Source organism: Colossoma macropomum, unplaced genomic scaffold (assembly GCF_904425465.1).
Source record: "Colossoma macropomum unplaced genomic scaffold, Colossoma_macropomum, whole genome shotgun sequence".
Classification (NCBI taxonomy): domain Eukaryota; kingdom Metazoa; phylum Chordata; class Actinopteri; order Characiformes; family Serrasalmidae; genus Colossoma; species Colossoma macropomum.
Genome location: NW_023494792.1, coordinates 9,893,927 through 9,966,015, shown reverse-complemented (window position 1 = coordinate 9,966,015; position 72,089 = coordinate 9,893,927). Strand labels below are relative to the sequence as shown.

At 39.1% G+C, this 72,089-nt stretch overlaps 3 protein-coding genes across 7 annotated transcripts; 1 reads left to right on the top strand and 2 right to left on the bottom strand.

The window, feature by feature from the left end:
- Positions 1-36,419: 36,419 nt before the first annotated feature.
- On the bottom strand, positions 36,420-57,385 carry LOC118811589 (intraflagellar transport associated protein). Of its 4 annotated transcripts, XM_036575904.1 has the most exons (9): positions 57,153-57,256; positions 56,035-56,153; positions 54,152-54,294; positions 53,824-53,999; positions 46,984-47,058; positions 46,757-46,817; positions 42,810-42,833; positions 37,393-37,529; positions 36,420-37,079 (listed from the first exon to the last, which is right to left on the bottom strand). In XM_036575904.1, the coding sequence occupies exons 2-9, from the start codon at positions 56,115-56,117 to the stop codon at positions 36,969-36,971; spliced, it is 810 nt and encodes a 269-aa protein (XP_036431797.1). In that variant the 5' UTR covers positions 56,118-56,153; positions 57,153-57,256; the 3' UTR covers positions 36,420-36,968. The 4 variants fall into 4 exon arrangements, with proteins under 4 accessions (XP_036431797.1, XP_036431800.1, XP_036431799.1 ...); XM_036575907.1 differs by lacking the exons at positions 56,035-56,153; positions 57,153-57,256 and adding an exon at positions 57,276-57,385; XM_036575906.1 differs by lacking the exon at positions 56,035-56,153 and having other exon boundaries at positions 57,153-57,269.
- rag2 (recombination activating gene 2) lies at positions 56,428-59,837 on the top strand. The gene is made up of 2 exons (XM_036575903.1): positions 56,428-56,597; positions 58,039-59,837. Exon 2 carries the CDS (start codon positions 58,053-58,055, stop codon positions 59,646-59,648), a length of 1,596 nt encoding a protein of 531 aa, XP_036431796.1. The 5' UTR covers positions 56,428-56,597; positions 58,039-58,052; the 3' UTR covers positions 59,649-59,837.
- rag1 (recombination activating 1) lies at positions 59,816-68,595 on the bottom strand. 2 transcript variants are annotated; one of them, XM_036575901.1, is made up of 4 exons: positions 68,433-68,595; positions 67,007-67,348; positions 64,271-65,406; positions 59,816-63,268 (listed from the first exon to the last, which is right to left on the bottom strand). In XM_036575901.1, the coding sequence occupies exons 2-4, from the start codon at positions 67,324-67,326 to the stop codon at positions 61,524-61,526; spliced, it is 3,201 nt and encodes a 1,066-aa protein (XP_036431794.1). In that variant the 5' UTR covers positions 67,327-67,348; positions 68,433-68,595; the 3' UTR covers positions 59,816-61,523. The 2 variants fall into 2 exon arrangements, with proteins under 2 accessions (XP_036431794.1, XP_036431795.1); XM_036575902.1 differs by lacking the exon at positions 68,433-68,595 and adding an exon at positions 68,216-68,411.
- Positions 68,596-72,089: the final 3,494 nt, after the last annotated feature.

Genomic DNA, 72,089 nt, shown 5'->3' with positions numbered 1-72,089 from the left:
TAACTGTCCCACCAGATTTTCCATGATGCTTAGCTTAAAAAGACATGAGTGATCAGACTGTCAGTGATTGAAATTGAAACTTGTCAATAAGACCAAGTGAAAATCATTGAAAAGACATCCTTCACATTTATTTGATTCATAATTTCACTCCAGTTAAGGTATGATGACAGGCTTCTGAGTATGACAGAAAGATTGCTGAAAAAGAATTCATTTTTCTGTGATGAAAATATTCTATAATTCCTACAGTTTGGAAAGCAAGAAGAAGGAAAATGAAGGAGAGAGAAAAGACAGGAAGAGAGGGAGACATTAATGTTAGGGCAGCAGACCAGCTGTAAATGTTCAGCCATAAAGATGTGTACCATTCATATGGAGCAGTTTTAATATTTCCACATGACACATTAGTCAGTAGACCAAGCTGATTGTGAACATGTAGTATAAGTTTGAATAGGAACTCAGTGCTTCTGAGAAGAGAAGAGAAGAGAAGAGAAGAGAAGAGAAGAGAAGAGAAGAGAAGAGAAGAGAGAGATAGAGAAGAGAAGAATAAATACGGGAGAAGAGACATCAAGAGAAAGAATTAAAAGAGAAAAGAAGAGAAGAGAAGAATAAATGAGGGAGAAGAGAGCAGAAGAGAAGAGAAGAATAAATATGAGAGAAGAGAAGAGAAGAGAAGAGAAGAATAAATAAGCGAGAAGAGACATCAAGAGAAAAAATCAAAAGAGGAGAAGAGAAGAATAAATATGAGAGAACGAGAGAAAAGAAGAAGAGGAAAAATCGAGAGAGAAGAAAAGAGAAGAATAAATATGAAATAATGAGAGAAGAGAAGAGAAGAATAAAAACAAGAGAACGAGAGAACATAAGAATAAATAAAACAAGAGAAATGAAAAGCTGTGAAAGATGAGACATCAAGAGCAAAGAACAGAACAGAGGACAAAATGAGGTTCATCACGTGAAAAAAAAGGGAGAGAGAAAAAGGAAGGAAGAGACACAAAGAGACTGACTGAAACAACCCCATTTACAGACAGCAACAGGCATCCAGTGAGAGACAGACACAAATGAGTCTGGTAAAAATAATACAATTTGTTTTTCCCCCAGAGAGGAGGTTTAAGAAGCTGGTTGGATTTTGTATTTTTGAACCATGTGTATTGCCCTCTCTCCCTCAGCCACCGGTGGACCTGTCAGTCTGCTCTATTCCTGAAAAACATGACAGGCATCAGACTGAATCAAAACAGCCCTCTGACTGCAGCAGAAAACAGAACTGCAGTTCGATGTTTATTTTCTGTTCTGTTTTGCCTGCTGTCTGGAACCCGAGGATAAATGCTCTAAAAGCAGCAAGGCGGAGAAGTCATGGAATAATGGACCACATTATACACAATTCATTGGACTTAAAAAAATCTTAAAATGACTTGTAAAAAAAAACACGTATCTGAAGTATACATGAAGCACAAATGTGGAATAAACACAATAGCCTACGGTACGCAGAAGGCATCCGGGATGAATATGGGGGAAAACAAGCCGTATGAATCCTTTTAGCACCACCTTGTTCTATTAAATGAGCACTCTTTGGCATCAAAGGCACCTGAAGGCCCGGTGTGTGCAGTGATAAAGACAGTTCAATCTCCCCTGCTCTCTTCCCCAACTTCAATTCTAAATATTCCTCTGCATCTCAGCCTGAATTTCGTCTATTTTATATTTGTTCTGGGAGGGTATCTTCATGCCTGTTTGCAGTGATAAGATTATTTACCCACCGTTTCAGTTATCCATTTGTTTGCGATTATTCATACATTACGCAATATGGCTTCACCCACTCTGCTTCCCTCCTTAAAAACACCCACTCTGTCTCCTTCCTTTTCAAAAGTCTAACAAGCAGGAAATGGAGAAAAAAATTAAGTGAATCAGATAAACACCTGCAAAGAAAAGAGTTTGAGTGTGTTTTTTTCCTTCCCTGGAAATGAAAATATTGTCCTCAGGGTCTGAAAGTTTTACAGCAATCTGCTTTATCAAAGCAGTGCTCCTCTCTTTTTGCCCTTTTGTACTAAACAAGGACTGATATACGACTCGCTTCTCCTAACAAAACTCTACCTTCAAACAAGACAAAACGAAAGTTTTGAAAGAACTGTTGGCAGTCTTTCCAGACCCTAATACAGAGACCTTAAATCCAGTATCATTTAGAAATGATACTCGGTGGCCAACTAGTTACATCAACAATTGTATTAACTACCAGTCATTACAAAATACAGGACCAGAAACTGGATTCATGGTCTGGATTTGGAGACTGTCCCTGTTCATCACTCCTATTCTTAATACTTACACAGGTTCCCATATTGTTCTTGGCTTAATGAAGAACCTTCACATTGTGTGGAGAGTCTTTAAACTTGCACCTCATTTATAATACTCGTCACATTTACATGCAGCCTGATAATCCGTTAATAATCCAAATAATAGCTAAATCGGAATATAATACGTCCTTGTATACACCTCAGTCGGAATAGGCTAGCCCGATTGAGGCCATTCAGAATACAATTTCTATCCAATTGAACAAGGTGGATAATCCTGTAAATAATCCATTAAATAAAAGAATGATAGCTATGTAAACGCCTGTATCCGATTACATTCCCGATTACAGTCCAGCTTATGTGTCTCTGAACATGACGTCTTCCTCTCGCCCTTCTTTAATAAGTACATGTGAAGTACGTTTTCCTGAGTCTGACATAATTTTGAAGTAAATTAAAACACAAGCGTGTCAGCTGAAAACTCTCCCACTTTAAGTGGGACTCTACGCATGTGCGTAATTTTGGATTGGATTGTATTACTTGTAGTGTGCATGTAAATAGAGATTTTCCATCAGATTGCTGAGTAGAATGAGGATATAAACACTTTAGTCTTAATCTATAATCGGAATGTATTTAATCAGATTGGCAAAAATCTTTGCATGTAAACATAGTCACTGATTTCTCATAGTAGTATCCATTTAAAGGTTCTTTAGAAAACCAATAACCTTTCTTCTATGGTATCACCCCCAAAAAAACATTTTGGCACCTTTGTTTAAGAGCATAACATTGCAAAATTATTGCAGGGCGAGGCGTAGACAAGGCAGACCTCGCTACTGGTAGAATAAAAACTGAATGAGGAAAACTACGGTAAAAATGACAGGAGTCGTCCTAATGACTTATGGATTAAAATATTGATTTGATGTTCTGTATCTCCTTACCCTTTGCACGACTGTTGGAACAGAACTTCATATCTATCTTTTTTTAGGAGGAGGAAAAAAAATCTTAACCTAAACTCTTTCGTAAATAATCTCCAACTGTCCACCAGAGTGAGTTCCTTTAGCACGTGCATGACTGCAGTTCTACCATGTGCAGCATATGCTACACATCATCTGCAGAAGTGTGTGGGGAATCAGCCTGAACTCTAACAATATCAGATCATGAATTCTGTGGTGTTTTTTTTTATTAGCCAGATTTTGCTTTAATGAATTGGTGACTTTCATCACTTTTGCTTCTTTTATTCACAACTGACAAATGAAAAGTGTTTTAAAATATAATTTTAAAGATATAAACACAACAACCCAAGCATGGGCGCAGCCATGTTTGTTTACATTTCAAAGAAACGCTGCATTCTGGATATGATGACAAACGTTACACTATGATTATGTGTTGAGGTGGTCAGGTTATTGTATGTTAAAACTACAGAGTATGAAATATCAGAAGTGCAAAGTAGGCGAGCTTATTTTAAACCAGAAGAGATCCTTATTAGTCCCACAATGGGGAAATTTCCGCAATCCAACAACACATACACACTAGTGAAGACACACATTAGGGGGCAGTGAGCACACTTGCCTGGAGCGGTGGGTAGCCCTATCCACAGCACCCGGGGGTTAGGTGCCTTGCTCAAGGGCACTTCAGTCACGCACTGTTGGCGGGGAATCAAACTGCCGCATGGCTGGTTCCCTAACCTCCAGCCCACGACTGCCCACGACTGTGAATGATACCAGTGAAACGAGTGTCGTAAGAGTGTACACGCTTCTAAAGTACACTCACTCAGGTAAGGGTGTTGTTAGGCACAACATGAAGCAAAGAGTGTTTTTAGGCATGACATGAGTAATAATTTCCTTTAGCACTTCTATGCGATTTTCAGCCTTCTATTAGCATCAATCTAACATCATTATACTTCTCTTTTCCCAGTACTGGTGTTAAATGTCAAATGTTTCCTTCTCCGTACATAGTGCACTACAGTTTTAAGTATTTAGACCACAGAAATTTACAACGATTATGTTATGATCTATTTAAACCCAATGAATTAATTGCAATAGTAATAAGCTAAATATTTACAAATTTATCATTCAGAGGGTACTTTCTGTCGGGAGCTGGCTGTCCCAAAACCTAACCCTAAATTTTAACTTGTAAGAAAATGCTTACATTTGTTTTTTGTATTTCTTAATGTTGCTTTTATGTTGTATCTTTTTTATTTATTTTAAAGTGAAGTTGAAAGATTTGATTATCATGGATAAATTAAAAACTTTTTTCAGAAAATGCTGCCCCATGTTTTCATATCACTACTGAAATACAGAGTTTTATTTTAGCCACATTTTATGCAGGAAGTAGGACTGCATCCCTGTCCCTCATGGCCACATGGTGAGCAATTATTTAAAGTTAAACTGTCCCAATGCCTGAAAATCTTTGAGAATTGTCACTACTGAAACACACATTTTCTGCAATTAAGTAAATTGTTTTTTTACGAAAAATATTTAAAAAAATTTAATAAATATACTTTATGTATATAATACTGCTTAACACTGTGTTTGCTAGTCATATATTGGCTAGAGTTTTTGAGCTATGATAAAGATTAGCTAAAATTGTCACTACCTAAACAATCACTCCTGAAACATTTGGTAACATTTCAGTAGTGTTATGAATCTTAATGTTCGATGTTAAATCATGAAAATCTTAGCCTAAAGTCCAGTCTAGTTAAAAGTCTGAAATGTGTTTTAAACTGACTTTGAACCAGTTCAGTAGAATGATCCATATAGGAAGGACGGAGCTGTTTGAGATTCAGCCTGGGTTTAATACTGCCTAAGGCAGATTTGTGCTGTGTGCAAGACATTCAAATGACATTTTACAGTTTATATATTGCAGTTTTTAGTGAAACATATAGTTCAAATTTAATTCAAAGGTGGGGATAGTAATGGATAAAGTGTTTAGTCTGTTAGCTTACTGATTAGTCTAGTTCTAGTAAAAAGAAAATTAAAAATTTCAGGAAAAATGTCAGCCTTAACAGGTTCTTACTCCATCAATACACTCAGTGGCCAATGCAAGCAGCAGTCAAAGATTATTCTGTTCACAGATGACGTTTTTTTGGTTCTTGGTGTTGTAACACAGAATCCAGTTGTTGTAAGGCAGTCGTAGGTATTTTACAAAAGATTAGAACATGCATGTTTTGGGAAGACAAATTAACAGACAGATTTTCATGAACAAGTAGGACTTAAGCTGACGGTGGCATCAGTGTATGAAAATGATCGCCACCAAATCCCACCGGTGGGACTGTACTATCTAGGGACCAACCACAGCAAATCCCACCAGTGGGACCATATTTGAATTCATGAAACAAGTTATTTTGGTTCAGTTCTATTGATCCATTCACTGTAGTTTTCAACATGTGGTTTTCATTAAAAAGCTAAAAATGAAGTTACACGTTTTGATATGATAGTGACGATATATAAAAGTTGCTTGAGATCTTGGTGCTTTTGGGAGCTCTGTCGATCTGTGTTTATTTAGGGGGCAGGGGTGGGGGTGGGAGTTTCACAGGGAGAGGTGGCCTGTAATTACATTTCCTATCATTTGCTGGCCCCTTGGCTCTGCCTCACCATCAAGTTAATGTATGTGGCCCTTCCTGTTTGGCTGAAAATGGATTTACGCTGCATTAGTTGATGAGAAGCATAAATTACATTAGAGTCCACAATGTGATCTTAATGTCACTCATTCAGGTAGACACCACCCTTAAGCCAGGGTGCTTCAGTTTCAGCACTTTGTGCGCGCACAGTGTTCCTGCTTTCAAGAGACAGGATATGAATCATGCTCCTCAGACAAAAGCATGCTGCCATCTTCGCCAGAGAGTCAGCTACAAGGTCTGACAAATTACTGTCTTTAAATTGAAATTCTCCATGAGCCTATATGAAAAAAGTGCTTTATTCCACTATTCACCACCACATAAGTAATAGCACAGTGCTGCAGATTTCGCAGCTATTAGATTTCTACTGAGTGTTTTACCTTTAAGAGGCATGAAAGGCAATTAGAGTCCACCTATCAGCATCAAGGCCAGTAAGCCCACTCAAAGGAAGTGAGAGAGAAACAGCAGAGAACATTTCAGCCCACACATCTAACACTTCAGGTTCAATTCATGATCCTCTAATACTGCCAAGGTGGAAAGTGAAAACAAAAATAATAATAATAATAAAGACAAGCTATGAATCAGTCCACATTCTGGGCAAGGAAACCATGTTCAGACAAAAGAATGTTAGAAAACTTTAAATGGGTCAGTGCATGTGCACATTCCTGAACACACTAAAAGTTAAAAGTGTGTGGTACATTTTGTTTATTTTTTCCCTACAAATTAGACAATTCACAGGCCAATCTCTCTTACTCACTCTTATAGCCAGTGGGTAAAGGTGGATAGTAACTAATTTGAGCAAAATTTTGATGGAATTGTACTTTCTTGTACACTTTTTCATAATTTCAAATTAGAATCCTTTTTCATCTACTCAAATATGCACTATATGGCCAATATGAGTATGTACTATATGAGTATGTGGACAACTCACCTAATTATTTAGCTTAGCTTTTTCAGCTTGCCATTGCTAACAGGTGTATAAAACTAAACAAACAGCCATGCAATTCCTATAGACAAACACTGGCAGTAGTATGGGTGGCACTAAAGATCTCAGTGACTTTAAACTGTCAAAGGATGCCACCTTTGCCACAATTCAGTTTGTTATATTTCTGCCTCGCTAGGTCTGGCCTAGTCAACTGTAAGTGCTATTATTGTGAAATGGAAGTCTCCAGGAGCAACAACAGCTAAGCCACAAAGCAGTAAACCACAGCACAAATTCACAGCACAAGGTCGCCATGCACTGAAGTGGGTTGTACATAATAATCGCCTATTTTCTGTTGCGTATCTTACTATAGAGTTACAAACTGCTTCTGGAAGGAACATCAGCACAAGAACTGAAGAAGAACCTTGGCCATGAAATGAGCTCTTCATGGCCAAGGAGCTGCACACAAACCTAAGATCACTATGTGCAGTGGCAAGTGTCGGCTGGAGTGACATAAAGTACACCACCACTGGACTCGTGCTTCACTATCTGGCACTATGATGGATGAATCTGGGTTTGTCAGATGCCAGGAGAACAACGCCTACTGGAATGCACAGTGCCAACAGTGAAGTTTGGTGGAGGAAATATAATGGTCTGGGATTGTTTTTCAGGGTTTGGACTCAGCTCCTTAGTTACAGTGAAGGGTAATGTTAATGCTACAGCATGCAGAAACATTGTTGACAATTATATGCTTCCAACTTTATGGCAACAGTCTGGGGAAAACCCTTTCCTGTTCCAGCATGACTCTGTCCCTGTGCACAAAATGAGGTCCATAAAAAGATGGTGTGATGAGTTTGGTGTCGAGGAACTCCAGTGGTCTGCACAGAGCCCTGACCTCAACTCCACTGAACACCTTTGGGATGAATTGGAATATTGATTGTAAGCCAGGCCCTCTTGTCTAACATCAGACCCTGACCTTACAAATGCTCTTTTAACTGAATGGGTGCAAATTCCCAGAGACACTCCAAAATGTTGTGGATAGGCTTCCCAACAGAGTGAAGGCTGTTATGGCCATAACTGGGGTGGCAACTCCATATTAATGCCCATGGGTTTGAAATTAACAAACTCATACAGGTGTGATGCTTAAGTGTCCACATACTTTTAGCCATATAGTGTATTTGTTAAAAAATTGAATCTACTTTTTTACTCAGTAACATTGTAGTCATTAACCTTTAGTTACAAATTCCTTTTTGGGTTTAATTTCATTAAGTTACATTGGTGACAGTATCTGTTCTAGGAATGGGCAAGTGTACAACCCAACCCTGACCCCCAACCCACAAAACAAGAAAAGCAATCTAAAGTCTCAAAATAAACAGACAAATGATAATTGTCTGTTACCTCAGGTAACATTACTAGCCTAGTCCCACTGCACTTCACCTCTTACTTTAACCTTTGAAATAGCAAGTTTATGAAAAGTTAGTTGTCAAAAGTTTTATTCCATTAAATCCATGTAAAATGATCTCAACATTGGTGCCTTGGTTTTCTGCAATGCTTACCACATGCAACAGCTGCACTCTATACTATGTGCTGCCTGACAGAGACCCTTTGCTGACATTGTGTGGAGCTTCTCCTTTGGTGTACAGTAGCCTTTAGCCAGCTGCAGTAGTCTTTCTAAGAATTCTTCTTTGGACTAAATAGATAAGAAACTTGGACTAAAACATAAAACGCAGGCTCTACACACAGACAGAGTACAGAGTTCAGAAAGTTGAGATGAAGTACAGAGTTGAGAGAATCTAATGATTTTTCAAAACATACTGTATAATGTTAAAAAGAATTTGCATACCAACAATCCTAATTTATGACTCGATATGAAAAAAAAAACTTTCATGGGTATTTCAAAATTCAATAATTCAGACGCATCTCTAATCTGTTCTTCTTTGTGCCCTATGACTTTGGAGCTTTAGCATTTTATTTTAGACCAAAAGTATCAAGAAAAGCTCCTAACACACTTTAGTTCCTACGCTGAGAAATGTTTGATGCACTAAAAGTTGTGCTGCAGTTCTTTAAGTTATTCAGTAGTTTTTTCAATTGCTATCTTTATATTTCTACTGAAGTTGTTCACTTTGATCTGATTCATTACTTTACAGAATTATTTTTTCATCAATATTTTAGTACAAATTTATTTCAGGTTTATTGCATTTTTGCCTTTTTCTTTTTTTTCTTTTCTACATGGACAGGTGTAGGTGTGTGGCTGCTTGTCTATGATCTTGTATACAGTATGATCTCTTTGACCTAGAATGGTTTTATCACTGAATGATTTTATCACTCAATGTTTATAATCTTTGTCCTTCTCTCTCGCACACTCACTGATGCAGCCACAAAGACATCTTCTCCATGCCGACAGTGACCGACTTACAAAATGTGTCTCTCAGGAATGTAATACTCCTGTAGTACTGTGCAGGTAGGTTCATTTCTTCTTAAGAATATTCCTGTCTTATAAAGCTCACAGTCATCTGTATCTATGCTACCAAAAGAAAATAAGTTAACACATCCACTGCAGAGAACAAACTTCAATATGGCATTTTTCTGCACAAATTCTGTTTATTTGCAATAACTATTGCACAGGCCACATTTTCAGTTTCATTTTTTCTCATAATGTTACATCCAACAAATGAACACTAGCTGTGTCTTAAAATGTACAGAAGTGTGTTCTCTGTAGAGGATGTGCTTATTTTCACTTCAAATCAAGGAAACGTCATTTGACCAGGGGTGCCTAAACTTTTGCATACGACTCTATTTTAGCCACACGTTATGTCTATACCACATTATACTGTTTGTTGGTTGTTAACATGGCAATTAAAGCAGCTCATACTTTCACCCTTACACAGTGTACAAGAAGGTAGCCTTTCAGCCTTTCAAACCACAGAACTAGTTCAAAGAAGAAAGAGCTAAATAAATAAATAAACAAATATAAGAAAAATAGTTGTTCTCACCCACTGGCAGCAGCAAGTTCAGATGAGACTATTGTCACATATCAAATAATTGGCTGGCGGCCTGTGAAAACGAGAAAAACATGGACTGCCTTGGACAATACATTTGCAAATGCCAGACACGCATTCACACCCAAGGCACACATATACATCCTTATGACTGCCAAAATGCCATTATCTTCCATTAGAGCAGGTATGCTAAACAGTAGATTAGAAAGAAGCTTTAATGGAGGAAGATGGTTTTTAAAATGGAATTCAAAATACAATACAAAGATGTTTAGTTTTTTAGAAAGCATAGAGAATTTCAACTGTGACCCACTGGTTGTTTATGGGGAAAATTCACCTTAAAGGGAATCTTTCACAGATCTTTCAAAATTTCTGCATAATTAAATCATTGAGATGTAAACAAAGTCATTAAGAGTAGTTTGATGTGAAATTGTTAATTGTTCAGAAACTTACCAACTCAGATTTCTTTACAGTAGTGGTGATAGAAACCAGGAGTCACAATGTCACAAATACAGACAATTTATTTACTTTCCAAAATGACCAATGCACCTTTACATTTGCACAGTATGAAATGGTAAAATAGTAGTGAATCTGAAAATATGAGTTTTCTTTGGAGACACATTGGCCTCACACCACCATGCATGTACCTCTCCAGTGTGTGTGTATATGTATATATATACAGTGTGTCCCCTTTAAAGCATCACTGAAGTAATCTCAGCAAATACCATCTCTCAAAATAAGCAGAAGAATTTTAGAACTTTTAAAGAACAAAATCAGATTCATTAGTATGAGCGAGAGACAGAGAGAAAGAGACAGAGAGAGAGTATTTTGAACATAATCCCTACAGCCTACAAGAGACATGCCAGTTGTAATAATGCAGTCAAACAAGCGTATCTTCCCATGCATGTCTTTACTCAGAATCTAATATCCGTGATGATTCCATGCAGATCAGAATTGTTATCCAGAGAGCTGACCTGGGATCTGTTCCGCACTAAATCTCATCATATACAATACAGTAATATTCATTACATTACGAGAAGGTAAAAATATCCCAGATCAGTGCGATAACATCGGGAAGTTCTATACAAATCACCCCTGTTTTCTGCTATTTTACATCTAATACCTTTTTCATTCCAAGGACTGCATTCCATTCCTCCCTCTTAGATTAAAGCGGGAATTTCAGGGTGAAAAAAATAGGTAGAATATTAATTTGCCTATCTTCCCTGCTGGGCCAGGCTATGCGTCAGATAACCTTTCATCATTGCCTTTAATCTGCAGAGGTGGCAAAAGGAGCCGCAGCCCCCAAAATTACAGCTCTTTCTCTCACTGCAATGACATTTGGCTCATCTGTAGTTTATAGGGTGCAAGTGAAGTCAGGGGGATTTGAATTAGAGCAAGAACATGAATACCATTTCATTATTATCAGTGGCCAGAGGCACTGTCCATCGCTGATAAATAAGCAATACAAAATTTCACGGAAAAATTGGCCTTCACACATTTGGATCATTCATGGCTACATGAAAGAGAGAAATTTAACCTTTGAGAAGAGATTCCAATAGAAAGGTAACCTAAAAAGAATGACTTTCATATGACTTTGGTTTTTCTACTACTACTATTTAGTTGATTTATTTAGAAGATGCAAAAGCATTAGGAAAAAAATTGTTCACGATTCTATTCATGCCCTAGAATGGAGTGCCTGGGCCAGAACACCTGGAGCAACTTGGGGTTAGTGTCTTGCTCAAAGGTCTGCAGGGCTGAGGACCTCTGGGGCAAGGGCAAGATCCTGCAGCACTCAACCAAGATGGATCTACTTGTGATATAGAGTGGCACTAACCACTGAGCTGCCTGAACCTCTCTTGTCATGGTAGGGCCTTCTCCCTCTCACAGCAGCATCAGCAAAGTTAAACGACAGTTTTCTTGGATTTTATTTTATTGTATCGGATTTTTTATTGTATTTATTTCTAATCTCTTATGTCCATAACAGTAGTAATTCATTTTTGTACAACCATTTTCCAACCTCTCTTTATTACAGAGAGTTAAACAGGCTGAATTTGTTACTGTGCCTTTAAAACTGATAGACCTATGTAAATGACCTTCTGATTGGCTGGCTTATACTACACTTAATGCATATAGCAGTCCAGACTCAAACACTCCTCATAACTTCAACACAAATGGGTGGGGTTAAACAACTGTATGCTGAACAGGCAATTATAAACTATATGTCCAGAAGTATCCAGACACCCTTCTAATTAGTGAATTCAGTTTCTTTAAGGTGCCCCCATTGCTGACACAGGCATTCACCTGCACACACAGCTTGTAATCTCCATAGAACAGCATTGCAAATAAAATAAGATGCTCTGGAGGTCACCATACCATACTTTTGGGATGAGCTGAAATGGTGTTTGTTATCCAGACCTGATCATCCAATATCAGTAGCTGACCTCACTAACGCTCTTGTGGCTGAGTGCAATGAGATCCTCACAGCAATGTTCCAACATCTAGTCTAAAGACTTCCCAGAAGAGTAGAGTACTGCAGCAAAGGAGGATATATTTTCTATTAATAGTCTTGATACCAGAAGTATGGCTCGGATGAGCAGGTGCCTTCAAACTTCATCAGTCCATCTAAAATGAGTTTGGGCCCAGAGAAGGCGGTAGCATTTCTGGATCCTGTTTATATATGGTTTCTTCTTTGCATGGTAGAGTTTTAACTTGTATTTGTAAATTCAACGATGAACTATGTTCACAGTGGTTTTTGGAAGTGTTCCTGAGCCCATGCCATGATTTCCATTACAGAATTGTGCCTGTTTTCATGCAGTGCCACCTGAAGATCGTGCAGTCCAGATCTGTTACCCATTAAAAAAATTGTCGCATTATGAAACGAAAAATACGACCAAGGAGACCACTCTGGACAACTGGACTCCTCAGTTCCCAAACATTTACAAAGTGTTGTTAAAAGAAGAACATTCCCCTGTCCCAACTTTTTTGAAACGTGTTGCTGGCATCAAATTCAAAATAGGCATATATTTTTCAGAAAACAATAAAATTGCTCAGTTTTAACATTTCATATGTTATCTTTGTACTATTTTATAAGCAATATTTAAAAGTGTGGCTTGAAAAGCACCAGAAATGTCATTGTACCGTTATTAAATTCCTTTGCTTTGCTTCAGAAATCAAGCAATGATTCAGTGAAGCAGTTTGTAAGAGATTTGTTCTCTATGATCCACAGTAAAATACCTTGATCCCCCTGTCATGACCCTCAAATTATTGATCAGAGCTCCGTCAAATATTGATTGTGCCTCAAAGATTTAAGAAAACAACTTCCGCACAGTGCCTTTTCATGTCTTATTGAAGCTGTACTTAGTGACACAAGACAACAATAGTGGCCTAGTTATTTCATTTTGTATGCAGAAGTGTGCGGTTCAAAATACAGTGTTTTCAAACCTCAATGGAGTAATGTTGGTATGTTATCCCAAAATGAAAGAGACACTTGTCAAATGTCTTGAGGAGAGCGCTGACGAGAGTTTGGCAAGGTTCTTTTGCTTTAAACAATGCTGTTTTTTCGACTTGACTGTCAAATTGACTCCTTATTTCAAACTCCCCCAAAAAGCGGGCAAAGATAAATGTTGCATTCTTGAAAAGATCTCCCCCCTGTCAGCCGGTGAAAAAATACGAGTCACTATTTATTTATTTTTTCTCTTGCATGCTGTGAAGACTTTCACTTCCCATCACAATTAGCACACCAAGGTTCTTTCACTCTGTCTTGAGAGTGTCCAGCAAGGGCACACTCCAATTTGCTCATTGTCTTAAAGTACTGGCTGAGTGACAGACAGTGTCCCTGTATGCTAGGCACAGAGGTTTCACATGCAAACAATACAGCCAGCACAGCTGCCAAAAGGTTCTCTCAGTAGGCATCATGGAGTCAACTTTTATGAAGCTGAAAAGAAAGGAGGAAAGTTGGACTGAGGAAACTAATGAATAAGAAAGGTAGACTTTGCAACTGTTTCTTCACAAGAGAGCATGCAAATAATGAATAAGCATTCAAAAAATGTAAAATTCAACACAAAAACAACAAACCTCAAGCAGGAAGGCTTGAAATATTATGAAGGGATGCACTGAATTTACTACTCTCGAGGGGCCAGGCATGACCTCATGATGAGATCTCATAACAGAGACAAACATGAGAAAATTTGGGCTAAATGTAGGTGTAAATGTAGACTTACGATATTGACAGAGTGTGAGATTTTTTTGACTGAGTGTGAGATTTTTAAACTGAGACAGTGTCTCGTAAAGGTGGATCTCAAATTAGTCGATGGTGCGCTCATCAACACTGTCCGATGAACAACGTGCCTGTTAGCCCATTGAAGTAAAGTAAGTTAGTATGGCTGAAAAGTCACCCAAAAAACTCCAAATAACCATGTAAATGTGTGTTGTGTGTGCAGAGAAAACACTATATGTGCTTAAAGTACACTTTATCTCTTGCAAGAAAAAACTGCTCTGTTTACCATTGATAAAGTTTTGCTAGCAAGCTTGTTTTATTGATCGTACTCTGGACATTAAAGGAGCACAGAGTAGAGGAATTTGTTTTGGTGTTAAAGGGGGCTTACCCTTGTTAACAGTGAATTATGCCGAAATCCAACACCAACAGTTTAACAAGTTGTTCTCAGACGTGTATTCTTTCCACAAGATTGCGTCTGACCCGACAAGACTGTAAATGTACTTAACTCAATTGTATACATAATTTCCACATGAATGAAATACATTACATCAACACAGCTACTGCCACATAAAACGTAGTAAACTGGAAGTGGGTAAAATGCCTTTGTGCACTTCTGGGTTCATGATTAAATCAATGAATGCAAGCTCCCTGACACATCTGTAAGAAAAACAGCCCAGATTTTGACATTTCCACCTCTTTGCTTCACGGTGCTTTTAGTGCAGCCTGGTATGAATCGCTCTCCACGTTTTCTCAACACAGAGAGTCTCGCATCAGCGTTTTTCTCTGTCACTTTACTGCGGCTGCAGCTCATGTGTTTTCTTGATTAAAGTTTATGAACACTTCAATTGTTGTGGCCAAATTGAAAAAGTAATGTTTCCAAATACTTTTTAGAGCCACTGTATATATAGTATTGGGCAAAAGTGTTCAGCCAAGACAACTGTTTAAAACTATTTATTTTGGCAGTATAATAATATTATACTTTTATATAATATTATTATAATAATATTAAAATAAATTCAAATAAACATAAGTACAGTAAAAGCAAAAAGAAGGTCTGACTTCTCACTGCACTTCAACCATTGAATGGATTTAAATTCCATTAGCATCATCCTAGTTATTAGATAAACTAGGTATTACACAGTAACTGTAAATACTGACTTCCTTGAGGAGATGTTTCAAAATGGTTAAGCTATGCTTGCACACATAAAATCACAAGGTATTGCCTGTTTGTATTATTTCTATTTATTCAAATGTTTGTGTTTTGTTGTGTTTTTTAACCATTTTTTCTGCCCAGATCAGATCAAATAAAATCAAATCAAATCAGGGTTGAGATAGCTACTGTAAAATTAGTAGCTAGCTACTTTGTAGCTACTTTCCCAAAATGTGTAGCTAGCTACAATTTAGCTACTTTTTCAAAAGTAGTGCACTACTTTTAGCTACTTTCAAAGCACAATTGTCAGAATGTTTGTGAATCTCCACCTAACATACCAAACAAGCCCAACTGAAAGTGTGAACAAGATACTGCATTTAATCATGTGCCAGAAAGAAACATACAGCTGAAAAGCTGCAAATATCCAAAAGATCAGCAAAAAGTGAGTTTAAGTGTAACCAACAATCAAACTTACACAACCAAAGGCGTGATATCCAACAAAAATTTAGACTAAAAGTCAATCATTTCAGGTTTTTCCTAATAGAAATCAACAAAAATAACTGAATATAAACCAAACAACTTTGTGCAAAGCATTGTCAACTGTTGAAATAAAACTGCTCCAATTTAAACATTTCAGCTAGATATGTACAGACATGACTTTCAGGGTCCTTTATTAAACTTCAACAAAATTCTCATGAGTGGCCCTGGCTCTGTTTGGGGTGAGAATCAAGCCTGAATCTGCCACAACTCGTGAAGCTGAAGTCGCTTCTCATTCTCCAGCTTCTCGTTCAAATTCTTCCGTTCCACCTTAAATGGCGCAGCAGTACAATCTGGCGCCTCAGGCACCATTTAAGGTGGAACAGGACAATTCAAACGAGAAGCAGGAGAATGAGAAGTGACTTCAGCCTCGTAAACAGTCGAACATTGAGAGACATTTTACAAGAAACTCGTGGAGAAGTTTCCTGAGATGCGAGAAAAGCGGCTACAGCTGAGCTAAAGCTTAAAGCAGAGCAAAATGAGTCTGTGTTTGTGTTTATTCAATTTCTAGCCTGTATGCCTGAAGTTATTGTATAGTACTGCATTATTGTTATCAGTATAATAATCTGTAATGCTGATTCTCTGTCCTGAACTATTAGTTACTGACAGGTAAATAACAAATATGTTTTGAGAGATAATGAGACAAATGAGAAAATGAAATGGACAAAAAGCCAGAACAATTCACTCACACAGTACTTGCATAGAAGTACAGTCACATCAACAATAACAAAGCACAAATTCTTGGAATTGTCAAAAAAAGACAGCTAACTTTATCATTGATAATGGAGATGTAGAACTGGTGGACAGCTTTTGCTTATTTTCATGAATTATTAACAGCAAAAGATCCAGCAGTCAACAAATACAACACAGATGAAAGAGCTTGAAGAGATTTTCAAATGTAAAGATGAATCAAAGATCAGAACTGTCCAGGCGACAGACAGTTTTCTGAAGATCTTTATGGACATGAGAGCCGGACAATAAAGAAGCAGAACAGGAAAAATACTGATGCCTTTGAACTACAGTCTTGGTGAAGACTTTAAAGAAGAGAGTAACAAACAAATGGATTTTTGGCCAAATCAAGCCTGACCTCTCATCTTAAAACCCAAATAACCAAGCTGTTATTTTGGACATATTATGACAAGAACTGATTTATTTGAAAAGACAATTATGTTTGGAACAGTTACGCTTGAACCCAAACAGGATATTCTGGAGAAACAATATTCTACATGGTCACCAGGACTCAGAACTGACTTGACAGAACTAAATAAATAAATAGTAACCGAAGTGCATGTGATTCATTACATTCCACCAATAAGAAAACCGTTTTAGTATCTGGGAAAGAAGAATAAAGCTTCATAAAGGATATTAGTAAGTATTCTGAGAGTGGTCTAGTAAAAGGAATGCTTTCATTTCAAGTTGTGTGAAAGCAGTGTGTGGAGACGGCTGCTGCTCTCTGCTTGAGTAAAATTCCTCGAGTCAGGCCACAGCCACAGTAAAGTGACATGATGCCATTTAGCCTGGCTCCATTTCTTCCCGTGCTGGATTGTACATACGTATGCAGTGATGTTAATGAAAACAAATGACTGTAAACAAGTTTCTTCAGCGAACAGAAGACAAGGGAGAGCTATTTGTGTGTTGTGTGTGGGAAGACAGCGCAACCTCGGCAGCTCTTCCTCTGCGCTGAAGGTTATGGAGCAGCAAGATTAAAGTAGTGTCAGTCAGCAGCCTTAAGTGCCTGGCACTGAGAGCAGCCCTACTCCTTCTGCAGAAAACTAGGGAACAGAGTGTGAGGGGAAGAAGGAGAGTGCAGAGAGAGTGTGAAAGAAAGTGCAGAGAGAGTGAGAGAGATTGAGAGAGAGGGGAAAGAGAGGGAGAGAGAGAAGATGGTGTGGTGAGAGGAGTATTGTAGAGAGACCTGAGTGAAATTTGGGAGAGATGGGCTAAATAATGATGGCTGAATAATAGAATGATGGACATGAGGGAGATGGAGAGAGGGAGGGGTGAGGGTGGTGGGAGAAATCGCAATTGTGCGGCGTTTGACACCTCCACAGAAAACATCTCGCCGGCCTGTCAATCAGGAAGCCCTGCTGATTGATTTTCTCCTGCTCTCAATAAGGGTCTGGAGTAGCCTCTCACCTCTCTCACCGTGTCTGCCTGCCAGTTTGCCCCCTCTCTCTCTCTCTCTCTCTCTCTCTCACACACACACACACACACACACACACACGCCTGAACCCAAATATCATGGTGTCCTCTGCCACTTATCAATCAATATAATGAATTGCAAAACAGGACAAACCCTGCAGTCAAATTAGAAAATGTACTTTTTTGCGTTTTAATATGGCAATTAAAACAACCGCTGTAAAACAAACTTTTAAACTTGTCGACATAATAAAAGAAAATAAACACATAAACAAACAAAACATTAACAAATACATGCATCAAATAATTTCGTTTTTAAATAAATATTAGCTTTATCATCTGGTTAAATATAAAAAGAGACCGTATGACTGATACAGGGGTGAGAATGAGGAGTTCTGGGGGGCTTCTCCTTGAGTTAGAAGGCCAGACCAGGCCAGCAGTGGAGTGTGAAAACCTTGCCACCAGAACTGGAAGCTAAAGCTGGACATTTATAGGGTGGTATATTAGAAGGTTATATATAGACTGAAAGATCACTTCATTAGGCACATTTATACTGTTGAGAAGGATGGTCCTTCAAGGGTTCATTGGTAAAGAAAATGGTTTTATATAGAGCCATGAACACTCAAAGAACCCCTTGCATGATCAAATGGTCCTTTGCTTTGTGAAAGGGTTCCTCAGCTTGATGGAGAATGTGCGGTATATGGTTCTATATAGAATTTTTCTGAAAAGCGTTCTATATCACACCAAAAAGGGTTCTTCTATTATAACAAAACTGACATTGTAACACTAGCAGAACCCTTTTTGTGCCTAATGAAGTGATCTTTGAGTCTATGTATAGCCTTCTAATCTAACACCCTATATATTTCCATCTTTACCTTCCAGTTCAGGTGGCAAGTTTTCACACCCCACTACCTACTTCCTCCCTGTTCCTTATCTTTTTTAAGAGTGTACCTAATAAAGTGCTCATATACTTTGTAGATAGGTACAGTGCTGTGAAAAAGTATTTGCCCCTTCCCCAATTTCTTCTACTTTTGCATATTTGTCACACTTGAATGTTTCAGATCATCAAACTACTTTTAATATTAGTCAAAGATAACCCAAGTAAACAAAAAAGGCTGTTTTTAAAAGATGATTTCATTTATTGAAGGAAAAATGCAGTTTACTATTGGAGAAAACTTAGAACAGTGGTGAACCTTCCCAGGAGTGACCAGCCTACCAAAATTTCACCAAGACTGCAAGGACGACTCATCCAGGAGGTCACAAAAGAACCCAAACAAACATCTAAAGCACTGCAGGCCTCACTTGCCTCAGTTAAGGTTAATGTACATGATTTAGCAATAAAGAAATTACTGGGTAAAAAGACTTTCTCGCATTTGCCAAAAAAACATCTAGATGACCCCCCAAGACTTTTGGGATAATATTCTGTGGACTGCAGTTCATGCTCAAAAACCCTCCAACACTGCTGAATTAAAACAATTTGGCAAAGAAGAGTGGGCCAGAATTCCTCCACAGCGATGCAAAAGACTCATCGCAAGTTTTCACAAACGTTTGATTGTAGTTGTTACTGTCAAGGGTGGCACAATCAGGTACTAGGTTTAGGGGTGAGCAATAACTTTTTCACATGGGTGATATAGGTTTTGAAACATTCTTCAAACCATGCCTTTATGGACCTCGCTTTGTTCACAGGGGCACAGTCCCAAACCCTGAAAAACAGCCCCAGACCATTATACCTTCTCAACCATCTTTACTGTTGACACTATGCATTAGGTAGCGTTCTTCTAGCACTCACCAAACTCAGATTAGTCCATCAGACTGCCAGATATTGAAGTGTGAATTATCACTTCAGAGAACATTTTCACTGCATCAGAGTCTAGTGGTGGTATGCTTTACACCACTCCAGCCAACGCTTGGAACTGTGCATTTTGATCTTAGTCTTGTGTGAAGCTGCTCAGCCATGGAAACCCATTTTATGAAGCTCCTGATGCACAGTTCTTGTGTTGATGTTGCTTCCAGAGGCAGATTGGAACTCTGTAGCTAGTAATGCACTCAGTGCATCACTACTCAGTGGTCCAGCTCTGCATGGTCTTTCACTTTGTGGCCAAAATTTTCAATAATGTAAACGCAGTATAGTGGATAGATGGATAAAGTGATTCTAAGACAATAGTTCAACTGACAAACAGAGCTGCTATAGATGATTCTAAAATAACTAGTTGAAGCTATAATAAAAATGAATTTTCACAGTGCATTATATTTCAAAAGTGACAATCACAAACAATCATGCTTTATAGCTGGGCAGGAGGCACTGGAGAAAGACAGTGAACTTGACAGAGTGCTTTAAAAGCAGACGGTTCAACAGAGAGCTAATGGAAAAAATAGACACTGTCAGCAGTATGGACTCTGGAGCTGAGAGCTATGATTTTTCCCTTGTTTTTCTGATGTTTTTCTATTTCCCAAATAATTTCCTATGGATAATTACAGTATATTTTTAACTATGAATGTTCTTCTTCTTGTTTAAATATTGACTGAACCATCTTAAACAACTTTCTGTTGTGTATTTACCAATTTATAACCAAAAATATTAATATAAAAGTGATTACAAACTTTTCAATGACTAAGAAAGCTGTAAGGTACTATATGAATAGCTGGAATTTTTCTAAGTATGAAATGCCTCATATTTGAAAGGTGGTGATCAAATCTTGAAGCAGATCAACTATCAAGAAATTACTATAAACAGATCATTACAGTACATTATTGATCATTTAATGTTCATTTTTTTATGGTCCCAAACAAACAAGAGTCCAATAGTCCAAAATCCAATGGTATAAGTTCAAGTAGTATAAGTTATTATGGAATAAAATAACAATTGTATTGGATGTTGTCTTTAGAACACTTAACAATGAACAATTAAACAGTTTCCACAATCTCAACAGATTCTGGCTCTGCATTATATAAAAAAAGGCTAACAGGCTCTTGTTGCTGATGCAACTAGTGTAAAGGATCGCTGAAATCCTCATTTTAAAATGGGCGCTAAATTAGGTCTGATGGAGTTAATACACGGCTCCCGAACCTTGTAAAAGTGGTCTGTATTAGAATATAGTGCACAGGTTAAATAGTCCAGTGGGATTAATTCTCTTAATATTTCAAGCCAACCTCTCACAGCTGGAATCTTCTCAGTAATCCACTGTAATAGAATATTCTTCCTTGCTGCAAAGGAAAGTATGTTGTATAACCTTCTTTCATTCAATGAAGTTACTTTCTTATTAAGGATACAAAAAATCAAAGATAACGGATATAAATCTTAAACTTGTATATAAAAGATGTTCCCAATTTCTTGTGCTATCTTAGCCCAATATTCCTATAACTTATAACATGCCCAAAAACAATGGGTAAGAGACTCTCTCTGAGTTTTACATTGGAGACAAAGTGGTGAGGCTGAACTGTTCAAAGCATGCGTCCGACTAGGAGAGATGTGCATCCGATGTATGATTCGGTACTGAATCGCTTTTGCATGGTTACATAAAGAAATGGACTTGGCATGTTTCCAAATGTTCTCCCAGTCCTTATCACTTATAGCTACACACAGTTCCCTCTACCAAACATCCTTAAGTTCAGTTGTATGAGTAGCTGGTTAAACTGTCAACATATTATAGAATAGACTCACCCATATTTTCCAAAGGGGTAAAATAGGAGTCTTTCTGTGGGGGATTCATCAAAATTGTTGGTCAACGAAATGTTCTTAAAATGTTCTGAATTTGTAAAAATCTAAAAAAAAAAAAGTCTTGTCTCGATAATTGATATTGCTGAGTCAGCTGTTCAAAAGACATTAAATGTCCATCTTTACAAAGGTCCGCTAACCGTTTAATATATTTGGCTGCTCAAATTTGAAAGTCCACATCATGACTACCTGGCATGACATCAGGATTATTAACAATTGGTGTTAGAACAGTTTGTTTAGACCTTCCTTCAAAGTGGCATATAGCCCTTCAGAACTTTAGTGTAATTATAGTTACAGAATTATCACAGCTCTCCTGGACTGATTGGAATTTTTTAAAGAATAAAAGGCCAGAGATGAGATATCTTGATGAGGACTGTTCAAGATATAAGCATATATACGTTTTTTCACTGTTAACCCATTCAAATATATATCTTAAGTGTGCAGACCACAAATAAAGTGTAATGTTTGGCAAGTTCAAACCACCCATGGAGCTTGGTAGTTGTAGAACATCAAATTTCAGACTTGGTTTACATTTTCTTCAAGAAAGAACTGAGGCAATTATTTAAATCTTTCATCACCTTGTTAGAGAACCAAACAGGAATCATCTGTATTGGGTACAAAAGTCTTGGTAAAATATTCATTTTGAGAAGTGCTATGCACCCCAACCAGGAAACATTTAGAGAGTTCTACTGGTCTAGGTCAGGGGTCTCTGGAACTGCATGCGGCTCTTCTACTGCCCTCTTGCAGCTTCACAGCAGAATAAGTTTTTTTAGGTAAAAATAAAATAATCATCCTTTGTAGTAAAATAAAGCTCTGCTGATGGTTCTAACACAGATTTAGGAATAAATGGTTGTAAATGCTGGAGTTAATGCAGCCTATAACTGCTAATTCACCAAGTTTTGACCCTGAAGGTTGGCAAGCAGACTGCCGGTAACCATAGCAACGCAGCAATGACGACAATCTTGCCTAGCTAGTAGCTAATGAAAAGACAAAGAGAAAGATTTAAGACCAACATTGATAATTTGGAGATGAATGAACTTACTTGCATTTATAAGCACTCAGCTGGTTTCCTGATACGTTTAATCTGCAATGAGAATCACTAAAAAGTCACGAAGCTGAAGTCAGGTGCTAGTTCGAATTTTCCCATTCCACCTTAAATGGTGCAGTCTCAGGGACCATTTAAGGTGGAATGGGAAAATTCGAACAAGAAGTTGGCAAATGAGAAGCTGAATTCAGCATCGTAAAAAAATGAACATTGAGACACATTTTACAAGAAACTGTTCTACTTTTGAGGAAAAGTTTCATGCAGGAGAAGCGAGAAAAACAGCTATAGCTGAGCTTAAGCTTAAAGCAGAGCAAAGTAAGTCTGCATTTTTGTTTAGATTATATTTTTTAGCCTATACTAGTACATTAGCACATACTGAGACATAATTACAGCCAAGATAGCAAAATGGACAGAATATGCTGTGGCTCCCAAGGTCGTTTTATTTTTGTTGAAAGGACAAAATGGCTCTTCTTAACATTTGGGTTGCCGACCCCTGGTCTAGTGTTTGAATTCCTCAGTCACAAATATACCCAACTATAGAAACCCTCCTGGGGTCACTTAAAAGGAAATGAAGGAGTATTGGTGGGTACTGATTTTAATCCACCTACAGGCATAGCTTCCCACTTTCTTTAAGTTAATTTTATAGCCTGAGAAGGAACCAAATACGTTGATGGTGTTAATAAAGGCTGATATTGAGGCCCCTGGGTTTGAAATAAATATCTGAATGTCATCGGCGTAGATGGTTATTTTATGATGTTTATCACCAATACATAATCCTTCAATAGACTTCTCTGCAATGATTGCCACAGCCAATGGTTTAATGGCTAGGGAGAAAAGTAAGTGCGACAGAGCAACCCCTTGTCTAGTCCCTCTATGTAAAGAAAAACATTCTGACTTCATGCCATTTGTAGTGACTGATGCCTTGGGATCTTCATACAACACTTTCACCCATTTAATAAAATTGGCATCAAGATTAAACATTTGCAAAACAAAAAGTAAGTAAGATGATTCTACACAGTCAAACGTCTTCTCTGCATCCAGAGAAAGCTCTAGGCTAATACGTCCTCATTGTTTGAAAACCTGAATTCCATTAAGAAGATGTCTAACACTGTTATATGAATTACGACCTTTTATGAAACCAGGCTGGTCTTCTTTGATTATATATGGCAAGATGTTTTCTAAGCGAGAGGCAAGTATCTTAGCAAGTATCTTCCAATCCGAATTCAATAATAAAACAGGTCTATGTTGAGCAATCCTCTGGGCATTTACCTTTTTCTAAAATAAGAGATATATTCACTTTCCTCAGAGATTCCAGGGAGAGTGCCTTATTTAGAAAAGAGTGATTAAGCATTTTGAGCAAAGGATCGACCAATGAGGTTTCAAACTCTTTATAAAACTCACTACAGAAACCTTCCAGCCCTGGGGCCTTACCATTCTGCATCTTGACAACTGCATATAACACTTCCTCTCGAGTGATAGGGGCATCTAGTACCGCCCTTTGTTTGGCAGAAGCAGTTGGTAGCCTATGTTTTGAAAAGAAGTCTTCCATTAATGCTACCGCCTCCTTCGACTGTTCAGAGGAATAGAGATTTACATAACATTTCTTGAATGATTCATTATTTTCATAAGTTACTTTACCATCAGCATTGACTACAGAAGTAATTCTCTGGGAATCTGAAGTCTTATTTGTAAGATAGGCTAGGTATTTGCCCAGTTTGTCAACATATTTATAGAAGTTTGGTTTGGCTAATCTCAGTTTCTTTTCTGCCTCTTGAGTGAGCAAAGGTGCACCTAAAGGCAGAAATTTCCTTTAATAATGCCTTATTTGTGGTGCTGATATTTTTACTATTTGTCTACCCATTTGCTTTCCAAAATCTTTCTTGATTTAGATATGTTAAAATTAGGCCTCCAGCTATGCTTTACTGGTTTCCCACAAGAGTGAAGCATCTATAACAGATTGTAAATTAATTTCATAGAAAGTTTTTAAACAATGATTCTTAATATGACAAGTGATTCCAAACTTTTGAACAGTGTTAATAAATAATAAATCAATTGTTAAAAAGGTCACAAGATGGGCCTACAGGTAGAAACAAATGAGTTCAACTGACTGAAGGGTAAACAAATCGTTCACACTTAAAGAGATGTACAGTTAAAAAAATGAATGGAGTAAAAAGAGAAGAGCACAGAAGAGTGGAGAAGGAGCACAGTAACCTTTTCATTCTCTGCTTAAAGGTTAATAAGCAGCATGCAAACTCAAAAGCAGCTCTCACTGGCCTCATTTAGAAAAAGTCAGAGAGTGCTGCACATCCACGGCAGTATACTACACGTGCTCTCTGCCTCCTGCTTCCTAAGATTCTGTTCCTCACACACATCCAGGACAACTCTCTCCGTTCTTTCTGCTCTAATGCTCACTCAAACACAGATAAACTCACACACCCACACGCAATCTGCTGATGGGCCTCATTCATTACATGCTGCAAGATATTTTTCACATGATTTGTGTTTGCATTGCCCTGAGCTGAGGAGTAAACACTGCTAAGTTTCTCCGCTCCGTTTTGTTGGACTGCGGCCAAATCCATTCGATTTCATTTCTGTGGGGGCAAAAATGTCAAATTGTGCTCGTCCAACTCTACTGTGGGGTTTTATAGCTGTGCAGGATGCGCTAGAAGCAGACAGTGAACTCGACGGAGAGCTTTAAAAGCAGAGGGGTTTAACAGGCGGCTAATGAAAAATATAGACACTGTCAGCATTATGGGCTCTGGAGCTGAGAGCTATGTTTTTTCCCTTATTACAGCACACAAACAAACTGATCTCCATTCATTCATATCAAATATATCCTTGTTTCAAACCAAATTCCGACATTCCGAGGATTGTCAGCAGCCAGCTGTACCCCATTCACTGCTGTTGTATGATCCAGACCAGATTCAATCAAATAAATGCCTCCACACTTCCGTGTTTTACAGGCAAGCCATTAGACTCGTGTACCGGCTCTAATATGGCTGATAGAAATGTAGAGAGGAAATGGAATCATGAGAAGGAAAAAAAAGAAAGGTGTGGAAAGGATGCAGTATGTCATGTATTAGGCATGATTCTCTCTGCACAACGCAATTCCACCATTTTATCACTCCATCTCCTCCAAATCATTCAGGTAGGCTTCATTTAAACCCCTCTTCCCCAGCTGTCAATCATGTTCTCCAATCATTCCACTGCCTTAGCGAGGACAGAGATCAATCACAGCACCGTCCTCACTGCAGGACACTCAATCAACAAGTCTGAGAATGTGGCATTTACCAAAAGATATGGCCTACATATATAAAATGTATGACCCAGATTTAAAAGGTGTATATGGCTCTGATCCTGCTTTACCACAGTGAGTACAGAAGCGACATCTAATAGGCGAGCGGTCGGATAGGAGCTCATTTGGTTTGGTGGATGGGGGGGCGCTGCAGGAATAACAGAAAGGGAAATGAAAAAGCCAGCTATCTAATTTCCTGCATGCTACAGCGAGCAGGTGGCTGTGGGGCTTGGATGCTGGAGATGTTTCACGAAACGATGCATATCACGCAGCACACACACTATACGCTGTCAAGCATGAGTCAAAATTACTCTCTCGCCGTCAAGCATCCTGCATCAGACAACACACTGTTCTCTGCTTTTGTTCAAAATCTGTACACAAGATCTATGTGATGTTTTCATATACAGTCAGGGGCACCATAAGCAGGGGTCAGGGGCTCTCAAAGCTTTGTAGGCTTACTGAAAGATTCTTAATTGAAATGCTTCATTTACTAAATAGATTCTGTCAAACCCCCAATAGGCCTCTGTTTGTAAATGTGTTTTTTCTTTGCACGGTCATGGTCTGGAAGATGAATGGGAATTTTGTTTTTAATTTCAATGAAAATAATAAAAACAGCAGTATACTATTAACTATTAACAATTAACTATTAAGAACATATATTTACAAAGATTATATTATCTTTATATATGATCTATTTAAACCCAGGGCATTAATTGAGACAGTAATAAGCTAAATGTATACAAATATGTTTTTCAATGTTTTTCAATCTTTTTGATTTCTTTTAAAGTGAAGTTGAAAGATTTAGATTTGTCATTAGTCTAATTAAAAAAAAAAAACTTTATCAAAAAGTTTTTCCCATGTTTTCATGTCACTACTGAAACACAAAGAGTTTTAGTCCATAGACGGAGCCTTATTTTGGCCACACCACCGCATTTTGGAGTAGGAATTAAGGCTGCATTCCTGTCCCTCTTGGCCATATGGTGAGCAGTTACATCTTTTTGTAATGAAGTAAATGTGTTCCAAAGTCTAAAAAACAGAGTATAACATTAAGAACTGTCACTACCAAAATACAGTTTTAGTCTATAGCCTTATTGCAGCCGTGCCACTGCATTTTAGAGCATGAAGTGAGACAGCATCCCTGTCCTTAAAAACTGTCACTACTGTAACAGTCACTATCGAAACATCTGGTAAATTTTTGTAGTGTTATGACTGTGTGGTAGTGACAAAATCGAATGTTGCTTTAGTAAAAATAAACATAAATAAGGTGTAAGGTGACTCGAAGCAAAATGATTGACCCTGATGATGAAGTCCAAGTCAGTCAAAAGTCCAAAAAGTGTTTTCAGCTCTGACTTTGAACAAACTTGGTAGAAGATATAGTTTAAAGTGAAGTTGAAGGAAAAAGTGGTGCAGTGTGCGCTATGTATGCTAAGACACTCTCTAACCTCTCCTTCTGCCTTTCAGCCTGGTTGAAGTGTCTGCTCTACAGTCAAAGAACTGTTCATTATAGAGTTTCGCTTTGATAGCCAAGATGCAACACTTTTGAGAAGTAACAAATGTTGTAGTTTTGGCCTGCTGTATACAGTTCATGAATTAATATGCAGTCATGCTGGTCCTATTCGTATTCACACCTTACTGTTTGCTAAGGACAATTTGGAAATATGGAGCTATAAAAAAGTTGGGTTCTGAAAATCTTGTGACAGGTTCTGCTAATGAAAATGAGGTGAGGCAATGATATGGAGTTAATTTTGTGGCTAAACTTCCAATAAAATAATAAAATCCACAAATAAAATATTGAGCATCAAAATGTCTAAAACTTGTTGAAAATACAAATAAATTTTGAGTTAAATCAAACTTGATAAAAAAAAAATACAACTCATTTTCTCTCATTCGGATTTAAATTAATTACTTATTTTGCTTTTTAAAACATTTTTCAACCCATTTTTTAAACATTTTTTTAAATGCTGATTTTGCTGATATATTTTTTGCTTCTGGAATCATTCTGTAGCTTCTGAAATTTTTCTTTTGCTTTTGGGCGCTCACCTGCACTTTCTCTTTCCTGCCTGGCAACACTACATTCAGTATGACACGCTCCACCATGTTCGAGGCAGATCATAGCTCACAGAGTGGGGGTGGCTATGTGCTCAGGAGACCTGTTACTTCATCAGCTGACTAGTAGAAAGTGCAGGTGAAGGCCCTCTTCTAAGTCCCAAAAGTCAAAAGCAAAAGAAAAATTTCAGAAGCAAAAAATATATCAGAAAAATCAGCAAAAAGTAAAAAAAAAATTCTAGCAAAAACTGGCAAATTAGTAATAAATTTATATCAGAATGAGAGAAAATGAGTAGTAATCTTACGGAAAAATTAAGCTTGATTTAACTCAATCAATTCTTGATTTTATTTTATGCAAAACATTTGTCATAAAATTAACTCCATAAAAGTGGCCCATGCATTAAATGTTCAGGGGGCCGAAAATTCCTACTGGTGCCTGTGTATATAGGGAAGATCCAGACTGAGCCAGTCCAATATTCTGCGACCATTATATTCCAAGTAATTGTTGACCACTATGTAGCTAATACCACATGGAACAGCATCTCAATGTAAGTTTTAAAAGAACATGTTTTGTTCTGCGCTTTGGAGGCGTTACATTAAAAAATAAAAATAAAAATCCCATTTGCTTATACAGAAGCATCAGAATCACAATATGCAGCTTCTAAGGGGTCGTTTTGAACCCAGGAGATGGCAGTGTTATTTACTCTTAAGCTGCATTCTATTTTCACAGTGGTGTACAAATTGTTTTGCTCTAGGCAACTGCGTGAATGGTAAAGAATGGACTCTGGGGTGGATCATTTCAAATCATTTACTTGTCTCATTCCTTCAGCAGCTCGGGACAAACGTGTTCATTACTCAGGCACAGAGTGTGATCTCCCCAGAGGAACAAACTGCGATTATCTCGTAGGGTTGGCCACTCGTAAAGACAGCGACATACAGACATTTGCTTGCAGCCTTTGTTCCCTGCAAGTATGTGACTTCAAGTCCCATGTGCTTCCAAATGTTACATCAAACCGAACCTTCGCCTTTCAGAAACTGTTAAAAATAGTCATCTGAAACAGTGACCAAAAAAGTCTGCTCGGATCTCAGCACTACTGACATCTCTGAAGTGGATATGTTTATAGAGTTAATGTTAAAAGGGTATTTACTCTCAAAATCTGGATGTCATACATTTAAAGCAATGCAGTGCAATGCAAGTCACAGCAGCAATGCAACTCATGGTAGCTACGTTTATCTGCCATTCAATGGTCTGTGATGTCTACATGTTCTGACATTTATTAGCATAAGGTGAGCACTTTTCATCTCAGCATATGTGTCAAATATATTAAGAGTAATGCTTAAGATGCTGCCAAAGACATCTGCTATGGATATTTCTTACTTCAAGAAGATTTATGTAATTTCATTATGTTGGTGGGCCGACAACAAGCACCTACAACAACTAACGTATTGCTTGAGAAACGTGTTGGCAAAATCAAGCTGCCTCAACTACAATTTCAGACGAGGCAACCATCACAACTCAAGGGAAGACTCTGTTCACTCAAACAGGAAACAGGTAGAAGAGACTGATTTAAATGCTAAATGTAAAGTATTAAAAGTGCATTGTCAATCATGTTAGGGGAATAAAAGAGTTCAAGATGACATCCAGTGGCAGTTCCCTTCGCAAACCTTTCAAAATCAACCTGAATCAGAAATTGTAATGCACTTTATGGTGAAACACCATATCTGGCATATCAACATATCAGCTGAAATTATTCTTAAGGTATTAGTTTTGTCATAACCTCAATGTTTATACAGGTATGTCACAAGTAAGTGCAGATAAGACAAACAGATTCTGTACAAACAGAAAAAATATTTCAAGCAACTCTTCTCCCAGTGTGTAGTAAGTTGGAGTCTGAAGTAATGCTAGTCCAGTGTGTTTAAGGGAGTGGACTTCAGAGAGATATAAGAAAGGAACAGCTGGTCCCTTGGGCTTGGCCTTTAGCCTAGCATGGACCCAGGGCCTGGTCCTCACGTCTAGCATTTTCTCATCTGCTACTGAAAGCTTGAATTGACAGTTGCAGATGTGAGCACATGAGTGTATGGGACACCCATATGAGACCAATGACTTGAGAAACTCGGTGGTGAAACAACATTTAGCACCGTTTTTGCAGGCTCAGAAAAGCTACTGCATGCTTTTATATATTCACCATAGGCGTCGCGCATCCCTCCGGCTCCGAAGCCTGAGAACTTGTAGAGAACAACCACTCTGTAATGTCTTTCGGGTTTCTCAAACGCTAGAGGGCGCTCCCGAGTGAGTCCAAAATGAATAGGTTAAGATGGAGCATTTGAGCAAAATCATAGTTCATAAATGCTTAAACATTATTAATGTAAAAGAATACAATCATTTACTGAACACTGAACAGCATAAAACATTTTAACACAATTGTTATTTTTGTTAAGAGCTTTTAAACTCGAGTTATAGGAGTTTAAAATGGCGCCTTATGTATGTCTATGACGTGTGAGCGTGAACAGCCAATGAGCTGCTCCGCTTGCCAACCAATCAGCACGCAGTAGCAGTAATGCTAGCGTCCTGCTGCCCAAAACCCGTTTGCTGTAGAGAAAAGGAAAGATGTAGGTAAGTTTTCTTTGCTTTTTTAGTGAAATACATCCTTCTACTTTCTACAATTAAAGGAAAGTTCTGGGTAAATGATTAGAAACTATTTTAACTTTTAGTTTTTAGCCATTTACCCCCATTCATTGAGTACTTGCTCGCGGGTGCCCTCTGGCATTTTGCAGTCATGTTTTTGACATAACAGAGGAAACAGAAGGTGGCCAGGCTCTTCATGAACCGGCTCTGCTGAAGCATCCATGGACTCCATCTCCCAGAATTTCTTGGGAGATCACGTGACTGCTGACCCTCCACCGCACTCCAATCATCGTTCATTTTCACCTGAATACTAATCTATTTCACCTGTTACTGTGTCTAGTCACTTTTAGTATAAAGCCTGGGCTTTTCGGATAGGTTTCTTGCGAGGTTTTGCTACTTCTTTTGAGAGCTACTTTTTCTGATTGGCCTTTTGTATATCTGGCTTATCTTGGATTCTTTGTCTTTTTGCCTTTGCCCTTTGTATCTAGTTGCCTGGTTTTTGTTATGTTTTTCCCTTTTTGTATTTGGATCTTTCTGAACTTGACCATTGCCTGTTTTTTGACTTCAAGTTTTGCCAAAGCCCCTAACAATAAACTCACATTCTTTGTTTTTTATCACAAGCATCTGACTGGTTTGGTTTTGTTATGGTAGGCTTGTGTATATATTGTTTATTTCTATTTTGCACAATTAAACATTTTACTTGAGTTGTTAAATACTGTTCTTATTAAAAGAGACATTTCAGAATATTTAGCCACTGAAAAAAATAGCTATTTCTTAGCATCGAATACACATACATACAATTATATAACAGTAAAAAGTAACATGAATTTCTTATATCAAAAGTAGCTGAAGTCTTATAAAGAAGTTTGACAAACAAAGGCTTGGTTCCAGATTTCTCCCGGATGCCCCCAGCCATCACACTAATTTGATAAATTCCATCAGCAGCACACTTTATTTTAACATAATGAAGTATTGATTAGCCAAAACAGGAGTTGGATGATAATTACAAAACATACTAGGCTGCCATGAGGAGCAGTTAAACAAACACACTCACATATGCAAAATCATTATTTATTGTATTTATGTTATTTGTATTTATTCTAATACTGGTGTTTTCCTGAACACATAAAACAATAAAAACAATACACAAAGTTTTAGATTCTCAGCACGTTTATTTTTATTAAGACATATTTCAGTAAAAACAAACCAAACCAATATTTTAATTTTCAAATTTCAAAATGAGAGCACACTTTACTGAACAATTATAATTAAATCTAACATTTCAAAATCAATGCAGTTTAATTGCCACCTTGAGATCAATGCACATTTACACCCTTGCATTGTATCTGAAACACTTCTGAGTCTTATGGTCACTGTTTCAATTAGTAGGTGACTTGTTTAAGCACTGAGCCTCAATGCATGGTTTTAGAGGGTAAGACAGAGTCAGGAAGGGCCAAACTTGAGAGGGTACTGGCAGTTTAGCTATATGCACCATGACTCATTCCCTGACTGAATCCGTCTGATCCAGCGCGAAATCCCACCTCATCCAGGACCCAGACCCTGCCTCAGAACATCTCCCTCTGGCATGGTTTCTCTACCTCACCGCTCAATCTAGCTCCTACTGTAACTCCGTCTATATCACCCCTCCCCCACTTCCCCCCCTCAGCAACGGCAGCAGTGCCACTGCAGCGCTGTCTCACAGGGCCTGGGCAAGGTGACGGCAAGCATTAAGAAGAATAAGAGTATTTGCATAAACAGTGCTTTAGAGATCAACAGCAGTGTCCTCTCTCTCTCTCTCTCTCTCTGCCTCTATCTCTCGCTCACTATCCCTCTCCCTTTTCCCTCTCTGCGGCATGAGGCTTTATTATCATACACTTTTATTACAGCATCATTTCATCTTGTTGTAAATCAATGAAACCTTAGCGGTGTCCACGGGGATATAAATGTGTGCTAGACCGGTGAAATAATCAAATAACACAGAGACACTGTTAACTCCTGTTTTCCACAACTATAAACGTGCAGAAAGGACGCGGACGTAAATCTAAACACCACCAGTCCATTAATCCCAAGTCTCTCCTGAAATCCATTAAGGGCTGAGCCATCAAGACCCATTACCGGGATAATGCAATGTTAGAGAAGTTACACTAAATCCACACATACATACAACAGTGGAAGGTTAACTCAGGCATTGTTCATTTTCAGCCCTCAGCATTGCAAATTGAAAGAGAAAGCTCTCAACCTCAGATCAAGTGTGCTTTATCTTTACCATCACTTGTCAGATTATTTATTCATAGCTGTTATTTGGCTAAAGCATGAAAGTACGCTATCTTTGCTAGTACTCATTCTTAGAAGAGGCTCTTCAAATAGCTTCTTTCCTATTTTCAGGCTTTTGTATGTTGTCATGTGTTCAGAACAGCAGAAATCTTTCCATGTCGCACTGCTCTGTAAATTTCACTCGGTTCTGTCTGTGAGAGAGTAAAAATGCATCCATTCCATACCTGATAAGCCTTCTGTCTTCAATAACACAGCAGGCAGAGGCAGGACAAAGAGGACTGCACTGGCTCACTGGCGGCCTACCTCTTTCTGAACAAATTCTTTCTGGGTGCTGGGAGGATTCCTACCCGCTGCAGGATTTTCCGTTTGCATTTCCAGAAAAAAAGGTTCTATCAACTGTATTTTCTGAAGAAGATGTGTAATAATGTGAGTTATTTGTCCATGTGCACATGCTGAGTAATAGCATGAGTCATCAAAGGCACACGATGTTAAAGCCACATGCTGACCTGGTTGTTCCCCTTAGGCCAACTTCAAAAGCTACACATCATCAAGGGAACTTTTATTCCTCTGCTGTTCACGCAATTATTGTACGTTCAGTTAATGAGTTTAAAGGTCCAGCTTTGTGGTGAATGATGACTCACTATATGCGTTATTACTATTAATATTATTTCCTTATTAAGGAACTTAAGCCTATGCATGTCATTATTCATAGTGCAAAGCACATCAGCTCTTAAAGAGGTTCATGAACAAACGCTGATGATCAACCAACAACGCAACAGTGACCCCCTCAGGAGAAAAAAACACCTTGACAAACACAACACAAATATCCTTCACATCACAGCAGATGACATAAATGGCATGAAAATTCATTACATTACAGAACAATACAGCAGACTCCAAACACCTTGAAAGTGAATACAGCTGCAGGTCAGCCTAAGAAGTGTTAAATTCTCTTATGATCCCACCTTTATATGAAAAGGACAGAAAACTTAGCAGTTACTAGTAACTTATGCCTGAGAATCAAAGACTTAATCACAACGTATAATCTCTTTACTCTGTCAGTTAGGGCTCTGAGGTACATACAGCATTATCAGAATTAACACATTAATAATACATAGTAGGGATGCAAATGTTTGGCAAATTCTTTTGACTGATAACTGACCATCATTCATCAGCGATTAAATTTTGATTGACACGTCTAAAATCAAGGATGGACCCATCAAAGTATCAGTGACTGGCCGAGCCACGTTTGAAGCCATCGTCAAATACTTGATATACACTCACTTACAAAAGCATGCATCAGCTGAATACTGTATTAATGCCCTGAGATACTGAAATGTGTTCCTTGTATGGACAATGGAACATAGTACTGATAGTAATGGCCAGACATAAGCATGTATATGAAATAAATGTCCCAAAACTGTATCAAACACGCCCTACATAAGAACCCAAGTTTTGTTTAAACAGGGGGGCTGACAGCTATATGTTCACCATTATATGACCAAAAACTAAACAGTTGACAAAATGAATGGAATATACAATGATGGGCTATAGAAAGTTCTACATTCTAAAGCTCTAAAGTTACATTTACCACTCATTACGAGCCCAACTAGTACACAACTGCTACAACCAGGACTAGCTTTGGCTCAGTATACCACAGTTGACCATCCACTACGTCCTTCTCTAAAATTTTCGACATTACAATTTTCTCAAGAGGCAGTCAGATTACTGAATGCTTTTATATCACCCAAAATCCACCTGGACTAATCTAGACCCTTTGCACACCTGCATTCAAAGTTTTTAATTCTTTGAATACTACTATGGGGCCGTACTCTCACTGTACAACTTATACATTTCATTCCAATGTATACAGGTTATATTGAGGAACGAATAAAAACCATTTGACTACACCCATGTGTGATTTCCTCACACCACTGTACATCACTTGTGTCTGTTTGATTACAATACGGTAAATCACTGCAGCTGTGCTATCATCCTCTCGAAAAGCGGTCCAGAACGTCCTAATTTTTAGCTGCTCGCTTTATTTTTCAGTACGCCTATCTAGCAGAACCAAAAACCTATCGCACCCTCATTCATACAATTTAAAAACAGTCCTCAACTTACTCGATTAACCCGCCTATACAGATAGTAATTGTTGTTTACTGTAAATTAAATAAAATTAAATTAACGATTTTTTTACTGACATCATTGGTCAACAATTGTTTAATTGTGGGTTAATCGGTTAATCAATTACATCCCTAATACATAACACTGTTTAAATGTGCCTTGTCAGAAAACTTCAGCATTTCTGTAGTAGCGTTCTTTTAGATACAAAAGTTCAGCTTTTTTGCCTCATTCTGACTTTATCACCTGGGAAAGACTGTTAGCGCTCCACTGACAAACATAACCACACATGTACACCTGTTTCTGAATGCGGGGGCAGAATACGGGGTTGCCCCCTTTATCTCTCTCTATTTACCTCTCCTTCTGGAACTGTTTGGTAATGTGGGTCTAGGAGCATGGGAAATAATCAGAAAATGCACACTTGGTGATCTAAGCCACGAAGGCACAGTTGAATCCATTTAGATGAACATACTGGACTTTGTATTTTTTCTACATAGTTCTTTCCAACCTTATCACCAAGGCCAGACTGTTAAGTGCTTCACTATAAACACCATACACATAGAGACACATCAGTCTTAGAATGCAGAGGAAGAAAGGGGTTGCCCTCTTTATCTCGCTCTCCATCTCTCTCTCTCAGGAGCTGCTCTAACTGAAAAGCCGTGGTTATGACACACATGGGCTAACAGAGCACACTGAGGTTGCCCACCTGGCAAACAGCGACCGCTTCCACCTGCTGGGACCCCCTTAATGCACGTTGGAACTGTCAAATGTGAACACGCACATACATACACAGTCTGCTCTCATCACTTAGCAACAAGAAATCATGTTACAGAAAATGGCCAATTAGCATACATGGAATTCTTTCAGACATATTTTGTAAATGTGCAATTTAATAAAAAGACCATGTTGCAGTTTTGCACTACACTGCAAACTTTCTTGCAATCATTCACACCAAATACAACTACGTTGAGTGTTCTCTGTTTTTCACTAACATGTCCGTTTTCAAATTGCGTAACAGTGCGTCTCTGTACACTGAAAAGGTCTCGTTTCTTTCTGGCTTGTTCCAGCCCTTCCACCCACCAATTAAATGTGAGATGACGGGAAAGGGCATTAAAAATGCATGGCCGCAGACAGAGCAGCCAGCTGAAATATGCACACAATCTTCTTAATGTTTTAGAGAGGTAAATGAACAGTCGTGGTTCAGCTACCTTGCTTGAATTCCTGGCATCCCCTGTGACAACAGGACTCTTACAAATTTGTGAAAAAGGTTAAAGGAAAAAAAAGGAAGTGCAGCCAGCTGGCAGCCATGTATGTAAGGAGGGGGAAAAATTACAGAATGCACAGTGTGAAATAACTCATAGTACTCAATAACAGACACTTTTAGTTTTTTTGTAAAATGTCAGAATAAAAAGCAAAACCATGAACAAAAGGGCAGAGCTTGGTCAGACTAAAATACAGGGCTTTTATTCAGGTTTTCAAATGTTCACAAAGAGGAAACAAAAAAAGTCTTGAAGCGTTTTGTTCCAGTGAATAAAGCACAGTGCGATGCAGCTTGTAACGACAAGAACTTAATTGCTCTCCCAAGAGTGTTCTCAGTGGGATACCCAAAAAAGCGGCAAGCCACAGATTCTCGCATGCAAAAAACAGTAATGCTGGTTTTGAACCCTAACTGGCTGCAGTGCCACGGGCCTCTTTATGCGTAGATGGCTTTTTTGGAGGAAATGCCCTGCGCTTACACGCCGATTAGAGCAGCACAATATCAAACCACCATTATTGCTGTTTATGGGCTGAACAGTTGCAGTCTTTAAAAAAAAAACACTGAGGAAAAATACACCACAGTTCAGCGAATGCTCAAAAACACAGCACAACGTGTTCTCTTCTACCACACACTGTACATAACATAATGACTCCAGCTTTTTTATGAGCTGTTTATTTGGCAGATACACAGCTGCTCCATTTCCTTAGTTGTCCTAAGTTCGACTGTGGTCACTTACGGGTCAAGAGGATCCACTGGTGCTGTGTTGGGTGGGATGTTTGTGAGACAGCACTACATTGTCATAGTCGAAGGTGTCATCCAGACTGAAAGGCAGAACTTCTTCAGTTTCACTCTGGGAAGACAAAGATAGCCCTTCATATTCGACACACGAATCAAAAGCTTTACTCTAATTTCACTGTGTGTTTATGCAATTAACCAAATTACATTGTTTACACCTAATCCTAGCAGTTTGAATCAATTTAGTTAAATTGCTATTTCACTTCTGTTCTATTTAGTGTCTGATGAAAGCCCATTACTGAATTGAGTTAGGCCCCAGAGTGAGTAATGTAGTGAAAAGTATGTGTGAAGGGAAATTTAGAGACAAAGAAATGGAGCACTGGGAAAAGAGTGTGATTGTCTGAGTGTGTGTGTGTGTCTGTGTGTACCTGGCACTCAGCAGTGGTCTGGGGAGTGTGTGCCCTGTGTAGAGCAGTAGAGGAGAGTTCCAGCAGTGTGTAATGACAGAAAGAGGGTGTGTAGACCGGCAAATCCTCCTCAACCTCTCCAGGAAGGCTTGCTACATCTGACAGCAAGAGGACAACATTAGCCTACCGCATATACATATATACTCATACACCTCTATGAAAAGTAGGGATGCCTGATGCCATCAAAATCATACCGGTATCGGCAGATAATTACTTAAATAATGTTTCAGCATCGGACAGATGATCCGATTTGACCAATATTTTGAACCAATGTTTAATGATGATTTTTTGTACTCCAGAAAAGCATAACACTTTGTTGACACCTTTTGCTGTAACGCTGATCCTGACAAAAAGAGCTTCCAAATCTAGAGTACAAAAAAATTACCAAAAGATGTGGAGAAAACAGGACTCCTAACAACCATGCAAGACCTGACCACCAAAATCACCGTCAGATAAACAGTACTTAAAGCTTTTATCTTTGACAGATTGGAGAAAATCACTTTCTTCAAATCTGAAACAATTCACAGCTGTTTATGTCCATTCTTCCTCTCTGAAAAGAAACCTCAACACTATGAGTCTGAAAGGATGTGTAGCTGTCAAGAAGCTGTTACTGACAAAAGGAAAGAGACAAAAAAAAGAAAATTTGCAGAACAACAGACTGGCCAGCCCAGCGTTCAGACCTCGACATCATTGAACATGTTTGGGATTACTTGGATCGTGAGAAGCATTAAATGCAACCAACATGACTGAAAAGTATCCCTGCAGATAAAACTAAAGGCAAAGGGCAAACACACCAAATGCTGAAGAAAATATATTTAATTTAGTTGTTGGGACTTGTGTGTAATTTTCTGCATAAACAAATGTGTTCTGCTTTGTTTTCCTGATGCTGAAAAAATGAATAACTTGTATATAATGGCTGTTTTGACTGGACATAAAAAATGAAGGGTGGTCTCTGACATTTGCATAGTATTGTATGTACATGAAAAATACTGGATATTGGCATCGGCTAACTGGTTAACTGAGTACTCCCATGCACATCCCTAAACCTGAGTACTCCCGTGCACATTCCTAAACCTAGCTGTAGTTGTCTGTAACGCTACTACAGGTAGATGTAGTGCCAAATGCTCCATTTTATAAAAGCTTTTCTATCAATATCAGCATTAGCATTATCGTAATAAAATGAGTAATGCTTCTCTGTATTTACAGAAAGAAAGACACATGGATACATTTTCACATATACACAATAGCCTGCCTTACAAGAATATGGATATATCTAACATTCAGTGTCTTATTCCAAGATTCTAATAAGACAGTAATAATTGTCGGTTAGCTCATGCAGTAGTACAACGGTGCAGTGAAAAGTATAATCCTCAACACATTCATTGTTGATCACCTTGGGCCTGTAAAAAAGACCGCCACACCACACAAAGAAGTGGAGATAATTAAAGCTGTCAAAAACCATGTCTCAATGAGTTTAACGAAACCTTAGAGCTGAAGGAAAAAAAAATCACACTCTCTCTCACACACACACTATAACTCAAGATCCATCTGCTGACAGACATATGAAAGGCTTTATAGTGATGTTTAATCTCTATTAAAGGCACGGGTGGCTATAATCACCTCTCCGCCTGGCTGCTAATTGTGCTGGGGCTGATTATAGAGACAGGTGCAAAGCACTGCAAGTGAATGTGTGCACTCAGATGCACACACATACATATGCACTCCACAGCTATATCAACAATGACTGTAATGATATAGGGCTGCTGAGGTGCTGACAATGACTGTCAAAGCAGCATCCTTTATGTGTATAGACTTTCATTATGTAGCGTCATTAAATGTACTCTCTTTTTGGACCACTTTGGACTTGTGTTCACAAGTCGATTCATGCCAATCTCTGGTGTGCAAGTCTGAGACAAGTCTCGAGTCTCTTGCATGCAAGTCCAAGTCAAGCCTCGAGTTTTGGGTGTCTGAGTCAAGTCTAGAGGCTCTGGTGTGCAAGCTGGTGTCTGAGTTGAGTCTTGAGTATTTGGTGTGTGAGACCAAGTCGAGTCTCACATCCCTGGTTTGCAAATGCAAGTCAAGTCTCGAGTCTCTGGCGTGCAAGCCTGACTCAAGCCTCGGGTATCCATTGCGCGGGTCCGACTTAAGTCTCAAGTCTCTGGCATGCGAGTCCAAGGCAAGTCTTAAGTCTCAGGTGTGCGAGTCCGAGTCAAGTCACGAGTCTCTGGTCTCCGAGTCCAAGTCGAGTGTCAAGGTCGAGTGTGTAAGTCTGAGTCAGGTCTTGAGTCTTCAGCGTGTGAGACTCAGTCGAGTCTCACAGCTTCAGCATGCAAGTGCGAGTCAAGTCTCGAGTGTCTGGCATGCAAGTCCGAGTCAAGTCTCGAGTATGTGCTAGGCCAGCCAAAGACAAGTCTCCCGTCTCTGCTGTGCGAGTCCCAGTTGAGTCTCGAGTCTCTGATGCATGAGTCCACATTGAGCCTTGAGTCTGCCGTGAGAGTCTGTGTCAAGACTGTCGACTTGAGAGCCCAAGTCAAGTCTTGAGTATTTTGGCTGCCTGTCTTGAGTCTCTGGCATGCAAGTCTGAGTTGAGTCTCGAGTCACTAGGTGCAAATGCAAGTTGAGTCTCGAGTCTCTAGTAGAGGTTAGTTTTTTAGTTAATGTGAGGTTAGTTTTGCTAGTAGCAGCAAGAAATGTATTGTACAGAAGTTAGCCCCCACTAAAAACCTGTCAGTTTCAATACAACTTCAAATAACAAGCCTTTCATTATAGGAAAAACAAATTTAAGAACAGAACTGAAGTAATACAAAAAGTAAATGTGGTATTTAAAGGAAAGAGGCTAAACAACTTGAAACAGTGGGTCAGTCTGCAGTTTTAGTGAGTTTTTCAAGGAATGAGATCTGTAACGCAAGATTAGTTTACAATTTTAGCTACGATAGCTAGTTCTTATAGTGAGTATCAAGTCGTGAGTCAGCCAACATGGGACTCAAGTCCAAGTTGCTGACTCCAGTCCTCATCTGTGGCTCGCTCCCTATGTTTAACCTATGTGTGCATCTGTGTGTTTCTGTGATCACTCTTAGAGAGTGTGCAAGCAATGCTGATCTTAATTAAACAGCTAATTATCCCAACAGTGAAAGTCATGCTTTCGGTTGCTGAGAGAGATCCAAGCATCTTTGAATGTGCATGTGTGTGTCTGTGTGTCAGAAGGTTCATCTCTGTGTGCGCATACACAGTAATGTTCAAATACCTTTTAAAAATCCATATCCAGACTCTGCTATTAGGAAAGCAGCATCAAAGGCAAGGTCATTAACTGGCACAGTAAAAAAACACAAGAAGAATGTTCAGCCTAATGAATCAGAGGGCTTCTGTAAGGTTGCAATGCAAAATCTTTACCGCACATAAACAGCTGAAAAAAGTCTGTCAAACGACAATTAACCCTTTAATGCTGAAGCAAAAAAGCATGCACTTCTGCCTTTATTGTACTATTCTTCTTTAATAAGGTTATTTCCCAATGCTCTTGTTGCACTTCTTTTGCACTTCTTTTTATATGTAATTATCTTGACTTCACAAACCCAAAAATGTATAGATCTTTATTTTGTTTACATCACAAACTATCATTCTCAGCAAGCAAGCATATGAATAGGACTCACACTTCAATCACTTTTTGTTACTTTGATAAAACAAATCAATAATAAGCGGGGCTGGGATTACTTATTAATTGATCAATAAGTATCAGCAACAGCCATGGAATCAATAGGCAGAATTTAGCAGGGCTTTTTTTTATTTCATGTTTTCATGCATATATATTTCATATGCATGAGTGTTCTGTGCTCCAATCCTTCACACACACAGCAGTGAATTGTCCTGTGAGCCGCAGTGTGAGTGAATGTCACACTGGTGCACTGCTACACACTATCAGACATGATGGCTTTCATTTTTTATTAATTTAGTTTAGTTGATGTGAGGTCTTTTGACACACAACAATTTTTTACAATAAATCAGATTCAGGCTTTATTGGCCAAGTATGTTTGCACATACAAGGAATTTGTCTTCAGTTACACAGAATCTCATGGTAACTGATGACAGAAGATTCACACTTGTACACAGACATAGACGTCCACCACACTTATAAAGTAATACCTGAGTTCTTAATGAAGTTCATTTTGTCCTAATCAATTGATTTTTCAAATTTGCCTACCGTCTCAACCCTGATAATACATGTTTATCGATCCAAATTCTGTTCTGAATGTTTCTGCACATTCATTCAGATACTATCACAGTGTATCCAACAACAAAGGCAACACTGTGCTTCTTCATGTAGTAGGGGGTGTCACGATACGCATGTTAATATTCTGAATATTGTTTTTAGAATAGAATAGATAGGGGGGTTGCGAGACAATACGCACTGTATTAAATACAGTTAGATTTCATGTTATAAAATAAGTGATGTCGTGAATTTCTATAGCTCTATCTAACACAACCAATGATATTCCTTAAATTTTTACCATGAATATAAAAAAATACTGCACCACACAGCTCTCAAAACCAGAAAAAAAATGTTTTAGCTAGGTTATCTTGGATGAAGTTGATGATTTGTAATCCAACAGTTTCTAATCCTACATTTCTGATTTACCTTAAATGGTGCAACAGTTACAATCAGAAACATGAGAAAAAAAAGAAGCTGGCGAATAAGAAACTAACTTCAGCTTTGTCTATCTGGGTTGATTAGCCAGGCTGTTTGAAATGGTGAGCAGGAAGCAAGCTTGACCTGGGAGAAGCAAAGTTTTCTTTGCGTCTACCTCCTCCTATCATTTCGATTTCCCATTTGAGTGCAACAGTGATGGGCAAACAGTGGTAGATCGAATAGTGACAGTGTGCTGACATTGTGTGAGTATCAAATATCTGTGCTAATAGCTCAAGTATGCTAACTTATTTGTAAGGACTCACCCAAATGTGTCAGTTACCAGAATCAGGAGAAAGCAGCAGCTACCTCTCCACATAGGATTCAAACAGACGCTAAGTGCAGAGTCTGAATGGGTCTGCAGGGATGCTTTTAGCTTCTAAATAGCTACTCAGTTGTAGGGAGTCCTGGAATCTGCAGTTTGCTTGCAGTGGTTGAGCCATGTAACAAAGTCCCCCATCGCACTCATTTCAGACTGAAGGTAAAAGGCATAATTTATATAGAAACACAACATCTGATTGTAAATGAACTTGATTTTGAGATGTAGCATTATAGTCCACATATTTGTTTTATTTTTATTATTATGAGCCATAATAACATACCTGTTTGCCAAACACCCATGTGCAGCATGCAATATATATCTTGCCCTTTTGTTTACATAATTTTTATTTATTTTATGTCTTCTAAGAAAATGACGTACCAGTTATCTCTTCATCACTGTTGTCTGTTTGGGGGAAAAACATTTTGGGAATTATCAGAAAATAAATATAGAAATAAAGAAATGAGAAAGTTATATTAGCATTCTTTTCTAATTCTGTATCAAAAACATATTATACTAACACAAAAAAACAGCATTACGTTTTGTGTCGTAAAGTCTGTGTATCGTTGCATCTCTATTATATAGTAATAAGAAACACAATAGTACACCAAAAACTGGACATACATCGTCATGACTTCTCCGGAAGAAGACTGTAATGAGTTAGAGTACAAAGCCAAAATCTCCAAACATTTCTTTGATGAAAAATTAGGTAAGGGTTAAAGTTCATGCTTTCTGTGAGCCTTATTCCAGTTGGATCAGGGAATCATCAGAGCACCTATTCTCAAATTGGTGTAGGATTCATCTGGACGTCGGCCACATAATTGCCATTGAACCCTGCAGTAATGGCAATTATGCGGTACTTCATGTAAGGCTGAGCTTTGCACTCTCCAGAACGTTCTCTCTCTCCTGGTCTGTCTTATTTTACACACCACAGCAGCTACATAATTACTAATGCTAATTGGGGTGAAGTTCATACTACCTTTCTGTTAGTCAGCGCCTTTGACTGGCACCCCAGACGCAACATCTTGTGATTTGCACACAGACTGAATGGTGCAAGACTAAAACCCCCTGCCCTCTTTTCTTTAGCTCTCTCTGCTCTCCTTCTTGCACTGTCCAGCCTTCACTAGAGAAAGTGGCTGGTGGTTAAAACGGGCATCATCTGCACTATGAGCTTCCTTTCACACATATAGTTTCTATGGAGTGTTTCTGTGGTCCAGGCTTTCTTTAATTAGAGGTCATTAGTACTAAAGCAGAGACTTACAGAGATGAATAGGAGGGCTGACACATGTTCCCGCTCATTATAGGTCTGCTCACTGAGCATATTAAGGCTTGTCAGCAAAAGCAACTGCCCGCCCCTCTAAGAACAGGGCAGTTGTTCTTAATTTGCATGTATGTACTGAATATGCATAATACATGGTAATATATTTAAATCAGGTGTATGGAGACTCTAATTACAGAAATAGCATGCACGAGTCACACTAAACCATATTACATATAAGGTGAACCTGTAAAAAAATTTACATATACACCTGAGAGGTATATCTATGTAATTAGAGTTTACTACTACTGTATAGTACAATATTTTAATGAATCTTGCAGTCAGGGCATAATTCTGTCTCTACATCACATTTCTTCTGAAAATAAAATATGTACAAAAGTTATATAAACATATTTAAATTAAATTTACTTTCCAAAGTCAAAGGGCCAGATTCATAAAATGCACTGCCAGATTTACTGTGATGTTAAGATCAAATGGCGTTGTGGTAACATCTTTGGTCGTTCATAAATGAGGATTACTGGTGTGTTTTACTGCTTGTACAATGTGAGGTGTTGCTGCATTTTTATCTCACTTGAGTTCACTAGCAGCAAAACAGAATCCTGCAAAAAATAAATAAATAAATAAATAAATAAAATAAAAGACGCCTGAACCACTCTGGCAGTAAACCTGGTAACTGCTGTTGTAGGAGAACGCGAGGTGGAAGAAGACATGCTTCAGCAGGATTCCAGATTGGTAGATTTAACTAGCACTGTACCTAAAACAGACTTAAAACAGAACTTAAAAATTCTATGTTTCATGACTCTCCCTCCTGTGTGTGGAAAGTAGGTTTAGCTTGTAATCTAAAACAATTTTGCATGTTGAGATTTTATTTACATGTTTGAATTGATTTTATAGCACACAGTTTTAACCTTTAATCCAGTTTTTCTAATTTACAAATGCTTTTAATTAAGGAATTCAATTTACACATGTGAAAATGACATTTTTAGTAGTAAAGAATTCATTTCTTAAAAATAAAAACTGAATTTTTACTAGCTGAAATATAATATTTACTAGTGTAATGTTTATTTTCACATATGCAAATTCCTGCTATCAAGAATTAAATACTTACTAGCTGAAATGTAATTTTCACATGTGTAAACTGAATTCCTGAGATCCACAAAAATAAGAAGTAAAAAAAAGTGGCTTGGCTTGCCATAGTAATAAAAATTTCTGCATGTCAATTTATTTTTTATATTTGTGCGGAAACAATAGCAAAAATGTTTTACCATGTTAATCTTAAATTCATGTTAGTAAAATTGTTACTGCAATTATAATGAACTTGAATTCTCAACAATGAGAAATGAAATCTTACATGCTAAAATACTTCTACAATTAAAATTTAAATTTTGGGATGTTATGATTTGATTTTTATATACATGTAATGTTTTTCTAGTATTAACAACAAACTTTGTTTCTTGATTACAAGGTAAAAACATTCTTATCTAACAATTTGCAATTATTAGCCAGAACGTCTTCCTTTAAAATTTGTAGCTCTGACAACATGAGTAAACACAAAATGTCGCTTTTAAATGATCATTCCATTTATTGAAGATAAAGATTTATTCAAAACTTATATCACCCATATGAAAAAGTTATAGCCCCTCTAAACCTAATAACTGGTTGTGCCACCCTTGGCAGTAACAACTGCAATCGAACATTTGCAATAACTTGTGATTAGTATTTTACATCGTTGTGGAGGAATTTTGGAGCACACTTCTTTACAGAAGTGTTTTAATTCAGCTATATTGGAGGGTTTTTGAGCATGAACTGCCCTTGTAAGGTTTTACAACAGCATCTCAATGGGATACTTTGACTCGGTCACTCCAAAATCTTAATATTGTTTCTTTTGAGCCATTCAGAGGTGGCTTGTGTGCTTTGGATCATTGTCCTGCTGCATAACCCAACTGCGCTTAGGTCATGAACTGATGGGCGGACATTCTCCTTCAGGATGTTCTAACAGAGAGCAGAATTCACAGTTCTCTCAATTATGACAAGCCAGATGTAACAGGAGCCATGTCGTCCACAAAATTTCAACCTTTGACTCATCAGTCCACAGAATATTATCCCAAAAGTCTGGGGGTCATTTAGATGTTTTTTGGCAAATGCAAAATGGGCCTTTGTGTTCTTTTTGGTCAGCAGTGGTTTGCATCCTTGCAACTCTCCCATGGATGCCATTTTTGCCCAGTGTCTTTCTCATTGTGGAATCAAGTACATTGACCTTAACTGAGTAAAGTGAGGTCTGCAGTTCTTTAGATGTTTATCTGGGTTCTTTGGTGACCTCCTGGACAAGTCGTATAAGCACTCTTGGTGAAATTTTGGTAGGCCGGGCACTCCTGGGAAGGTTCACCACTGCTCAAAGTTTCCTCCATTTGTAGATAATGGCTCTCACGGTGGTTCACTGGAGACCCAGAGCCTTAGCAATGGCTTTGCAACCCTTTCCAGACTGGTAGATTTCAATGACTTTTGTTTTGCATGTATATTTGAATCTCTTTAGAATGTCGAATCATATGCTGCTTGCTGAGACCTTGTAGCCTGCTTCACATTGCCAGGCAGGTTCAAGTGATGTTTAGATTCAACAGGTCTGGCAGTAATCATGCCTGGGTGTTGCTAGTAAAACTGAACTCAATAGTCAATACTGATGATTTAGTAGGTAAGTAGGTAAATGTTGTTCAGCCCTACTTGGCCCTTTTTCACAAAGGGCCAAGTAGGGCTGAACAACATTTTTCTTTCAATAAATGAATCGTCATCAACTTAAAAAACAGCATTTTGTGTTTACTTGGGTTAACTTTGTCTAATATTAAAAGCAGTCTGATTATATTCAACATTCAAGTGTGACAAATATGCAAAAATAGAAGAAATTAGGAAGGGGAAAAGACTTTTTCACAGCACTGTCCCCTCAATGTACCCTCTGTACTTTTCCAGAAACTAACATACTTGCTTTTAATACACTAAATATTACAGTGAAATGCATTAAATTTGTGTCCCTGACTCAGAGAATGTAATACAGTACCTTGGCAGGCGTCATGCAAGGATTCCTCTTCTGGCTCCATGTCATCCAGATAGTTATCAAACTGGTGAGAGTAAGAAGAATAAGCCTATCAATTGAAATATAGGGGCATTTATTTCCAGGCTATATATTTCTTTTCTACTGCACTGCTTTAGCACAGTTCTTTTAGATCTGCAATTAAAACATTACAGGTATAGCATATGCAACTGTGTGTGCATCAAGCCATTTACCTTTACAGGTGGATCTGAAGGAAGAGCGTCTAGAAGGCCAAGTCTTCCTACTATGACACTGCCATCCAGCACCAACTACCACAGAATCAACAAATACAGTCACAAACACACTCTTGACTACATCATTCTCATTTTCTCATTTCATTCACTATGCTTACCCAGGGAAACACTGCATTAATAATCTGACTGCTCATTCTGAATGAATAACAGCCATACACACATAAATCAGAACAAACAAACCAAGCCAGTCCTGCAAGGAGAACGGTAGCTAATAACTACTTATTCAGATGATATGGAATAGATGAGGAGGTGGCTTTCAAGGCTGTGTCAGTCCAGTGAGTCCTATTAACTGCAGCTTTCAGTAGTTTTACTATGACCACATGGCCAAAATACATATGTAAAAGACTGAGGCAGACTGGATTTTGAAAATGTTTCTGATAAATAGTTAATGTATTGGTACATGCAACGTAATTCAAAAATGAGACCCCATATTCCCACATTGCCAAATTCTAAAGCAATGAAAAATGCAACATAGAAAAGACAGCATAGAAGCTATTAACAGCTGAGAGTTTAGAAAGCAGTACCGCACAATTTTAAGGCTACTTTAATCTAGGGCTGTAACAACTAATCAATGGCATTGATAATGTTAACACAACATTTGACAATTTCTTTATTGATTTGTTAGGTTGCTGCAGAGCTAGCACACTCACTTCACTTAGAAAGAGAAAGATGCCAGAAGACAGTTTAAAAAGGCTGAACCTGCATGGTACAGGATCATAACAGTGGTGTATGACTACCTGAAGAGAAAATAGCTCAAAGAATGAATGGCATAGTCATCTATGCCACTTTATTCTGAGACTGCAGGAAGCCTTTAGCAAGAACAACCACGAAACCCCCAGGCTCTAAAATACGTTGAAAAGCACTTGATTTAAAAGATTCTAGTGAGAGCCAAGGGCCTTACCTTGGCTTTTACTTTACAATTCTGTGGCAATTCTGATTTTCAGAATTCAGTTTTCTCAGAATTTTTTTTGAATGTCAAGAATTTTCTCAATTGTAACACACAAGCTTTACATTTTGTAGATATTATAAAATACAGTTACATTTTAAATTCTTAAAAGTGCCCACATCCTACATTTTTCTTTTATTTCTGTTTTTCCCCTGATGGCCAGTTTTGAAGTTTGTGTGTTTTTATGTGCCAAAAAAAGGTTTAAATAATTTTTACATGACCATTTTCCAACCTTTCGTTATCCATTAGATTTAAACAGTTTGCTTCTGTTCCTACACCATTAAAACTGTCACTGTAATTTTACTTTATTATAAAAGCAATCTGGCTGAAGCGCTTCTTATAACTTCAATGTGAACAGGCAGTGCTAAACTAGGTTAACTATATGTAAAAGTGTTGGTTTCTGTGACATAACAAAAACAATCAATTCAAAATGAGCAGCTTATATTTTGTATATGGACCATTTGGACTGAGTGAATGGTAAGTTTTGAAACCTGCAATGTTTACATGCTACAAATTCTTTTATCTCAAAAAATCAGTTTTCCACCATATGTGTCATTTAAGGTGGCTTTAAATGTTGATAATATATTTTGCCTTAAATATGTACGTTTGTCTTAAATTAATTTGCCTTTTTCTTGATTCATTACTCTAAAAAAATGATTCATTACTCTAAGCAGAAATCAACAGACTGATTATAAAAAACAGTCAGTAGCTGTACTCCTACTTTATGAGTTCAAGTAAATGGCATTACAAGCAGCAACAAGCCCATTCAGAATGCTTAATAGAGTTGAATTCTCCTGCATGTTATTACAATGACACCATTCCATTACCACATCAAGAACAATACTGGAATCCGAGCACCTTTACCCGCCTCTGAGACTAACAGCTAAATATGGCATCAGCATTCTTCCCATTGATGTGTCTAGTGCCGTAAGTGCTGGATGGTATTGACAGGCACTAGTGCCCCACTAACCAGAACCCTGCAGAGATCAATATGTAACACAGCGAGGGGCCTTAAGCACCGTTCACACACACAAGAACAATACACACACCTGGATGAAGCCATTAATGGCTGGAGAATGGTGTGTTCAAAGTGTTTGTGTGTGTGAGGACAGAAAAGGAAGGGGGTAATTAGGCTTTGTCTGCGACGGGGAGTAGACCGATCCTCGATCAGTCAGAGCTGCAGGACAGAGGGTAGATCTATAAGGTGGGGCACAAACATTGTGGCTTTCCTTGGTCATCTGTGTTTCTTCATCCAGCTGCATCAGCGTGTACTGGAGGACATCACAACCCATTGGACTGGGAACAGCCAGCGTGCAATACTCTGGACAGGCCCTGCATGCTTAATTAACCCTTTAAAGGGCCAGGTCCCACCAGTTGGCCCACAGTTTTACTACACACTTCTATAACATAAGAATAGCTCAGCCAGGTTGCACTGAAGTCCCTGTGGTTACTGATAAGCCTTTGTATGTAATAGGGCTGCAACAAATGATTAATTTGATAATAATTCTGAAACAAATGATCGATTATTATGGATTATGAATCACTATGTTACCAAATAACTCTCATTTAGCTCTCAGCTTTTAAGTTTAGCATAAAGCTGCTTTATGTATTTGCTAAGTAAAAATGAAGACAATAAAGATTAATAACTTATTCAAAAATTCACTGTTGTAATGAACTTTCCTGCTAACACAAAAGATAAATAAAACTCCAATATATTTTTCCTGTTGAAATTTAAAACCAAGGATGTGCAAAGCATCAGCAATAAAATATAACAAAAGTAAATCAGTTTTCCTTTAATCAAGTAAATAAAAAATCAATCTAAATTTTAATTTTAAACATTACAGTCTGTGCTTTGTGTGCATTCTGCTGTCTCTCCACACTCTGTTGCAACTAAATTTTACAATCACAGGTCTTTATTGAAACAGAGGAAAGTCAGCATTTCGCCGTGCTCTTGTGAGAGGCTCGCTCTCCTCTGAAAGCAGATACTCCCCACTGCAGAAAAGATGCGCTTTGATGGAGCGGATGGGAAAATGGTGAACGTTTGTGGCAAACTTGTTCTCTATGACTAGTTAAGTTTGAACGATTTTGTGTAAACGTTTCATTTCAACGGTAACCCTTCGTCCAGCTGCTTTGTATGTTTGCGTAGAACTACCTCCTGAAACCTCCTATGTTCACCGAATTTGAACGCACCGGTGGCCTCGACGTTAAGACAACAACGCAATGTTTAAAAGTGTAAACGTTTTGGAAAGTGAACAGGGTCATTGTGAATAATAGTTACTTGCTTCTCCATTCCAACTCCATTACGATTCCAGAGAACATGCATTTGGAAAGAGAAGATGTTATAGCTCATAACATGAAGTAGGACAGCCTTTAAAAATAACATTAGCTAACTCGCTAGCACAACTATCTTACTGAGATGAATCTTCTTGCTCTCCCACTTGTGAGGATTTTGTACTTGAGGCTGCCATTGCGCTTTCGTCAACTCTCCCGTAAGCGGTATTGTCACAACATTCCTAGTCAGCACAAGAAAGATGCATAATGACATCACCAACTAATCGACTCTTAAGTTAGTTGCCAACTAATTTGGTTGTCGATTTTAGTCGACTAAGTTGATTAACTGTTGCACCTCTAGTATGCAATAAGCCTGGGATAACAGTTAAAACGTTTCCTATTCAAATCATAATGAAAACATCCTGAACTAAATTTACAGCAATTTACAGGACGCCTACAAATTCATCCGACAGCACCACCTTGGACATTCTAATCCGAACACATCACTGTTTTTGCTGCCAGTATACAGAATGCTGCATGAAGGAGACACAGCTATCACCAAACACATCAGAATGTGGCCCTAGGGTGCTGAAATTGCATTTAATGACTTTAAAAAAAGCTGGCAGAGGTATGTTCAAGGAAGCTTCCACACACGACAAAAGTAATAACAACTGTATCCAAATAAGTTGATGATGTAGTAGTGACCGAAACCTTCAGTAGACTACCAAACCTGAAGCGGATGCACAATGAGGTCTGTGCACAATGAAAGCTTACAATGAGAGCTTTGTCACCTAAAGACAGGTGACAAAGCTGCTCTCTGCACAGCAGGGAAGATTCACACTTCAGCTCATAATAAGAGCCAAAAAAGCCTGTGCCACAAGGGTCAAGAAACAATGGACCAACCACAAAGACCCACAGTGCTTGTGGCAGGGCACCCAGGCTATCACAGACTACAAGAGCAGGACCAGTTCTTACCTTGGAGTTAATCATGTCTCTCTACTAGACACATTAAAGAACTTCTTTGTGGGATTTTGGGCTGGCAACACTAAAGCATGAAGAAGAAAACTCTTCTTTGAAGAAAACTAAAAGAGTCAACTTTCCTGAAGCTGTAAGGCCTGATGGGATGCTTAGCTGTACTCCTACTGCCAGTTGTCAGACACCTTACGTCTTCAACATCTCTTCAACGTCCTAATAAATAAACAGACAATCCAGTCTCTGAATTTGAACCATCTAGAGAGGAAGTACATCTAAATGAGAATGCTCTATGTTGATTTCTGCTCCACTTTCAACAAAGGTACTACATTTACATGCACACAATAGCTGACAGTTCTTAAGTTAGTCTAAGAACCTGGAATAAAACCGAGAACTATATAAATAACTAATCCATTTATAGTCCTGTTTACAGCATGCTGGCAAAGTCTGACTCTATAATGTCAAAAGCACTCTTGATGACGCATGACTCAAGTTTACATTTTTATGAGTTCCCTCTATTTGGATCTTGAAGTGAAGATGAAAGGATTTCATGATGTGTATTTCTGACAAAATGCTTAACATGAGAGATGTTGCTTCCTCCCTCAAAAAGTGTGAGCCTTTTAGCTTTCTGTCACTCATGTTTGTTTTGATGTCATAAAGCTGTCATCTCACAGCATCCCATGCCGCAGAAGGATGCCACAAAATTACACAAAAATTACACATTAGTCAGTGAAGTGATCTAAGCATGCACATGTCTAAATCTATCTTATTAGTCCAGTCAGTTTTGGCCAGGACTACATGTTTTAATCGTGCAAAACTCAAGTTAACTAAAACCTTATTCAGACCATGACAATCGAGCAATGCTGCCAGATCTAGACTAACATCAAACCATTTATGTTCACGTAAATACAGCACATATTAGGCCATCAGACTAATGAATTTCACCTCCCAGTCTATCACCACTTATTCACATTGGATTCCCTCATAGCTGTGCACTCAGCCCCTCTTGTTCTTCCTCTTCACCCATGACTGTGTGGTCATGTACATCATCAACACTGTCACCATGTTCACTGATGAAATTGCTGTCGCAGGGCTGATTTCCGATCAGGATGAATCAGTCCACAGGAAAGGATTCACTATGCTTGGTGCTTTGTGCATGAATAACAACCTCTCCTTGCATGCTGACCAAAACAAAGAATTAGAAGTTGAATTTAGAGGAAAGATCATGTCCCTTCTTACATGGGTAGGTTTCCTACTGAGACAGCAACCAGCTTCCAGTACCTGGGGATATATATATCACAGACCCCCTATTACTACTCCCCTGTTTAAGAAGATGCAATGCTGCATCCACTTACTCAAAAGATCCACTTCCTCAAGAGATATAAACCACTGGGTATATATCTCAAGTTTCTAGTGTAGAAGATGCAACAGTGAATGCAGATCCTTAAAAGATCCAACCAGTCTTCCAGAATTATTCACAGCATGCTCACCAGCAGCATCATGACCTGCAATGGCAACTGCACCATGTGAAAGCGCAAAGGCCCTCCAGAGGGTGGTCAAAATGGTCTGGCCATCACTGGGTTGCAACTATCACTCATCAGCACACAGTATAATCAAGGACCAGACAAATCCCAGCTAAGACTTCTTCACACTGCTGCCATCTGGCAAACTGTGCTGGAGCATCCAGTTTGGTACAACCACTTAAAGAACAGTTTTTAAAAATGTACTATACTTCCTCAAAGCTGTATTAGGAAATGTCTTCATTCATTTGATTTGGCTTTAACAAAGACATTTTCACTGCTTACTCTCATGTTTCATACTTTAAGTCTAAAAATGAATGTTTGTTCATTTTTCCTATATTGTCTACCTACTGCTCACCACCTTTCTGTATTGTGAAACTGTGAACACTGATTAAAGGGGAATTCCAGCAATCTTTGATTTTTTTTTCACAATTTAACAGTTAAGTCAGATTTGGTGGGGATAGGACCCAGATGACTGAAGAGTTTTATGTCCCTAAAAGCTACCTGACAAAGTTATTACATGAAATGGCTTTGAATACATTGCCTGTTGCCTGAGACATTGATTTACAACAGTTATATCATATGGCTTTTCCCTAATACATGTTTTTCTAATTCATTCATGTCAGAGAGATACATGCAGAGCTCTGTAGGGCAAAACAGTCCCCAAAGGAAAAATATTTTTTTTCAGATTCTTTCAGATCATCAACATTACATATAAAAACTAAAAAATCCCATGTAGGTTCACTGATGGTTTTGGATATTAAATAAAATACTATATTTTTTTGTGTTTGTTCTTTGTTGACATTGTGACCCCTTTTTTTGTCACCACTACTGTAAAGAAATCTGAGTCATTGCAGTGAACCGCTCCACATTAAACCACTCTGAATAACTCTGTTTACTTCACAAACATTGAATTAAATAGAAATTCCGAATAATTGGTAGAATTCCTCTTCAATTATTGTCCATGCCTCATGTTACTCCATAAGACAGTGTAACAATGTTTCATTCATGTTATACAAATGTGCGCAATTGACATGACAAAGTGGAATTTGACTCTGATAAGGTAGTAACCTCGTCCAGCTGTGCAGTGAGTGCGTGATGATTCTGCTCCACTCTGGATCGAGATTCTCCTTCATCCACCACATCCACCCCTCTGTCTGTAACCTCCCTGTTTCTTCTGTTCATCCTTCCAACAGAGGTGCTGTTATCCCCCCTAGGAACCTCCAAATTCCCCCTCGTCACGTTCTCTACGAGATTGAAACGGTGGAGACAAGACAGGATAAAAATGACAAAGGTAAAACTACTAACAGCTATGGAGCGTGCCATTTAACTTCTCTTTTGGGTAGGTGACACGTGACTCTGCTATGTAAGATATCGACATATTGACAGAGGTACTAACCTGTGGTCAGGTACGTGAAGGTGGACAGAAACTGCTCATAGGACTGCTCTGAAGAGTTGCAGAACTGTTCGAGAGCCTCCACCATGGCCCGATCATGAGAAACAGCACCAGAGTTACTCTGCAAACCAGGCATTCCCCTAAACCTACAGAGTAAGAGAAGAAGAGGAGGAGGACATTAGAAAAAAAGCAAAGAAGAGGAAAAGAGGAAATAAATACCTAGTTAGAGAGCGCTGATCATGCACCTTATGCATTGTACAATGAATCAAATCAGACAATGTACCCTACATGAATGGAAAAAAGATAAGGGTGGAAAAAGAGTAAAAAGGGAGACGGATGATTGGAGAGTAAGCGTAAGACTGCTCTTCTCGTTAGGTCACTTAATCACACAATGATACGCATAATAGCCACATTAGCCCTGATTAAGGTGAAATTATCTTTTTGAAGTTCAGCTCAATTACAATCAGTAAAGAGGGGGGAATGATTACAGTGACATTAAAGAGTAATGAACGACCACACAAAACGATCATCGGAACATCTGAGCTGTCACCGTGTAATTTGTCAAGCCCTTCCTTCAGGGGAGCCATCGTCAGGTAGCACGACATTCCAAGGGACGGAAACAGGTGCTACACTAGAGTCTAATTACCTTGTGCTATCAATTAAACAGTGCAGTCTCCTGCATGGCCCCAGGCTCGCGCTATACCTCCTACTCACTCAGTGCTCCCTCCGGTCCATCTCTGCTGTACACCCGCAATGGCCAATACCACTCTCAGGGCTGCGGTGCTGCTTTGAGAACAGGAGAATGCAGGCTCATTCTACAGAGCCACAGTGAGTAGCTTGAGTATATGCATTTCAAACACATGGAAAAAATCCCTACAGCTTATTGAAATGCTGGAGGCATCCCATCAGACCGGCACTGGGGGGAGTCAATTAAGCCCCCTCTCCTGCCCTGCAACTTAGCAGCAGCGCAGAGACACAGGTGCTCGAGTGTTTGTGTTTCTGAGCTCTAACGTTCTTCCAGGCACTCGTGGTTACAGCTCTTTGTTTTGCACATACACATACACACAGATGCACACACACAGCCCCCAATACACAAAAACATTATGCTAATGAACTCCTAACAGCTGTTACCCACTTTCTCCATCTCTTTTAGACTCTCTCGATCATCTTGTGCACTTCACCACCTCTCTCTCCCTACCTTATTCTGCTCCTTCATGGCTGGCTAAGCAGAAATGGTTAATGTAAAAAACATGTCAGCCTCAGCAACAACAACAAAAAAAGGCTAACTTGATAAATTTGTACTCTGCTGCCAGTGGCGATGCAGCAGACTGATATATGAGTCTTTCACTAGGCTCAGGGTGACGAGCAAGTGTGAATATAATTCTCTCACTGACTTTACATGATGTTACTCAAAGCTGAAATTCAGAGGAAAAGCTGTTTCATCCACCTGTCGATGAGATCACTATGAAGTACATGTAATGTGTAATATTGAGCAGATTCTACATTATAATTCAGATTTTCTTATATAGAAGATAGCAAGACACTCGAAGAACAACCTAAAAAAAATCTATATAAAGAACAATGTAGGCTGCTGGATTTGCTAAGGCACTGACTGTCTAGAAAGATTATGAAAATTCAGCCATAAAACTGTACATAGTAGTATTAATCCCCATGAACTTTGGGCTTATTACTCAGTTATTAGTCTTTATTTAGCAACTCCTACAAATTTATTTGTTTACTACTGTACGCTATGTAGTTATGAGAGCAAAGAATAGAAGTGTGGGCTTACATGCAGGCCCAGCAGTTTTATGGTTAAAGAGGTTAAAGTTGTAATTGTTATAATGTAAAGTCATTCAGTGTGGTTTGATGTGAAATGTGTGACTTACAGTGTCCGAGTTAACTCAGGAGCTGTAGGTGTAGACTCAGTGGTTGTTTTGGATAGTAAATAAAATGGCAATATTTGTGTCATAGACTTTGTAATCCACTGTGATTCCCATCACCACCACTGTAAAAAAAAAATCCAAAATCGATAGTTTTTTCCACAAAGAATCATTTCACATTAAATCATTCTGAATGATTGAAATGATGAAAAAAATCCCCTTCAATATCAGACCAGTGAGATGCACTGTGTGCATGCTCTTTTAGGTTCATTGTTTTCAGTTTCATGTCTTATGGCCGGTACAAGTCAAATCCTTGTGTGTAGAGCTAACTTCATGCTTGTTTTCATTCAAACGTGGTTCTGGTGTGTTGTGCTCAACCACCTGTTGAAGATAACACTTCACAGCCGGTTAACCTCGATATGAAACTCTCATCAGCAATCATTCGACCTTCACAAGCTTCTGAGCTCTAAAACTATAGGAAGCTAACTATCAATTCTTGTGTAAGAACACAGTTGGGACAACTACTGCAAGCAAACAGTAATCAGCCTTCGGAATTTATACTATAAGAGGTAAGAACATGAAAGAGGAAGCTGCAGAAACTTAACGTTAGCCTGACAGCTGGGCATGCAGTGCACTGTAGACATGTTCACAGCAGTGGTTATCTAGCATTATTTTGAAACGTAAATGGGCACGTAGAAATTATCAAAGAAAATGAGTGGTGAAAAACTTAGCTAACGGGGCTGTTTTAGTGCTTACAGACATACAGAAGGTCGTCAGATAACTGAGCACAACTGAAGTTGTTCATGTCAGACTATCACTGCAGCACGAAAAACAAAACTGCGTCGTACGACTGACTAAACCTACAGCTTTACAGAAACTACAGACAAATGCAGGTTAAAATTAAAGTTCCACATCTGTAACTGATTAAAATTAGTTTTGACATTGGGCAGTATTGCGCGTCAGCCGTTTCAACAGAACAGATGCGCCGTCTGTCTGTCTGTCTTCTTGCTTGAAAACTGATTGTTATCCTCGCAGGCAGCTTGTAATGTTGCTAACTAACATGCTAACTGAACTACTCTCCGGCTCAAATGCTGCTCGATTTAGCCACCGTGTCACTTGCTTACCTCGCGTTATTTCTTTTCATAAGACATTCGTTGAGAGGAAAATTAAATAAGCCAGCGGCAAAATGAAAATATACTATACCAAACAGTTTTTAGCTCAGAAAAGCGGCTACAGAGAGAACCTACCCACTAGACAACGTTCCTCAGGCAACCGCGTTTCGCGTTGAATCCTGGGTATTGATGTCTTTGCGTTCTGGTTTGAGTGGAGTCGGTTGGGAGGTTAAAGCGAAAGGGACTACAAACGTTATGGCGCATTAATGCGTTCGTGAACGACGAATACAGGCAAAGTGGGACGCTGGCTAACATCCAAACCACTCACTCAGCATTGAAGTATTATCTGTTTCGTTTAGGTTTGTCTTTATCTGCATGTCTGCTGAAATTAGTTGTTTTTCCCACTTCATCTTCTAAAGAGAATCTGAACCCCTTGTTTTTTTCATGTGGCTTCTCAAGTTGAGTGGGGCAGGAGGGAGAGAGAATAGCACTTTAAAATAGCACTTTAAAATCGGTAGCCCTTTACTAAAAGCCTGACTAAACAGTTTTAGAAAATTCTGTGCAAGCATACTCACCTTGAGCTTTTTATATTTAAAATGCAGTTAAACACATCTATCCCAAATGTTATTCTAATTCAGCATACATACAGCAACATCTAAACAAGATGTATTAATATTATGCAGTATCCAAGTGATTTTTCCAAAAAAACAGCAAAGCACAGCACCACTAAGAAAACTGTCTCACTTTACTAGAGGTCCCAGTTAACCTGACCTCTCCCTATCCAAAGGAGCAGGCTTATATAATTGTTCTGTCTTTGCAGTTTCATATCTTAAAATTGTTTAGATCATTTAAAGTGAATCAAATTAACTGACATGTTACTTCTCATTAAACCCTACAGACATCCGCAAAAGAATGTCCTTGCAGCATCTGACCGCTATAAACTGTGCCGGACTTCTGCAACCTGGCTGCTCGTTACTGTATCTGGAAGGTGACGTTTACCTTTTCGGTCAGAAAGGCTGGCCCAAACGCTCCTGTCCAACAGGCATCTTTGGCGTACGTATTAAATGTGGGGAGCTCAAGCTGCGTGCCATCTCATTCTCCAACAGTTCCTGCTATCTTCCACCTCTGCGGTGTCCAGCAATCGCTCATCTAAAACCTCGTGATGGAAGCCCTGAGTGTTACCTCATTCATGGGGGCCGGACACCCAATAATGAGCTGTCCTCTAGCCTCTACGTGCTAAGTGTCGACAGTCGCGGATGCAATCGAAAAGTCACGCTGAGATGCCTGGAGAAAGAGCTGGTGGGAGAGCCTCCAGGGCCTCGGTATGGCCACACCATTAGTGTAGTTCACAGCAGGGGAAAAACAGCCTGTGTTCTTTTCGGCGGCAGGTCTTACATGCCACCTGCTGAGAGAACCACAGAGAACTGGAACACTGTGGTGGACTGTCCACCCCAGGTGTACCTCATTGACCTGGAGTTTGGCTGCTGCTCAGCTCATACCCTCCCGGAGCTCACGGATGGCCAGTCATTCCATGTGGCGCTGGCTCGAGAGGATTGTGTTTACTTTTTAGGTGGCCACATTCTCTCCACCGACTGCCGTCCGGCTCGCCTGTTCAGGCTGCGTGTGGAGCTTCTCTTAGGCAGCCCAGTTCTCTCTTGTGATATGTTTAATGATGGTCTGTCTATCACAAGCGCCATTGCAACTCCTGTGGGTCCTGCTCATGAGTATATCATCCTTGGTGGCTACCAGTCAGACTCCCAGAAGCGAATGCAGTGCACCTACATCACACTGGATGATGTAGGCATACATATGGAACCTCGAGAGCCACCACAGTGGAGCAGTGAGATCAGCCAGAGCCGTACTTGGTTTGGTGGAAGCCTGGAAAAGGGAAGCGCATTGATTGCTATTCCATCAGAGGGAAATCCTGCACCTCCAGATGCCTACTACTTTTACCAGGTAAGCTTCCAGCAAGAGGAAGATGCGGAAGATCCAACCCAGACGTGCAGCCAGGAGTCCACAGACTTTGAGGATTCGGCTCCTCTAGAGGATTCAGAAGAGCTGTACTTTGGACGTGATCCTAATGAGATGGAGTACAGCAGCGATGGAGACAGAGACACTTACAATGAAGAAGATGAGGAGGATGAATCTCAGACCGGCTACTGGATCAAGTGCTGTCTCACCTGCCAGGTAGACATCAACACCTGGGAGCCTTTCTACTCCACTGAGCTCACCCGACCAGCCATGATCTTCTGTTCTAGAGGTGAAGGTGGACACTGGGTGCATGCTCAGTGCATGGAGCTCTCCGAGAGTCTACTGCTACGCCTCTCTCAGGACAACAGCAAATACTACTGCCTGGACCACGGAGGCCTTGCCAAGCAAGAGATGACCCCACCACGTCAATCAATGCCTCTGAAGAGAGTGCCAATGAAGACAATGCACCGCAAAGCCCCTATCATGCTGAAAATGACTCCAGCCAAGAAAAGTTTCCTCAGGAGACTGTTTGACTGAGCTGTTCTTGCTTCATTGGTTATATGTCAGAGCCAGAAATGAATGTTCAGACAATTATGTGCTACTTGCTGAATGACTATGATGCCTACTCCTATAATACCTATAAATACCTGCAATTAAGTGCTATTTGCTAAGTACCTTAAACTTGACTTAGTGTTGCGTAATAATGTTTCTTCAGGTTATGATAATATAATTCCAGTGTTATGGAGAATAAATGCTTGGAAAATGTATTTCTTGAGTGATTTGAAATAAAAAGAATAATAAAAATTGATCACTTGTGTTTCTGAAGATAATAAATGAAGATGTTTTTTGGAAGACAATAATGCTGCAACTTATTTTATTACAATGCATTTTATTAATCATGAACACATTTAACAATTATGTCAAAAACTGTTTTAAAGTGAATATGTATGAAACACTTCATTGACATTCTGAACAAGATCAATGAATTTGTGTTAAAGCAGTCACATTTACGCTCTCATAAGAAAGAAAACTGGAGAGAGAACAGTATTTGTGTGCAAATCAACAAACTGCAATGAAAATGTGTGTATAAATTGTGCATGAAAGTGTTTTGTTTCAAATTATGACACACTTAAAAAATTGACATAAACATAGCTGAGGCTCTTGGCCAACAGCCATATAATCAGAGTCTTTTTTACACAAACCATGTCCATCATTTAACAAACAGATACGTCCACATGTAAAAAGTACATTAGAGCTGACAGCATGTCACATGTCAGTAACAACAACCTATCAAAATGAATAACAATAAACTGCATTTCCACAAATTGCTCATTCATTTTGGCTCATAATAACAGGTTCAATGGTTACATTATGCTGGGTATTGAAATAATATCAATCAATCAATCAATCAATCAATCAATCAACCAAGCAAAGATATCAATAAAGTACATAATGTTGTATATTAAAACAACTTAATCAATCAATAAATCAACTAAACATACCATTAAAGTACCTATATTGCATAATGAGCTGAGCTGTAATCAATTAATCAAGTAAAGTAAATAAAGTCAAACAAGTAAATAAAGTCAAATAACAAATCAATCAATCAATCAGACAGATGACACAAAACAAGTATGTTATAATGAACAATGAAAAATGAACAGTGAAAAAAGAGCACTGTGATATAGCATAGTGGTTTTATCTGACTGTCTCCTCTGCATTAATGCTAAGTGTTCAGGTGGGTGCAAAATCTCAAGATGATTAAAAACGGAGGTAGAATAATAGCGTGTCTCCTGCAATGTGCAAACGTGTAAATATGCAGTATGGGGTCGTTCAAAGTCATTTTTGCTCCGCTGCTATTTTTCAAGAGGTCTCTGATATATGACACTAAAGTAATCCTTTTCACTAGCTCTTCTGAAACTGAAGCAGTTTGAGTTTTCCTAATTCCATTTTGTCTCTGCCCTCTGTGATAAATTAATACAGCAATCATAAACGGGGCTCTTTTAAAGCAATTCCCCTTCTGTGACTTACAGTGCTTTCATCTGGTTCCATAAATAATCCTTCTGTATAAATTCATGAATGTGTCATAACCCAGTAATACAATAAACTATCCCATATTTCACCAGCAGCCGAGGATGAAATACAAAAATTTGCCTGCAAACCCTGAGAAGAAAGAATAGCCATTCCCTCCTAATCTTATCTCAGCCATGAAAAAAAATGACACCAACTTTAAAGACAAGCATATAAAATGATAAAGGGTAATCAATAAAGTAATTCAACATGGTGTTAAAGCTTATCTGAAGAGAAAAGTCAGTTATTTGAGAAGTGTCATATCAAGACACCCATAAAAAAGTCAAGTAAGGAAATGTCCAAGTATATTAAAGTCAAAGTACCCCTACAACCCTCAGACTTTCAAAAGTCTGGTATGTCTGCCATATCCAAGTCATCTGGGCATTCCTCTGGGTTGATGGTGGCTTGCAGTGCTTTGGCAGAATTCTTGTGAGCCTCCATGAACTTCTGCAGGTACTTGGATGTGTATAGCCAGTGGTGTTTTAGTATGTCTTCTAACTCAAATGTCTTGGACTGCCTGGCGTTCATTTTACGGAAGCGGCGGAAAAGCTTGTTCCCAGACTCATTCCCCTCGCTGGCCCAAGCACCAATTGAGCCATCTCGTTCCACAATCTCAGGCACGTGGGCCAAAGTCTTGTGGAGGTAGTTGGTAATCTTGCCATCGTAACGGTATTTGAATGTGGTGGACAGGAGTTCAGCAAAGCGTTGGGAGTTGAAGCTGTAACGGCAGAGTTGATCAGGGCAGTCTCTGGCTGGGCAGGTGGAGCGCCACACGGGCTTCATCTGGAGATACAGCTCCATCAGTTCTCTCAGGGCCTTGCGACGCTCCTCTGAAGGAACCAGCTCACACACCACCTCCATGGCCTCACGGGTCATCAGCCGCCGGGCGTAGTTTCCATTCATCCTCATCACTGGCTTCAGCTTCATCTTCTTCCTCAGCTGCTTGTCAAGGGCTGATCGCCAGCGTCGACGCTCCTCTCGAGTTGGATTGTTTTTTAGGTACATTTCGCCGATCTCATCCTGGAATATCTTGTAGAACTCTGTAGCATTGCCAATGTCACAGTGCAAGGCATCCAGCGTGGCCTGGGTCTCCATAAAAGGCTTAGCTGAGACCCCTTTGACTCGATCCCGCAGCTCGTCTGCAGACTCGGAGAAAGGGTTGGTTCTCCAAATCTCATAGCGCTCAAGGTTTTCCTCATGGCTTCGGGTGATAGAGTGCAGCACCATGTTCTGAGAGGCTTCAGCTCGTGTGGAGTCACACAGAGTGCAGATGTAAGTGGAGCCTGAAGCCTCCAACCCTTCCATTTCTCTCACCATCTTCTCATCGTAGCCTGTGCCTCGGAAGTAAAAGCGAAAGGAACGAAGAAGCCCACCTATGGACAAAATGAGGCGACTCTCCTTCATAGCTTTACGTTCTGCCACTACAGGACCCAAGATGGCAGTCAGCATCTCGTGATCAGACTCATCCACAAACATCAGGCACAGGGGCCTGCAGGAGAGCTCTGAGTTGGGTTTTTGCTCCTGGAAGATTGTGACTGCTTCTTCCTCACCTTCCACTTGAACCGTGATGGACATCACTGTAAAAGAGAACCTCACCGCCTTCTCCGGAACAGCTGGCCCTCCTCCATGCTTCTCACTGACATCTCCCATGCCGTCACATGACTCTTTGATCACCACACTGAAACCTGAAGTGCAAGTGCTGTCATCCAACCCTCTTTCCCTTAGTCCCTCCATGATGTCCTCTTCCAAGTCTTTGACAGCTGATACTAGTGCCACATCATAGCGGAATCTTCTAGCAATGGTATCTGCTGGTATATCATCTACAGAGACTGTCCAGCCAGAGAGTCCATCAATGATGCCTACATCCCAAGAGGTAGACACATTTTTGAGAGCAGGCTGCCACTCAAATTGATGGAAGCCAGGGAGAAGTTCCTTCTCAGCAGTACGGAGGGTGTGCAAGGGCTGGAAGATCTGGCGTCCGCTAGTGGCCTTGACGGTGCGGTACATCTTGTGGTACTGGCTACAGCTGAGGAAGGTGTTGACCCGTATGGCCAGACACACTGCAGGGTGCAGGCCAAGCCCCCTGCCTGAAAGAGCAGGTAGAGAGAAAACAAAACCAGTGTGAGCCAGACACAGGCACAAATAACGAGTTCATGGAACCATATAGACTGGAGGGTGTGGGTATGAGAGGAGTTAGGATAAAGTGGGGGGATGAGGAGAGAGAAAATGTGTGTGTGATTGTGTGTAGTGTCTGTGTGTATCTAATTCTCTCTCTCTTTATCAGCAAAGAAAAAGCCCTTAGCAAATTTGAAATTTCTGATGATAATTGCAGTATAAGCTCTGTCCTAATTGCAGTATTAGATTTGTGATCATTATTAATTTTAGAGAAACAGAAGAGGTGATTCGGTAGGGCTGGCAAAGGGATCTATTGGCTAGTGATGAAAACAGACACCAGCTGGCCCCAATTCTCTAGAGAAGAGGACAGCACTGCCTGTGTCATTTGCAGATACAAGAGCTGCTGATGTTGTTTTCAGTCTAACAGGTTCTTGACAAGAGGTGTTATTGTGTGTTAGATTGACACACACAGAGCTTGGTGGTGACAATCCCATTTAAATTAAACAGTTAGTCACAATAACAAGGAGTTGATATTATTCTTTTTGAGTGTAATCTGCCAGACAACGATGTCACATGTGTGCTCAATTTGTTTCATGAACTTGATTAATCCTGTGTGAATGTATTGCATAGTAGAAAATCAGTGTACAAGAATAGGAATAACCCTGTTACTTTCATTTGAGTTAGAGGTGTGCTACCAACCTGGGCCTGACTGAGCATGACAAACTATTGGGTTTCAGACTGATTTTTTACATACAACATTGGGCTCATTCATTTTTAATGAAGTGTTTTTGTTTTCATTGTATTATGCTTATCATTTTATGAGCCAATCATTGGGGGATTTTTATTGCTTACTGCTGTTTTGTACTTAACGCATTGTAAAAACTGAAATATTATGCACGATAGTTGAGATATTATAAAATGACACTGTTTTAATAGCTTGTAGTTTGGCCTGCTGATGTGCATCTGAGCCTTACCTTGCATCATGGCCTCCAGCTCATCAGCCTGCCTGTGTTCATTCCCAGCCCTTAATGCCAGCAGGAACAGTGTCAAGCACACGGCCTTCACATCTCCACCCTCCTCCTTGTCAGCGAATACCTTCACCTGACTCTTCAGCTCTCTCAACCTGTGCTTCTGCGCTCTTCGTGTTAGCGAGAGCAGGTGCTGTCGAGGACGGCCACCCTTGTTGACAGGCAGGTAGCCATCCAGATTCTGCTCTGGATTATCCTGTCCCTCGTCGTCATTTGTTTCAAGGCAGTGATTCAGACAATGGTCTCCGAAGGAGTCTAATCTGACCCACTCCCCACAGCCTTCTCTTGGACAGACCAGAGGAAGAGAGTTGAGAACGGAGAGAAAGGCTTTGGCAGGGCTAGTCAAGTCACATGGGTTAAAAAGGATGCCACAGGATGGACACTGGGGACCCAAAGATTGGCTGTATTTCTGGATGCAGGTGCGACAGAAGAGGTGAAGGCACGGGGACTGGACCGGGTCAGAGAGCAGGTGCTCACACACCTGGCAGGTAACACCATTCACAAAGTCTTTTGGGAGATCGCCAGGGAGTAGCTGATAGCTTAGGTGGTCTTTCTGACAGCGAGTTATATTCTTTACCCAAAGGGTTTTCTGAGCAGCTGGTTTTACCCATGACCTCAAGCCAAATGCTTCTGAGTTGTCTGTGGTCTGTCTCCACACTCTGTTGCCCCCCGTGGGTGTTGAAGAGTCTCTCTTGGTCCTCTTGGGCAGGCAATGTGCACTACGTAGTGGTTTGCTTCTCTTCCTTCCCCTCCTCTGAAGTATGAGTCTCTTGGGGAAGCAGAGCAGGCAATGTGAGGTATGAGGCTTCCACACAGGGACCCGTGTTCTAGTAAAGCTACAGAACCCCCCTCCTCTCATGGCTACTGTCCAGCATCGGTGACAGAACATTGAGGGGTGGATGGTTTCCATGTCTCCACTCACATCCACTTTAAACACCTTCAGAATGACTTCAGACCAGCTAGAAGCCTTGCAACCCATCCTACGCAGGGCACACTTGCTGGACTCATCCAAGTTTCCCTGGACTTCATGCTCTGGGCCTTTGGCTTTCCTGAGAATCATGCCACATAAGCGACATAAAGACCTGAAAAATAGGAAAAATATTATCTGGGTTCATTTAAATACAAAACATTTGTGTTCATGCATATTTAGGTGTTTAACTAACCCTTTAACCAGCTGTTCCCTGCCCTAGTCTTTTAAATCCTTTAAATTCCACTTTGAACCCCAAAGTTCAAATTCATTAATTGAATTGAGTAAATGAAACATATGCAACAGTTATACTAAAGCAAAAGTAAAAGTATCAAGTGTACCTAACAATCCCAACTTCATTTTTAACTTAGAAAACTGGTAACTTATGATGTTGTAGAGTTTTGATTATAATAGAGAAGGTGGAGCTTTATAGCATTCTTTGTGATTTTGTTGGTGTCTGTTAATTAAATTTGCTTTTTTAAATTAATTATTTACAAATGAAGTTAAATCCCCCCTAAAATCCCAGGCTTATTACATACTAAGGCTTATTATTCTGTAAATACAGGGACTTGAGTGTAAACTGGTTGAGCTATTCTTAGGTTATAGAAGTATGTTATAAAACTTCTATGGCCATTTGAGGGATCAGTTATGGGTTTACATGTTATCTCCATAGTAAATTTTAGGTTTGGATGCATTTTATAAGTAGATGTTATGTTTACCACACTGGTTTGTCAGTTCACCCTAAAAAGAGTTGCCTCATGTGGTAACAGGCAAGCTACTAGTTTTATTCAACTCAAGAATCACTCGAATTATTTTTTTAATAAAACTAGATAATTGCCTAAATAGCACATTAAATATTTTTTATGTTGAACTGATGAACCATTTTTTACAATGCATGATCAAGTTAGCCTATATTAACCCTAACATAAAGGTAAACATTTCACTCTGAACAGTTTCTGAATAGACTGGTACAAATACATAAAACCAATGTATTCTCCTGAAATGAGTGGTTGAGGTCATTTTAAAGCCAATAGTTTATAACTTTTGGAGTAGTCTGTTAATCAGCTGTTACACAGTATTTAAGTAGTCACAAATAGGTTTGAGTAGTATATACTTCAAAGGTTTTATTGCATTGACTTAATTATATGAAATATGATATACAATTCCATAAGTTTAGAAACTGAAAAAAATGGAGGACATTCAATATATGAATTATTTTGTACTCTGCCTACTTATGTAGGTTAACAGTTTTGCAGTGTTAATACATCTAAAGGCGTATTATTAAGTAACTACATGGAATCAATGCAAACTGACTCAGTTATAGAAGTATATAATAGAAGTATATAATAATGATAATGATAATGATTTGGACCCATTGGCTGGTCCTGGCCAAGAATTGCTTGTTAGCTGATTAGTTGGATCAGCAAAACACCAAAATATGCAGTGTTACTGTAGGACAGCACTGGAATCAATTCATTGTATGGAGAGTGGTGTTTCACCACAACCCTGCACTTACAGAACTGACCTAAAACAAGACAGTGACAATAACAAAAATAGCAAAATGAAAAATGCTATTATGCTGTATTTTGATATTTTGTTTCTCTTAAAAAATGGATGAGGTTAGGGAGGACGAGGAATGAGGGGGAATGATGATTATTTCACAGTCATTACCTCACCCATACTCTAACAAACCAAACAATACATCTGCAGCTTACCTGAGATGGTTCATGTGTGTGTCAATCTCCTGAAGCTTGAGATCCACACGCCTGCCAGCCCCCTCCACATTCTCCTTGCTCTTGCCCCCCAAACAGAGCTTCATAACACTCCCAGGAAGGCCCCCGGCATCCCCCTGCACATCCACCCTCAGCTGCGCTTCCTTCTCCAAGGGAGGTTCACTGGGCAAGGGCGCCTTCTCCATGGACCGCACCCGGAAGAGCTTGAACTTCCAGTCGGAGAATTTGGAATAAGGATGGCACAGCTCGTCCGGCATGGAGGCTCTCGGCGTATCCGCCGGAAGGCTTGGCTCTGTCTCCATGGTATCAGCACTGTCTTGGCTTCTGCAGAGGAGACGAGGACAGAGTGCAGAGAAGGAACGAGAGATTAGTTTTGTGAACTATGAGACTATGAGATTAGTTGGGCTGCTGTGGAGTATTTTTTTTTTTTTGCACATTATTAAAAAGGGGTTCAGACTCATAAAGCCTCAAATGGTTTAAGTACAGCTTTTCTTTGAGTCCTGTGACACAATCAGGCAGATTTACTTAAGTCTTTGAGAATGTTTTGTACAAAGTGCCCTCAAATCCCAGCACAAGATGAAGCGCTCAGCTCTGACCCACAGTGCCGCATTATTCTGTAAGTGGCATTTAGCTCCTCTGTAAAATGCATGAGACAAGCATTCAGGAATCGATCTGCTGCTGAAAACTTCATTTCTTCTCTCCTTTACGCTCCTGCTCTGGGAGTAACTGTGTCTAGCCTTTCTCCCTTTTTTCCTGGGGTACAGCAAGTTTGCTAAATGGGCACTTTTATCCCTTCAGGGCCGTCAATCACTTATATTAGTCATTTTCTCAGGTGGAACTTGAGTCAGGGCCTCAGGAGCACTACGCTGGCATTTTAAGAGCAGTGAACAGGAGAATACAAAACCTGTGATGCCGAGAAGGTTGATTGAAGGGAAGAGAGAGCTCACAGAGAAGTTGTAAGGCCTACTACAGCAGATGAAAAGTACCAGAAAAGCGACTGCACTCGTAAATACTGCAAAACTGCAGATGCAGATCGACAAAGCAACAAAACAACACTGAACCACCAGAATCTCAGTAGCTGTCAACCGCTGACTTACAAAGTCTTTCAGAGCATCTCTGTCATGATATGACAGGCAGCTTTCGTCTCCGACATCAAAACCCCTATCAATCAATAAATCAACTAGGGCTTACCATGACACTCCCTCGGTGGCCACATAATGGCATTATCTCTCGCTCTTTCTCTCTCTCTTCTCACTTTGTGCCTGTGCCCTGCGCCTCCCTGACTGTCAGCATCAGCCACAAAGCTACACTGAGCCCCTCACTCACACACACTGGTATACACAAACAGACATAAACACATGCGAACAGCTGAGCGGCCCCAGTCTGGCTGTCAGCTGGGTTCTCCTACCTTGTTTTTGAGGCTCAGCTGGCGTAGAGTCCCCTGGGGACTTTTCTGCATGGGAGCACTGAGGAGGAGGTGTGTGTGTATGCGTGAATGTGTATGTGTGTGGGTGTCGGACTGGGCCTCCTCTCACTGTGTCTGTTTGGATCTCAGTGTTCCCACAAAGGATTGTGTCTCTCCATAGGAGGGAGAGACTCCTATTTATACCCTGCTGAGGAGTCCGTAACTGACACCCCATGCCACCTGAAGGATATGGAGTAGATGGGGAGGAGTGATAGTGCCAACCACAACCACACACACTTGCACTTGTTGTTACACATATTCAAAGTGTGGAGTCATATGTTTATCATCACTGTGAACAAAGCTTGTATTGCCAGATTGGTAAGAAAAAACTGTCTTAACTTGTAATGGACATTAATGGAAGGATCTTAACTTGGAATGGACATTTATTACTGTTCCAAAATTTGTCATCACTTGCCATATTAACAATTTTTGAAGGGTTTCATTCCCAAATGCTTTATATCCATTTGGAACTGTAAATATAATGAGTTTCTGAACAAAATAACAGTTATTGAGTAACAGATTTTTTTTTTTATTTCTCTAATAAAGGTGGTATTAATCATAACCTAGAACTGGTATTTTTGGTATGTGTAAAATTTAATATGAAAAAAGGTAAATTCTTCAAAGCAGTTTATAATGGGATGAAATCTCTCTTTTGTTATTAAATGTACAATAATAATGTATACAGTGTGTATTTAAATCATATTGGCTAAACACAAAAATGTTTCTTTTCCATGTTTAATTAAATTTTTCTAGAATTCTAAGAAGATGAAGTGAATAAAATGATCATTAATACTGTGACATTGGCAAGGAAGGAGCTGCAGCAGGATGCATCTAGGAATAATCCTTAATGAAGATGGCACACACTTACAGCCTAGAACCCTGCGACTACATCAGCAGCAGGGCTTAACTTAAAAGTCCACCAACTCCAAGTACATGATAACATAAACAATACTGGCCAAACTTACTGACTGGACACATTAACACACATACAACGTGGTAGTGCACCAACTGCTAGGTGGATAAATAAACACCATAACTGGGGCGACTACGTGGACATGTAAATTGTTTTTTTCTGAGATTTGATCTCTACTTTTGAAAAAGGAGGAATCTTATTTTATTTTCATAAATCATAAATTTTCTTTCATTTTAAAACCACAGCTCCATTCATTATCTTGTACACATCTAAAATGTATATATTTTTATTAGCAGCTTCATGGTGTCTTACTATATTCATTGCTGTTAATATATATGAATAACTTTGCTTTTATATTGTTGAAAATGGTAATTCCAAATTTTTGAATGGTAGTGTACAGGATATTGTCACTGTCACATAACAAAACCTTTTAACTCTGAGAAGGTAACTTTGTAGAAGAAAAAAGCATTCTTAACTCTATTGTACATCATACATGGAGCATTTCTACTGGGCTATTCATCACAATGTTCAGACATGGGGCAAAAAAACATGGCACACAAGATTTTGATATGAGGACCATTCTACCAAATTAGCTCAAACAGCAGTCCCACAGAAAAAAAAAATAATAAAGGTATTCAAACATATTTACACAGATTATGTTATGATACTTGAACCCAAGGCATGAATTAAGATAGTAATAAGCTAAACATATATAAAATCATCATTTATAGGGTACTTTCTATTAGGAAGTGTCTGTCCCAAAGTGAAAATAATACCTACATTTTTTGTTTTCTTTTTTTTCAATGTTGTTTTTAAAAGATTATTCTGATGTGTTTTAAAGTGAAGTTGAAAGATTTAGATTTATTTATAAGTTACATTTTTAAATAAAAAGAATTTTAGTACATAGGCAGAGACTTATTTTAGCCACACCCCTGCATTTTAGAGCAGGAAGTGAGACTGCATCCTTGTCCCTTATGGTCACATGCAGAGCAGTTAGATCTCATTGTTTTAAAGTAAATGTGTCCCAAAATCTGAAAATCAGTATGAAACATTAACAACTGTCACTACCAAAACATACTTTTTCTGCAATTCAGTAAACTGTTCAAAGCTGTGTTTGCTAGTCATGTACTGGTTAGTGTTTTTGAGTCCTGCTCAAAATATGCTGAAATTGTCATCAGTGAGACAGTCGCTACTGAAATATTTGGTAAAGTTTCAATAGTGTTATGGTTGTTCGATTAGTGACAAAATGGAATGTTTAACCATTTATTTTAATAAAATAAACATAATTAAGGTATAGGGTCATGCAAAGCAAAAGGATTTTAGACTTTCAACCAGTTCGATAGAATGAAAGTATCTCTATGTGCTAATTTAATGTACTAATTTTCTAATTTAACCTTTACCCTTTGAGCCCTTTGTAACTTTTAAAGCCTTTGTAATTGTTCGTATTTAAAAAATTAAAATTTTAATTACAGTACTGAAATTAGCATAATTATTTACAAGTATTTACATGAGACAGTCACACATGCCAAACGCTGTTATTTTCAATACATATTAGTCTACACACATATGTCATATGTAAATGCTAAGAGAATTCTGATATCTTTTTGAGTTTGTCCATTTTTAAAGCTGCTATATTTATTTATTTATTTATTTTTGCATGTACAGACAATCAAAAACGATATCAATTCAGACATCTTTTAAGAAGTTAGACTAGAGTGTCATGCTGAAAATAAAATAATTTTGATAGCGTGGCATTCTATGGCTTATTAATGTGAAAAAAATACATGAGTAGCATAAGGCGGAGATATTTTTATTGCTTTTCCCTCCTCTGGGAGTCTGTTTAGTTTGTGCTAAGATGAAGATGTTGAATTGGAACAGACCCAGTCTTGCACTGTTACATAACCGCAGTAGTCAAAAAGAATGGTTTTACTCTTACAACAAATCTTAAAACAAATGCAACACACCATTTTTGCCAGAACCATTTGGCTGGTACTGACCTTGTAGGTTACTCCTGCTTACCTGAAGCACATTTTGTCCTGAAAATGTATGAAAACAAACTCAAGCACACACACAACCTGCACCCTGAAAACAGATGCCTCTTGCCCTCGTTAAACATGTTCACTCACACACACACACTTACATCTGTACACTCAGACGTACTGTAAGTAGGCCTATGTGCACATGAATGGAAATGCACAAATTTGGCAGCTGGACACTCCGGCCTGCACCAGCCTCCTGCAGCGGGTCCAGACGCAGCCAGTTCCAATCCATCAGCTGTGGGCCACTAACAGAGCATCAGATCCTGCTCTTCAGATGAGACGAGCATTAGAAAGAGCTGACAGGCACTGCTCAAACGCTTTGCCCTACATACAGCAGTCTGGTTTCTAGGCCTGCTCACAAAAGGGTTATATCCCAAAAGACCGTCACCACTCTAATGACCTGTTCAGACTGTTTTTTCTTCTTGTCTGACAGATTATTTGAATGTCACCCAGCGCTCACAGAATCTCTGACGACTTTCTTGCTTTTGTTTCAGGCCCCTTGAACGAGTGTTACGTTTTACGAGATGCTCTGCTTCCACTCCTAACAGAATTGTCTTTTTTCTATTTGTTGCGAGGATGAGTGTTAATGAGAGCGAATGATTTGACAGTCTGTCTCTGCAGATCGGTGGCGTATTTGCGTAAGAATCA

Coding starts and splice junctions, on each gene's coding strand:
- LOC118811589 (XM_036575904.1), bottom strand. CDS start 56,117: ATGACACAAATATTGCCATTTTATTTACTATCCAAAACAACCACTGAG. Junction 54,295..56,034: donor CCTGAGTTAACTCGGACACT/GTAAGTCACACA, acceptor CTTACTCTGTAG/GTTTAGGGGAATGCCTGGTT. Junction 47,059..53,823: donor TCACTGCACAGCTGGACGAG/GTTACTACCTTA, acceptor ATTCTGTGGTAG/TTGGTGCTGGATGGCAGTGT.
- rag2 (XM_036575903.1), top strand. CDS start 58,053: ATGTCCTTGCAGCATCTGACCGCTATAAACTGTGCCGGACTTCTGCAA.
- rag1 (XM_036575901.1), bottom strand. CDS start 67,326: ATGGAGACAGAGCCAAGCCTTCCGGCGGATACGCCGAGAGCCTCCATG. Junction 65,407..67,006: donor ACACACATGAACCATCTCAG/GTAAGCTGCAGA, acceptor CCTATTTTTCAG/GTCTTTATGTCGCTTATGTG. Junction 63,269..64,270: donor GCTGGAGGCCATGATGCAAG/GTAAGGCTCAGA, acceptor CTGCTCTTTCAG/GCAGGGGGCTTGGCCTGCAC.